Source organism: Lithobates pipiens, unplaced genomic scaffold, assembly GCF_037356315.1.
Source record: "Lithobates pipiens isolate NorthernLeopardFrog02 unplaced genomic scaffold, aLitPip1_a1.2 Scaffold_8, whole genome shotgun sequence".
Lineage (NCBI taxonomy): Eukaryota > Metazoa > Chordata > Amphibia > Anura > Ranidae > Lithobates > Lithobates pipiens.
In genome coordinates this window covers 640,520,746-640,585,353 of record NW_027507903.1, presented here as the reverse complement: position 1 = coordinate 640,585,353, position 64,608 = coordinate 640,520,746, and the positions used below count along the sequence as shown (strand labels likewise).

Below are 64,608 nucleotides of genomic sequence, written 5' to 3'. Positions count from 1 at the left end.
TCCTAGCAACAGATGTTTCTGAACCCACCTGCACCCTAGCAACAGATGTTTCAGAAGTCACCTGCATCCTAGCAACAGATATTTCAATAGCTGCCTGCATCCTAGAAACAATGTTTTAGAAGATCCCTACATCCTAGCAACAATGTTTCAAAAGATGCCTACATCCTAGCAACAATGTTTCAAAAGCTGCCTGCATCCTAGTAATGATGTTTTAGAAGCTGCCTGCATCCTAGTCAACAATGTTTGAAAAGCTACCAGCATCCTAGCAACAGATGTTTCTGAAGCCACCTGCATCCTAGCAACAGATGATTCAATAGCTGCCTGCATCCTAGGAATGATTTTTCAGAAGCTGCCTACATCCTAGCAACAATGTTTCAAAAGCTGTCTGCATCCTAGTAATGATGTTTTAGATGCTATGTGCATCCTAGCTAGGGATGAGCTTGATGTTCGAGTCGAACATACGTTCGACTCGAACATCTGCTGTTCGCACGTTCGGCGAATACCGAACATTATGGGCCGTTTGCTCCAAATTCGCATGGCGCTCACAGCCCACAATGCACTGCGCTGTTTAACAGGGGCGTTTAATTACAATTTTTGATGCAATGCTTTGCAGCAGGGCTCATTCCTGCACTACAACTAGAGTATATGGGAGAGGTTGCAGTGTCATAGCACCAGTGCCACCAGCCCAATTTTTCAGCCCCTGTTTAACAGGGGCATTTAATTACCATTTTTGATGCAATGCTTTGCAGCAGAGCTCATTCCTGCACAACAACTAGAGTATATGGGAGAGGTTGCAGTGTCGTGGCACCAGCACCAGTGCCTAAGGCCCAATTTTTTTGTTTAACAGGGGCATGTAATTACAATTCTTGATTTAATATTTCACAGCAGGGCCCGTTCCTGTGCCTACTGAGAGTAACTGTGAGGACTTATAGTGTTGTGGCACCAGCACCAGCACCACAACCACCAAAGGCCCAATTTTTCTACCACTGTTCAACCACTACCACTACCACTGTGTTAGACCACTGTTGAGTAGTTTTCAGGACTCCACATGCCGGGTTGCGCTGTTGGACATGTCTATACAGGTTAGAGTATTGCTGTTTTTGTACCCGATGACTAGAACCTCTAGTACCCTAGGTCTCCTGGTCTTATTTTACTTTATGCCTTTTTTCATATGTGCTTAAAGTGATTGCTCTGTGTGTACCCCCACAGATGGCGATCAATACCTAGGTTCATGTTTGTTTCCTGGCTAATGAATTACCATATTAATTATCATGATTACCTGGTGTGCTAACCTGCAATACACCTGTGGTGTCCATCTACAACAGCAACCTGTGCATACATGCTTACCAGTTCCTCTCTTTGGGGAGTGTATTATATATATATATATATATATATATATATATATATATATATATATATATATATAGTAGGTGATACCTGCCCTGCACACTATACATTTGTATTCCTTGGCTACTATGGTGTTGCCCTGTTCGATCTCCCTCTATGAACATGGGTGGTGTGCACTGGATAATATAGCACAAACGGTATGTTTGGCTCTTACTTTCACACTTGTTTCACTTATATCCTTTTTACCCTATTTTTTGTGGTGGTTTGCCCTTTTCCACAGACTCCTTATTTCTTTTTCCTTTTCTTCCCAATTTGGTCACATTTCTTTGGTAATTTTTTGCTTGCTTAGGACACCTTAGGATGCACAATTAAGCACTTCCTTTTTATAGGCTCTTTTTACAGCCCCTATGCACACAGTCTATTTTCCATCCCTTTTCACCTATATATCGCTCTTTAGGTGTGTATAGGTTAATGTCTCATCTCACTTTAACTCTCATATCATATTTATCTGTTTAAATTTGAAGAGCCCTTTACAATCCCCCGCATCTGCAGTGGGAGGAAACCGATGGGTCCTGTGATCTACTGCTTCCTCCTTTGTGGGTGAGCTGATCCCCTCGCTATTTAAATTACTGTAAATCTTCTGTTATGTCATTATATGATTCGCTGCTATTTGATTATTTACAAATATTTTTATTTACTCTGTAGACTATCCTCCTGAAGAAGCGGTTCGCCGCGAAACCGATAGAGGAAACGTTTCTGTACCCCTCTTCAATAGAAACCTTACGGGGTTACCCGTCGGTAGTTTATTAAATTGTGGTGTATATGATTTTAGCAATATGAAAGTTTTGATGGATTTCATTTTTTTGTCCTTATTAAATTACTTGTAATTTTTTATAACAAAGTCTTTTATGATTTATTTAGTACCGCAATAGTCCCCTCAACAAACATTTTTGGGTGTGGATATCAAGGGAGCAGCCTCAGCAACTGCCCCAATATCCTTAGAATTCCCAATTCCTGACAATTATCAATTGGGATGATGGTACGGTTATATGTATTACGTATATTTTGTATTTGAGGCTATACTCAGTCTATGGCTACCACTGTTCAACAATGGCATGTAATTATAATTCTTGATATAATCGTTCACAGCAGGGCGCTCCAGCGCCCACCAAGAGTCACTTTGAGGGCTTACAATGTTGTGGCAACAAATTCGCAATAGCGCTCACAGCCCACAATGCACTGCGCTGTTTAACAGGGGTGTTTAAGTACAATTTTTAATGCAATGCTTTGCAGCAGGGCTCATTCCTGCACTACAACTAGAGTATATGGGAGAGGTTGCAGTGTCATAGCACCAGTGCCACCAGCCCAATTTTTCAGCCCCTGTTTAACAGGGGCATTTAATTACCATTTTTGATGCAATGCTTTGCAGCAGGGCTCATTCCTGCACTACAACTAGAGTATATGGGAGAGGTTGCAGTGTCGTTGCACCAGTGCCACCAGCCCAATTTTTCAGCCTCTGTTTAACAGGGGCATTTAATTACAATTTTTGATGCAATGCTTTGCAGCAGGGCTTATTTCTGCACTACAACTAGAGTATATGAGAGAGGTTGCAGTGTCGTGGCACCAGCACCAGTGCCTAAGGCCCAATTTTTTTGTTTAACAGGGGCATGTAATTACAATTCTTGATATAATATTTCACAGCAGGGCCCGTTCCTGTGCCTACCGAGAGTAACTGTGAGGACTTATAGTGTTGTGACACCAGAACCAGCACCACAACCACCAAAGGCCCAATTTTTCTACCACTGTTCAACAATGGCATGTACTTACAATTCTTGATATAATCGTTCACAGCAGGGCGCTCCAGCGCCCGCCCAAGAGTCACTTTGAGGGCTTACAATGTTGTGGCAACACCAACACCTTGTTCCGCCATTTCTGCAGAGCATATAGGGCAGGCCCCTACTTTCAAACATCCAACCTACAAACATCTCCTACTTGCAAACGGAAGGAGACAACAGCAAGTGAGATGAAAAAAGATGTACAACAAAACAAATTATACAGGGGTGATAACCCTTCCCTATGTTTTCCAAAAAGCTTAAAAATAGTTTTTTTGACTAGAGCTACACTTTAAAAATGTACCAGTTGAAAATTACAAACAGATTCAACTTAACACAACAAACCTACAGAGTCCCTGTCTTGTTTGCACCGCCTGTATACTGCTGTTCTGAGTATATAGGGCCTGGGGGCCCCACGTCTTTCCTTTTTTTAATATGGGTACGGGGTTCCCCTTAATATCCGTACAAGACCCAAAGGGGCTGGTAATGGGCAGGGGGGGCTACCCATGCCATTTTTCTCAATTATTTTCATCCATATTACTGGAACCAGATAATACATTAAAACCCCATGCAGTTTTAAATGACTTTTTTTCCGTTAAATGTCATTTTGTGCAGGGACTGTTCTAAACACGGGAAACACGTGGCACTTTACAAGCATACTACAGACACCCCCCAGGCACAATATTTAAAGAAATATTTCACTTTTTTTTTTTCACTTTAATCGTCATTAAAATCAGTGCTCCCGCCAAAGACATTGTAGACAAGTGTCATTTCTTCAGTGTTGTCACATGAAAAGATAGAAGGAAATATTTACAAAAATGTGAGGGATGTACTCACTTTTGTGAGATACTGTATATATATATATATATATATAAAATGTTTTTTTTTTTTTTTCACTTGTTTTTGTGGCATCTTGAAGTCCATGTGAAAGAGGCATTAGTGTGTTTTCATTCTTCAAATTGTGCAAAATAGCGGAAAAAGAAAAACCCGCTGTCCTTTAGGTTATTGCGTGTATATAAGAAAGCCATAGGGAGAACTTTGTGTGGGTAGTAGAAAAATAGTTTATTCATCAGTACAGTTACATTCATAAAAAAACATTCATTTGTAGGAACGACCATCATTGTGAATAGCGCAGGATGTACCCAGAGGTATAGGCCCCCGATCCCCACACCTGGAGAAAGATATATGGACAAAGGATGCTTAATATGGTAAGTCACTTTAATACAGAGTACAGTCTGAGGGCCCCACGTTGTAAGAGATCCATTAGAGCTTTGAAGAGGATTTAAAGGTAAACTCCAGGCAAAAAAAATAAAAATTTTAAATATATTCTTCAATTTCCACAACGATATAAAACGACTTTTTTGACTTGAGGGTGATAGGATTCTTTAATACAGAGTATGTTTGATGTTTTAATACAGCTACGGCGGTGCAGTAGCACTGTAGCTTGTTCAAAAACAGTGACAAACTAAAGTTCGTAACTAACCCGCGGAAGGCTGTGACGTGATCGCAGGCCGCCAAACCAATCAGCAAGGAATTTTGTATAATTTACATTTGCCAACATCCCCTGCCTCTTCATTGGCTGTGGGGTAAGGGTGCTGGCTAATGTCAATAATCTAAATATGTATGTATGTATATATATATATATATATATATATATATATATATATATATATATATATATATATATATATATATATATATATATTGTGTGGTTGGTGGGGCAGGTGGCCTACTGTCTGTAACTGATGGGGCTGGTGGCCTGCTTTCTGTAACTGACTGGGCTGGTGGCCTGCTTTCTGTAACTGACTGAGCTGGTGGCCTGCTTTCTGTAACTGACTGGGCTGATTGCCTGCTTTCTGCAACCAATGGGGCTGGTGGTCTGCTTTCTGCAACTGACTGGGCTGGTAGCCTGCTTTCCGCAACTGGGCTAATGGCTTGCTTTTCGCAACTGGTGAGCTGGTGGTCTGCTTTCCGCAACTGATGGGCTAGTGCTCTGCTTTCCATAACTGGTGGACTGGTGGCCTGCTTTCTGCAACTGATGAGCTGGTGGTCTGCTTTCCGTAACTGATGGGCTGGTGGCCTGCTTTCTGCAATTAACTGGGCTGGTGGCCTGCTTTCTGCAACTGACTGGGCTGGTGGCATGCTATCCACAACTGATGAGCTGGTGGTCTACTTTCCACAAAGGATGAGCTAGTGGTCTGCTTTTCATAACTAATGGGCTGGTGGCCTGCTTTCTGCAACTGACTGGGTTGGTGGCCTGCCTTCCACAACTGACTGGGCCGGTGGCCTGCTTTCTGCAACTGACTGGGCTGGTAGCCTGCTTTCTGCAACCGATGAGTTGGTGGCCTGCTTTCTGCACCTGACTGGGCTGGTGGTCTGCCTTCTGCAACCGATGGGGCTGGTGGCCTGCTTTCTGAGGGCATGCTTAGTGGCTGTAAAAAAAAAAAAACAGCAGAACACCGAGAGAAGATCCACAATCTACCTTATTCTCCCATTGGCACATGTGCGCTGCAGCAGAACCTGATTGGCTCCTAGTCCTGAGTCTCAAATCAGGGGATTGCAGGAGGCTAATAGACAAATTTCACTTAGCGCCAGTTCAGTTTTAAGTGAGGAAAGCCCATTGACGGGTAAGACTGTCAATATATTGAACATTTTGTAAGATTGAAACCCAGCTCTACAACTTTTACCTCCTCCCTTCTGGCAATCGTAGCCCTTTTCTCTCTTCTGGGAGTGTATAACTACTGTCTGTGCAGGCCCAGCTCCTCTGTCCCTCCCTTTACCTCACCGCATAGATTGTATGTAGCTAATATGAGAGGAGTGATGGAGAATACTATAGAATGACACTTGTGTGAAGGGTCTGAGTCTGCTGGCATCACATCTTAAAAAAAAAAAGAAGGGGGTGGGGCATATTTTCACCGGGATTTCCATCCAAGGCTATTAACAACATGGTAAAAACCTAAAAGACATTCGGGAGTGTAAGCAAGGACATAATTGTCCTTTTATTAATAAGCCTAGTGTACCCTTATCCTTGTTCTGTTAACGTGTTCCCCCTAAAACTCGGCATCTATTATGCGCTAGTAAGCTAAAAGTATTGAGTTCTAGTGGGGCAGCGGAAAAACTGCGGCAGTGTCTGGCAGGCGGGACAGTTAACCTCTTCACTCCTGCATTGAATAGTTGATTAGGTACAGTGTTAATACATTAATCATAGTCAACCATTGCATCAAAGAGCACCTGTGTCATAGTAGCAAACATAATGCTGCGTGGGAAGAGTTATGCCGTGTACGCCCGGTCGGACTTTCTGGCAGAAAAAGTCTGGCGGAATCATTTCATCGGTTATTCCAATCGTGTGTGGGCTTCATTAGACGCTTTTTTCAAAAATTCAGATGGACCTTGAAATAGAACATTATTCCAACGGAATCAATTCCTATCGGGAAAACCGTTTGTCTGTATGCTGTTCCAACGGATCAGAAACGACGCAAGGGCAGCTGTTGGCTGCTGGCTATTGAACTTCCTTCAATAGTCCCGTCGTACGTCGCCGCGTTCTGAACGATCGGACTTTGGTGTGACAAGTCCGTTTCAGCGGAATTCCATCGGAAAAACAGTCAGAGTTTATTCTGATGGAAAAACCGGTCGTGTGTAGGCGGCATTAGACTCTAAAATGGCTTCTTCCAGAGATAAAGCTTTTTCTGTATCTTGGGAGTGAGATGTGTAACGGCACCCATACGCCTGTGTAACTCCATTTTGTTTAAACTACGTGGCCAAACATTGGTGGGAACCTGAGCATCACACCTACATGGATTTGTTGGACAGCCAATTCCAAAATGATGGACATTCATATGGAGTTGGCTATAACAGCCTCCACTCTTCTGCCAAGGTTATCCACTAGATTTCGAAGGTATGTCTGTGGGAATTTGTTCCCAATTCAGCCATACGGGTATTTCAGAGGTCAAGTAGTGATGTTAGATGAGAAGACCTGGCTCACAATCAGCATTCCAAAGGTGTTCAAGTAGGGTAGAGGTCGGGGGCATTCCCCAAATGTTGACATACAGTCATATGAGCATTTGCGAGGTCAAGTGGTGATGTTGGATTAGGCGACCTGGCTCACAATCGGCATTCCAAAGGTGTTCAAGTAGGGTTGAGGTCGGGGGTTTTCTCAGGCCACTCAAGTTCCTCCACACCAAACTTATCAAACCATGTCTTTACGGAGCTGGCTCTAGTCTTCTGGGAAGGCGTTCCCAGATGTTGCGATATCAAGCCGCGCTGTGAACTAAAGGAATGACAAATAAAATGCTCTGACCTTATATAAATAAAACGAATCAAATAGTGACTGGTTGATAGTCCATTCAGATTGTAAATCGATCTCCTCCGTGCAGATATCACACCCACAACACCCGAGAATAGTGACAAAAGGAAAAGGGGCTGCCTTCCACCTCCGCACAAACCGCCTCTTACCGTATCATATGGATCTCTTAATTATAGGAGATCGTATGCGCCTATGGCTTAATGCCCAGCCAGGGCCTTTCATTGTTCGCAGTCAGGATCCAAAGCACCTTTGCAGGAGTATGTGGCTCAGTCAGGAGATTTATAGCAGAGGTTACCTGGAAAAGAATAACAAAAGGGCTTCCATAGCGTAAAAACCAGAGACATTTATTTAAAAGGTAAAAAGTATTGCACTTACATTAGTGTAAAAAGAGCAGAGTACTTACATGTATCGCGGTGACGTCAGCACGTTGCTCCTCCCACTTAGGAGGAGCGGCGTTGGGAGGAGCTACGTGCTGAGGTCACCGCGATACACGGAAGCCCCGAAACTCGCAGAGAGCCGGCCGGCGTAAGTCTTTACTCTCTGCACATGATGTTTTTACACTAATGTGAGTGCCATGCATTTTACCTTTTAAATAAATGTCTATGGTTTTTACGCCATGGAAGCACTTTTATAAAAAAAATTCCGGGTAACATCTGCTACAAATCTCCTGACTGAGCCACATACTCCTGCAAAGGCGCTGGGATCCTGGCTGCGAACAATTAAAGGCCCTGGCTGGGCATTAAGCCATAGGCTCATACGATCTCCTGTAATTAATGCCCCGTACATGCGATCGGACTTTCCGACAACAAAACCGTGGAAAAAGAACAGAGGAACTCTGGATAGCCGCACTCCGGATCAGATAAAGTGAATTGTGCCTTTATTGTTTCCACTAAAAAACCTTCACATCATACAAGTCACAACAGCAAAGGGAAAAAGAATATAGAACAAAAAATGTTGACGCGTTTCACGCTAAAATTAGCGCTTACTCATAGCTTGAGTAAAACCGTGGATTTTTGTTTCGAAGGATGTTGGCTCCAACATGTCTTGCATACACACGGTCACACAAAAACGTTGGCCAACAATTACGAACGTAGTGACGTACAAGATGTACGTGATCTCTCCATTAGGAATGCTAGTTATATCTCCGGCTCGTACTTGATTCCGAGCATGCGAGGACTTCTGTCCGACGGACTTGTGTACACACGATCGGAAAGGTCGACAACAAACATTTGTTGGCGGAAAATTTGAGAACTTGCTAGCCAACATTTGTTGGCGGAAAGTCCGGCAACAAATCGATGGAGCGTAATACACCCGGTCGGACTTTCAGCCAACAAGCTCACATCCAACATTTGTTGTCGGAAAATCCGATCTGGTAAGCGACGGTTTGTGTTTAGGTGGAAGGCAGCCCCTTTTCCTTTTGTCACTACTCTCGGGTGTTGTGGGTGTGATATCTACACGGAGGAGATCGATTTAGAATCTGAATGGACTATCAATCATTCGCTATTTGATTAGTCATACTGTTTATTTCACGGTTTTATTTATATAAGGTCACAGCATTTTATTTGTCATTTCTTAAGTTCACAGGGCGGCTTGATATTGGAAAATTGTTTATTGATGTGTGAATCTTGCAGCAAATTCGCAGCTGTTTACATTTATTATTCTGGTTTTCAATCATTTATTTGGTGTCACCACATTTTGGGGATAGCGTAGTAATTATAAATAATACCTATAGTTCCCAGATGTCGGACTGTGACTGGGGGAATTTGTGCACAATCGGTCATGAGAGCATTTGTGAGGTCAAGTGGTGACGTTAGATGAGAAAACCCGGCTTACAATGGACATTCCAAGGGTGTTCAGTTGGGTTTAGTTCAGGGCTCGGTGCAAGCCACTCGAGGTCTTCCACACCAAGCTCATCAAACCATGTCTTTATGGAGCTGGCTTCACTGATCTGGGAAGGCATTCTACAAAATTTTAGACTGTGTCTGTGGGAATTTGTGCACATTCAGCCAAAAGGGTATTTGTGAGGTCAAGTGGTGAGGTTGGAGGAGAAGACCTGGCTCAGCATTCCAAAGACGTTCAATAGGGTTGAAGTCTGGACTTTGTGCAAGCCACTTGAGTTCCTCCAAACCAAACCCACCAAAACCATGTCATTATGCAACTGGCTTCACTCATCTGGGAAGGTTTTCCACAAAATTTTGGACTATGTCTGTTGAAAAATGTGTACATTCAGCCAAAAGGGTATTTGTGAGGTCAAGTGGTGAGGTTGGATGCAACTGGCTCCACTCATCTGGGAAGGTTTTCCACAAAATTTTGGACTATGTTGAAAATTGTGTACATTCAGCCAAAAGGGTATTTGAGAGGTCTTGTGGTGAGGTTGGATGAAAAGACCTGGCTCAGCATTCCAAAGATGTTCAGTAGGGTTGAAGTCTGGGCTTTGTGCAAGCCACTCGAGTTCCTCCAAACCAAACCCACCAAAACCATGTCATTATGCAACTGGCTCCACTCATCTGGGAAGGTTTTCCACAAAATTTTGGACTATGTCTGTTCAAAATTGTGTACATTCAGCCAAAAGAGTATTTGTGAGGTCACGTGGTGAGGTTGGATGAGAAGACCTGGCTCAGCATTCCAAAGATGTTCAGTAGGATTGAAGTCTGGACTTTGTGCAAGCCACTCGAGTTCCTCCAAACCAAACCCACCAAACCACGTCATTATGCAACTGGCTCCACTCATCTGGGAAGGTTTTCCACAAACTCTTGGACTATGTCTGTTGAAAATTGTGTACATTAAGCCAAAAGGGTATTTGTGAGGTCAGGTACTGAAGTTGGATGAGAAGACCTGGTTCACCAACAGCATTCCAATTTATCCCGAAGGTGTTAGGTAGTGCTGAGGTCAGGGCTTTATGCAAGCCACCCGAGTTCCTCCACACCAAACTCATCAAACCATGTTTATGGATCCTTCACCAAACTGTTACCACAAGGTTGGAAGTGTACAATTATCCAAATTGTCTTTGCATTCTGTAGCATTTAATGCCGCGTACACACCACCGGACTTTCCGGCAGACTAGGTCCGGCGGACCGGAATCCGTCGGACAATTCGATCGTGTGTGGGCTCCAGTGGACTTTTTCTCCCCAAAAGTCAGACAGACCTAGAAATAAAACATGTTTCAAATCTGTCCGATGGACTCTGCTTTCTAGCGTGCAATCCGTTCGTCTGTGTGCTAGTCCGACGGACCAAATACCATGCAAGGACAGCTATTGGCTACTGGCTATTGAACTTCCTTGTTTAGTCCCGTTTACGTCATCACGTTCAAAACGAACGGACTTTCCGGCAGACTTGGTCCGGTGGACCGGAATCCGTCGGACAATTCGATCATGTATGGGCTCCAGCTGACTTTTTTTCCCCCAAAAATAAATAAAACATGTTTCAAATCTATCCGACGGATTCAAGTCCGACGGACTAAAAATCGGGAAAACCGTTCGTCTGTGTGCTGGTCCGAAGAACCAAAAACTACGCAAGGGCAGCTATTGGCTACTGGCTATTGAACTTCCTTGTTTAGTCCCGTTTACGTCATCACGTTCAAAACGAACGGACTTATGAACCGACTTAGCCAGGTTGTGTGTGTCCAATTCTGTTCGTTCAGAAAGTTTGTCGGACCCCCGCCTGAAGTCCGGAAGACCGTTGGACCTAGTCCATCGAAAAGTCCAGTCGTGTGTACCCAGCATAACAGTACCCTTCACTGGAAACACCTGAACTCCAATCGTTTTGAAGGTGTCCATATATTTTGGCAATATTGTAGGTGTAATGGTCTGGTGTCCATGATTTAGTCTTCATATGGCTGCCATGTAAACAAATCAGTAGGCCTTGGACTGAACGTGTCATGAGAAAATAGTGACAAACTAACATTACTAGGTAATAGTAGCCTCCATAAGGTACATCTGCTTGGTAAAGATATTCCAGTAGACCCTGAAGAGTCTTCGTACCCATTGCTCAATATACACCAGAGCTCAGACATAATCTGGTGGCCCACAGTGCAATTTGGCATCTTTTATTTTGTCACTGAAATACCTACATTGTTCTTCAGTACTCAAGGACCTATGAGACCCAAGTGAGCTCTCACTTGTCACAAAGTGCCACATTTTCCCATGACAGGTTCATTGTAGAGCTCAACTCCATTCACAATTAACTTAGCTAAAGCGGTTCTGCATTCTGCTCCCATAAAAGCAACCCTTGTTCTACTGGCTTTATTCTACAGTCGGCAAATCCAAACTTTCCAAACCAAGGGCCAGTTTACCATCCTTCAGGCTGGGTTCACACTATTGCGAATTGGATGTGGATTACCCCGCATCCAATTTGCATAGCAGGAGAATTGTCACCGGCTCTCTATGGAGCCAGTTCACACATCTCTGCAGTGGCTCTGGTGCGAATGGCACGGGAGTCCTGTGCGTCTTTTGGTCCATTTCAGGTCCCAATTCAGGCCGAAATGAGACCTAAAACGGTGAATGGAGACACGTCGGACTCCTGCTGTGACTCCTGCTGCGTTCTCAAGTGTAAACCCAGCCTCAGACTTTAGGCAGCGACACTGTGGCTAGTGGGACTAAACATTGCCAAATCTTTAGTGGAAGGAACAATGCCCCATCATTGGTGTCAGTGGGAGGAATAGTGCCACAATGTTGGTGTCAGTGGCAGAAATTATGGCCCCTATTTCAGAGGAATAATGCGCCATCGTTGGTTTCTGTGGGAGGAATGGTGTCCCATTATTGGTGTCAGTGGGAGGAATAGTGCCCTATCATTGGTGTCAGTGGGATGAATAGTGCCCCATCATTGGTGTAAGTGGGAGGAATAGTGCCCCCTCATTGGTGTCAATGGGAGGAATAGTGCCCCATCATTGGTGTCAGTGGGAGGAATAGTGCCCCATCATTGTTACATAGTTACATAGTTAGTAAGGTTGAATAAAGACATCAGTCCATCCAGTTCAACCTGAGTGAGTGTCTATAATTGTCCCTATCCCTGTACATTGCACACTCACAGTTGTTAGTGGGAGGAAAAGTGCCCCGTCATTGGTGTAAGTGGGAGGAATAGTGTCCCACTGTTGGTGTCAGTAGGCACAATAGTGCCTCTTCATTGGTATCAGTGGGAGGAATAGTGTCCTATCATTGGTATCAGTGGGAGGAAAAGTGTCCCATCATTGGTATCAGTGGGAGGAATAGTGTCCTATCATTGGTATCAGTGGGAGGAATAGTGTACCATCATCGGTATCAGTAGGAGGAATAGTGCTCCATTGTTGGTGTCAGTGGCAAGAATTATGCCCCCATTCTTGGTCAGTAGGAGGAATAGTGCCCCAAGGGCCAGATAAATGCAAGCAAAGGGCCACATCTGACCCCTGGGCTGCAGTTTGGAGACCACTGATTTACATGATTGGTGTCAGTGGAAGGAATAGTGCCCTGTCATTGGTGTCAGTGGGAGGAATAGTGCATCATTATTGGTGTCATTGGGATGAATAGTGCCCCATCATTGGTGTCAGTGGGATGAATAGTGCTCTATCATTGGTGTAAGTGGGAGGAATAGTGCCAAATCATTGGCGTCAGTGGGAAGAATAGTGCCCCATCATTGGTGTCAGTGGGATGAATAGTGCCCTATCATTGGTGTAAGTGGGAGGAAAAGTGCCCCATCATTGGTGTCAGTGGGAGGAATAGTACCTCATCATTGGTGTAAGTGGGAGGAATAGTGCCCCATTATTGGTGTCAGTGGGAGGAATAGTGCCCCATCATTGGTATCAGTAGGAGAAATCGTTCTCCATTGTTGGCGTCAGTGGCAAGAATTATGCCCCCATTGTTTGTGGCAGTAAGAGGAATAGCGCCCCAAAGGTTAGATGAAGGCAAGCAAAGGGTCCCCAAGCCGCAGCTTGGATACCACTGATTTTCATGATTGGTGAAGCTCCTGCTGTGCTTCCGATTTGGATGTTAGCCCTGCAGGTCTCATAGACCCCCAGCACCATTAGCTGTTTCTGCACCCCATCTGCTTTTGGCCATTCCCAGATTGAAGCCCAGGGCTGTGTGTTTTGTAAATGGCCAGGAATATAGTGATGCGGAAACCCAACCCGTAGCAATGGGGTCTATGAGACCTGCAACACTTACATCAAAGTGGGCATGAGGTACAGCGGGAGCTCTACTAATCCCGGCATGTAAATAAGCAGATTTGTCAATTGTAGAATAAAGGCAGCAGAATGTGGGGTTGGGGGAGCTGGTTTTGTGGCAACGTAACGTAAACCTGCTTTATTGTACCTGGAGGTGGGCTTTATGTGTACAGGTGAAAGGACTTACTGGAATAAAGACTAAAAGTGTATCTAAAGCCAATTTTCTTTAGAAAAGAGAAGAGGTAAAACCAGTGTTGTTGTTTTTTTGGCCATCTGTGTCTCATTAGGGAGACTTCCCTTTAACGTCCCGTCTTGTAGATACCACAAGTGAGAGGAAATCTCTCCAAACTCGAGGAAGTCCGCTCAGAACAGGTAATATTAGGAAAAAGATGACCATTTTTGTCATTTTTAATCCTAGTGACAATGGTGGTCGCTATGATTTCTCACCAGTATCCAAAACTTAAAAAGAAGATTGGGCTTCATGGACACTTCAGCATCAACCTTCCAAAATACTTTTTCGGTCCTGGTGACATTGGTCACCAAAGACAAATGGTTAAAAATCTCCTAACCCTTCACCGGTATCCAAGACCTTTTGTTATTAGAGCAACGGGATCTGTAGTTGCCTCTGCTGTCCTCCCCCATTATCCAGAGCTACAGATGGGACTTCACAGTAGACCCACCAACCAGCAAAGACAAGGCATTTTCTGGGTTCTGCTGAAAATGATAAGAACGCAGCCTGTTGGTTTTTGCCGTACTGGCAGCTACGGTTTAGCAGGAGAAAAAAAGAAAAAAACGTCATCCAGACATAACAACAGAGGAGGTCATTCATTAGATCTGGATGATATCATCTGCTAGAGACAAGGGAACAGAACAGTCTGGAACATAAACCCGACATCTGACATGCTGGTTCATTAGAATACAAAGCAAGAGAAGGGCGCACAGACCTAGCGCACTAAAAGACAATAATGTATAAAAGCAGGACACGGGTCACAAAACGTGAACCTGAGGCAGTGCATCTAAGGCCCAATGGGGCCAAAGCTGCAACCCACCCACCGAGGCTGATAGTGGCCATCCATGGGAATCACGAGGTGCCCCTGGTCACTTAGGAGGCACCTTAGAAGGAGAACGCACTACTTTGGGGTGGGTTGGGACTCTCCTTTTCTTGCTTTTATTGATTACCCCCTTCCTGCCCCTTAACTGGGTGTTAATACCGGGAGATGGAGGTGGCGACCCAATCACTGGCTCTCACAGCAGGTACAAGATCAAGAGCGTGGCCGCTGGCTCTCAATCACCAACACCGAGACTGAGAGCCATCAGTCACTGTGTTAAGAGTGCGCAGTTAGCCCAATGGATGCATATGTGTGGCGTTGGTTGGAGAAGGTTAGTTAAATCGCCTTTTTAATGCAACCTTCTCTTGCAATCTTATCATGTCTACAGGGATGGGACACTCTTGACCACAAGGAGCAGCAGGACCAACTGCTACCATGTTCCCTCAAGTTTGAACAGACTGAGGATTTTTTAAATAGACTTCTGAGATAGACCGCTCTTTGTTTCTGGTTATACACAGCAAGGTGCTCCTGTGCCTAATTTATTCTTTCTTTCCTGTGCTTGTTACACCTACATCCCTTAGTTGAACCCTTCCATCACATAATGGAAAATGGTCCTTACTTTTCGAAGACACCTTGTTTAACAAAAAAAAAAAAAAAAAAGAAGGGGCCTTCCTGCTCCTAACATGACTTGGTGGACTGACGTTTGGCTGGTTCGGCTTCATAGAGAGCCATGTCAGGGTCGTCCCGCAATACAAAATTTCACCAGCAGATGGGCGATACAAATGACAGATGTCCAAAGAACACTTAAGAAACGATTATTATTAATTCAGAGAGCTATTTGTCCTGTGACACTACATGTACATTTGTTCTGTGCGAATGGGGGCAATTGGTTTTGGGATAAAACAGAATGGTTTGGGAAAGTATCACGTAATGCCACTAGATGGAGCTGGTGGCCTTATGTGGTACTTTCCCAAACCACGTTGATTTTTTTTATGAATGAATAACATTCAAACTAGTTAAAAAATAATCTAATAACATTCTATTTTTGTGCCCCTTCGAACAGAATGAATGTACTGTACATGCAATTTTCCAAGAAGAACAGCTCTGTTAATTTCTTATAAATAGACCCTTTAAGAACAAAAATGGACTGCTGGGACCCCCTCCTTTTAAAATAAATCCTCTGATTCAACTGAATTTGTTTGACACCGAGTAGGTCAATATAGTCGAGTGAATATTTTTTTTTTGGAGGTGGGGGTTTCTCGTCTCTACCATTAAGGCACCAACAGGCTGCAAATCCCTTTCCAATAGCCAACTCATTGATACAAGGTGATTAGTACACTGATACTGCCAGCATTTAAGTAAATAAAGTCTAGTCACTTATTGAAAAATTCATTACACCCAATGGCAACCCCCCCCCCCCCCCCTCCAAGAGACCCTAGAGACCCACACTGAAGGGGGGGGGGGGCACTTGGAGGGGTCTTTGCCCGGTATGCATTGCTCTCCTCCATAGTTATTTGCTGGAGTAGAAAATACTTTTCCGTCCTGCTATCTTCTACCTCTGACATGATCAGAAAATCAACGGGAGGCCACCAATCGCTTCCATTGTGTTCACACTCCTTTCCTAATAGCCGTCATCCGGGCGTTGAGTTCCGACAGCTGCTGCGGAGTAGCCAGCGTCCTCAAAAGTGTATTTTCATGTTCCAAATGACTGTTCCGTTCCGAAAGGTCCTTAATTTGTTCCTTTAAAGCCTCTACTTCCTCGCGTACTGCAAACAGAAGGTGAGTTTTCACCAGGTCCTGAGAGAAAGAACAGTCAATTAATTTGTAATGTAATGGTAGATAGATAAGGCGTGGGATGGAGGTGAGGTGACCGCGCTGTGTGAGGGGTCAGTACAGGAATATACGGGACAGGATGGAGGTGTGGTGACCACATTGTGTGAGGGGTCAGTACAGGATAGAGGTGAGGTGGCCACGCTGTGTGAGGGGTCAGTAGAGGAATATACAGGACAGGATGGAGATGAGGTGACCACGCTGTGTGAGGGGTCAGTACAGGAATATACAGGACAGGATGGAGGTGAGATGACCACATTGTGTGAGGGGTCAGTACAGGATGGAGGTGTGATGACCACGTTGTGTGAGGGGTCAGTACAGGAATATACAGGACAGGATAGAGGTGAGGTGACCACGCTGTGTGAGGGGTTAGGACAGGATGGAGTGGAGGTGACCGCGCTGTGTGAGGGGTCAGTACAGGAATATACAGGACAGGATGGAGGTGTGATGACCGCGCTGTGTGAGGGGTCAGTACAGGAATATACAGGACAGGATGGAGGTGAGGTGACCACGCTGTGTGAGGGGTCAGGACAGGAATATACAGGACAGGATGGAGGTGTGATGACCACGCTGTGTGAGGGGTCAGTAGAGGAATATACAGGACAGGATGGAGATGAGGTGACCACGCTGTGTGAGGGGTCAGGACAGGAATATACAGGACAGGATGGAGATGAGGTGACCACGCTGTGTGAGGGGTCAGGACAGGAATATACAGGACAGGATAGAGGTGAGATGACCATGCTGTGTGAGGGGTCAGTACAGTAATATACAGGACAGGATGGAGGTGAGATGACCACGCTGTGTGAGGGGTCAGTACAGGAATATACAGGACAGGATGGAGGTGAGATGACCACGCTGTGTGAGGGGTCAGTACAGGAATATACAGGACAGGATGGAGGTGAGATGACCACGCTGTGTGAGGGGTCAGTACAGTAATATACAGGACAGGATGGAGGTGAGATGACCACGCTGTGTGAGGGGTCAGTACAGGAATATACAGGACAGGATGGAGGTGAGGTGACCACGCTGTGTGAGGGGTCAGTACAGTAATATACAGGACAGGATGGAGGTGAGATGACCACGCTGTGTGAGGGGTCAGTACAGGAATATACAGGACAGGATGGAGGTGAGGTGACCACGCTGTGTGAGGGGTCAGTACAGGAATATACAGGACAGGATGGAGGTGAGGTGACCACGCTGTGTGAGGGGTCAGTACAGGAATATACAGGACAGGATGGAGGTGAGGTGACCACGCTGTGTGAGGGGTCAGTACAGGAATATACAGGACAGGATGGAGGTGAGGTGACCACGCTGTGTGAGGGGTCAGTACAGGAATATACAGGACAGGATGGAGGGGAGATGACCACATTGTGTGAGGGGTCAGGACAGGATGGAGGTGAGGTGACCACGCTGTGTGAGGGGTCAGTACAGGAATATACAGGACAGGATGGAGGTGAGGTGACCACGCTGTGTGAGGGGTCAGTACAGGAATATACAGGACAGGATGGAGGTGAGGTGACCACATTGTGTGAGGGGTCAGGACAGGATGGAGGTGAGGTGACCACGCTGTGTGAGGGGTCAGTAAAGGAATATACAGGACAGGATGGAGGTGAGATGACCACATTGTGTGAGGGGTCAGTACAGGATGGAGGTGTGATGACCACGTTGTGTGAGGGGTCAGTAGAGGAATATACAGGACAGGATGGAGATGAGGTGACCACGCTGTGCGAGCGGTCAGTACAGGAATATATAGGACAGGATGGAGATGAGGTGACCACGCTGTGCGAGGGGTCAGTACAGGAATATACAGGACAGGATGGAGATGAGGTGACCACGCTGTGCGAGCGGTCAGTACAGGAATATATAGGACAGGATGGAGATGAGGTGACCACGCTGTGTGAGGGGTTAGCACAGGAATATACGGGACAGGATGGAGTTCTGGTGACCACGCTGTGTGAGGGGTCAGTAAAGGAATATACAGGACAGGATGGAGGTGAGATGACCACATTGTGTGAGGGGTCAGTACAGGAATATACAGGACAGGATGGAGGTGAGATGACCACGCTGTGTGAGGGGTCAGTACAGGAATATACAGGACAGGATGGAGGTGAGATGACCACATTGTGTGAGGGGTCAGTAGAGGAATATACAGGACAGGATGGAGGTGAGGTGACCACGCTGTGTGAGGGGTCAGTACAGGAATATAAGGGACAGGATGGAGGTGAGGTGACCACGCTGTGTGAGGGGTTAGTACAGGAATATACAGGACAGGATAGAGGTGAGGTGACCACGCTGTGTGAGGGGTTAGTACAGGAATATACGGGACAGGATGGAGTTCTGGTGACCACATTGTGTGAGGGGTCAGTACAGGATGGAGATGAGGTGACCACGCTGTGTGAGGGGTCAGTACAGGAATATACAGGACAGGGCGGAGGAGAGGTGGCCACGCTGTGTGAGGGGTTAGTACAGGAATATACAGGACAGGATGGAGGTGAGGTGACCACATTGTGTGAGGGGTCAGGACAGGATGGAGGTGAGGTGACCACGCTATGTGAGGGGTTAGTACAGGAATATACGGGACAGGATGGAGTTCTGGTGACCACGCTGTTCGAGGGGTCAGTAAAGGAATATACAGGACAGGATGGAGGTGTGATGACCACGTTGTGTGAGGGGTCAGTAGAGGAATATACAGGACAGGATGGAGGTGTGATGACCACACTGTGTGAAGGGTCAGTACAGGAATATACAGGACAGAATGGAGATGAGGTGACCACATTGTGTGAGGGGTCAGGACAGGATGGAGGTGAGGTGACCACATTGTGTGAGGGGTCAGGACAGGATGGAGGTGTGGTGACCACATTGTGTGAGGGGTCAGGACAGGATGGAGGTGTGGTGACCACATTGTGTGAGGGGTCAGTACAGGATGGAGGTGAGGTGGCCACGCTGTGTGAGGGGTCAATACAGGAATATACAGGACAGGATGGAGGTGAGGTGACCACGCTGTGTGAGGGGTCAGGACAGGAATATACGGGACAGGATGGAGGTGAGGTGACCACGCTGTGTGAGGGGTCAGTACAGGAATATACAGGACAGGATGGAGGTGTGATGACCACGCTGTGTGAGGGGTCAGTACAGGAATATACAGGACAGGATGGAGGTGAGGTGACCACATTGTGTGAGGGGTCCGTAGAGGAATATACAGGACAGGATGGAGGTGAGGTGACCACGCTGTGTGAGGGGTCCGTACAGGAATATACAGGACAGGATGGAGGTGAGGTGACCACATTGTGTGAGGGGTCCGTAGAGGAATATACAGGACAGGATGGAGTTCTGGCGACCACGCTGTGAGAGGGGTCAGTACAGGAATATACAGGACAGGATGGAGGTGAGGTAACCACATTGTGTGAGGGGTCCGTAGAGGAATATACGGGACAGGATGGAGGTGAGGTGACCACATTGTGTGAGGGGTCAGTAGAGGAATATACGGGACAGGATGGAGGTGAGGTGACCACGCTGTGTGAGGGGTCAGTACAGGAATATACAGGACAGGATGGAGGTGAGGTGACCACATTGTGTGAGGGGTCAGGACAGGATGGAGGTGTGATGACCACGCTGTGTGAGGGGTCAGGACAGGAATATACAGGACAGAATGGAGGTGAGGTGACCACATTGTGTGAGGGGTCAGGACAGGATGGAGGTGAGGTGACCATGCTCTTTGCTTTGGTGGTGGTGCAGTTCCTTACCATAGCCTGTTCTATCTTGTTGTCAATGGCTCCGGTACTGTTGGGCGCACTGTGAAGAGGGAAAGAGACAGAGCAGTCAACACCCGAATGTCATCGTGATGACTCTGGTATAGTTGTGTTGTGTATATATGCCAACCTTAGATTCTTCTGCCTATGTGTGAAATTCACACCTCACATTCCTAAGAAACCTTCCTCTCTGGGCCTCACACCCACAGACATCAGCATCCTCAAGATTGGAGGCACCGTGATGGAAAAATACTAATATTGAGCTATGTTTGTGCACTAACAGGTCCTCTTTAAACATAGGTCATTTCAGTTATTTCTCTGGCCCATTATCTTCTCGTAGGTTTAATATTTTTTCATAGAGGAAAAAGTGACTCTACCACAAGTGCTGCAATGGAGGAGATCCTGAGCGGACATATGACTGCTGCCTTCCATAATTCCCCCTACCCCTCCAGTTTTTGGCTATCATGCTGCTTTCTACTTTTTTCGGGTAAATAGTGTCTCACCTGTCCTGATCAATCCCCTCTCCAATCCGGAACACGGTCTGGGCCAGCAGAAGCCTCTCGTTGAAGATGTCGGACTTCGGGCGGCTTGGGCTTTTGTCACTCTGTACGGTGATGAGGGGTGACACTGGCAGTGGAGAGAGCTACCGAAGAAAAAAAGAGAGACTGAAACTGTTTTCTGAATGTTTCTTAATGCACCTCAGTATTCTACTATCTGGCCGGAAATTGGTGATGCTTGACCATCACATCCAAACGTATGAGGACATCCCTACAAATGAGCAAGTCCCAGCAACTCCAGTGATGGGTAATGCTATTGCTGAATGAGTACCTGACCTTTATGAGTACCTGATCTACATGAGCACCTGACCTACACAAGTACCTGATCTACACGAGTACCTGACCTACACAAGTACGTGACCTTTATGAGTACCTGACTACATGAATACCTGGCCTTCATGAGTACCTGACATACATAAGTACCTGACATACATGAGTACCTGACTTTCATGAGTACCTGACCTACATGAGTACATGACCAACATGAATACCTGACCTTCATGAGTACCGGACCTTCATGAGTAACCAACCTACATGAAGACCTGAACAACATGAGTACCTGACTTTCATGAGTACCCAACCTTTATGAGTACTTGACCTACGTGAGTACCTGACCTATACGAGTAGCTCATCTTCATGAGTACCTGACCTTCAACAGTACCTGACCTACACAAGTACCCGACCTTCATAAGTACTTGACCTACATGAGTACCTGGCCTACATGAGTACCTGGCCTACATGAGTACCTGGCCTACATGAGTACATGACCTACATAAGTACCCAACCTTCATGAGAACTTTACCTACATGAGTACTTGACCTACATGAGTACCCGACCTACATGAGTACTTGACCTACATGAGTACCTAACCTTCATGAGCACCTGACCTACATAAGTACCCAACCTTCATGAGTACTTGACCTACATGAGTACCCGACCTACATGAGTACCCGACCTACATGAGTACTTGACCTACATGAGTACCTGACCTATACGAGTAGCTCACCTTCATGAGTACCTGACCTTCAACAGTACCTGACCTACATGAGTACCTGACCTTCATAAGTACTTGATCTACATGAGCACCTGACCTACACAAGTACGTGACCTTCATGAGTACCTGACCTAAATGAATACCTGACCTACATGAATATCTGACCTTCATGAGTATCTGACCTTCATGAGTACCTGAGCTTCATGAGTACCTGACCTACAAGAGTACCTGAACAACATGAGTATCGAACTTCATGAGTGCCCAACCTACATGAGTACCTGACCTTCATGAGTACCTGACCTACATAAGTACCCGACCTTCATGAGTACTTGACCTACATGATTACCTGACATATAAGTAGCTCAGTTTCATGAGCACCTGACCTTCAACAGTTCCTGACCTACATTAGTACTCAACCTTCATAAGTACTTGACCTACATGTGCACCCGACCTACATGAGTAGCTGACCTACATAAGTACCCAACCTTCATGAGAACTTGACCTACATGAGTACACGATCTTCATAAGCACCCGACCTACATAAGTACCCAACCTTCATGAGTACCTGACTTTCATGAGTACCCAACCTTTATGAGTACTTGACCTACATGAGTACCCAACCTTCATGAGTACCTGACCTACATGAGTACCCAACCTTCATGAGTACCTGACCTACATGAGTACCAAACCTTCATGAGTACCCGACCTACATGAGTACCCAACCTTCATGAGTACCTGACCTCACAAATGTTCTTTTGGCTGAATGTCTACTACATTGTAGACAACTGAGCTCTTCGAAACTTGCAGTAACAGTTTGGTGAAGGCCCTTTTCTGTTCCACCATGATTGTGCTCCACCCCCCCCAATGTACAAAGCAAGCCCCATAAAGACAAGGACTATTGAGTTTGGTGTGGAGAAACACAGAATATGTTATTTTATATAACCACTAGACTTTCGGAAGATTTACCCCCCCTCATGACCAGGCAATTTTTTGCGATACGGCACACTAAATTATTTTAACTGACAATTGCGCAGTCATGTAATCCTGTACCCAAATTACACTTATGCTATTTTTTTCCCCCAGAAATAGAGCTTTCTTTTGGTGGTATTTGATCACCTGTGTTTTATTTTTTTATTTTTTTATTTTTTTTTTGCTCTACAAACAAAAAAAAAGACTTAAAAGAAGAAAAAAAGACAATATTTTTTACATCCTGCTATAAAACACAATGCAATTAAAAAATGTATAAATACATTTTCTTCATAAATTTATACCATTATGTACTCTGCTACATATTTTTGATGAAAAAAAAAAAAAATCACAATAAATGCATATTGATTGGTTTGCGCAAAAGTTATAGCGTCTACAAACTATGGGATATATACTGGCATTTTTATTTTATTTTTTTATACTTGTAATGGCGGCTTTCATCGCTTATAGCGGGACTATGATATTGCAGCGGACAATCTAACACCTTTTTGGGAACCAGTGGCACTTATACAGTGATCAGTGCTAAAAATATGCACTGTCACTGTACAAAAGGTTAACTGTGTGCCTAGCCAGTGTTTATTCCGTAGACAGTGTGCTGCTTTCACTAAGGGATGTGATGGGTTTTCTTACCAGTACCAGTACATTGCTTTGCCTACAGCGGCCACCCGTCTGCAGTACAATGGATAAAGCCCAAAAATAAAGTTGGCTGTGCCCGCATTGCAATCAAGGGTAAGTGCTTGTTTTCTTCTAGGGCAGAAGAGAAATGAGATATACTTACCTGATCCTCCGATTCCTCTCTGCACAAGACCTGTTCTTGCAGCTTCAATCCTCCCAGCACCTACACCAGCCTCTGTGGTTCCTGCCAACCCACCATGGTCTAGTGGTCACCATGGTCTAATAGTCTCGTTTTCTTCTAGGGCAGAAGAGAAAGACGATATACTTACCTGATCCTCCGATTCCTCTCTGCACAAGACCAGTTCTTGCAGCTTCAATCCTCCCCGCACCCGCACCAGCCCCTGTGGTTCCTGCCAACCCACCATGGTCTAGTGGTCACCACGGTCTAGTAGTCTCGTTTTCTTCTAGGGCAGAAGAGAAAGACGATATACTTACCTTATCCTCCGATTCCTCTCTGCACAAGACCAGTTCTTGCAGCTTGAATCCTCCCCGCACCCGCACCAGCCCCTGTGGTTCCTGCCAACCCATCATGGTCTAGTGGTCACCATGGTCTATTAGTCTCGTTTTCTTCTAGGGCAGAAGAGAAAGACGATATACTTACCTTATCCTCCGATTCCTCTCTGCACAAGACCAGTTCTTGCAGCTTCAATCCTCCCCGCACCCGCACCAGCCCCTGTGGTTCCTGCCAACCCACCATGGTCTAGTGGTCACCATGGTCTAGTAGTCTCGTTTTCTTCTAGGGCAGAAGAGAAATGAGATATACTTACCTGATCCTCCGATTCCTCTCTGCACAAGACCTGTTCTTGCAGCTTCAATCCTCCCAGCACCTACACCAGCCTCTGTGGTTCCTGCCAACCCACCATGGTCTAGTGGTCACCATGGTCTAATAGTCTCGTTTTCTTCTAGGGCAGAAGAGAAAGACGATATACTTACCTGATCCTCCGATTCCTCTCTGCACAAGACCAGTTCTTGCAGCTTCAATCCTCCCCGCACCCGCACCAGCCCCTGTGGTTCCTGCCAACCCACCATGGTCTAGTGGTCACCACGGTCTAGTAGTCTCGTTTTCTTCTAGGGCAGAAGAGAAAGACGATATACTTACCTTATCCTCCGATTCCTCTCTGCACAAGACCAGTTCTTGCAGCTTGAATCCTCCCCGCACCCGCACCAGCCCCTGTGGTTCCTGCCAACCCATCATGGTCTAGTGGTCACCATGGTCTATTAGTCTCGTTTTCTTCTAGGGCAGAAGAGAAAGACGATATACTTACCTTATCCTCCGATTCCTCTCTGCACAAGACCAGTTCTTGCAGCTTCAATCCTCCCCGCACCCGCACCAGCCCCTGTGGTTCCTGCCAACCCACCATGGTCTAGTGGTCACCATGGTCTAGTAGTCTCGTTTTCTTCTAGGGCAGAAGAGAAAGGAGATATACTTACCTGATCCTCCGATTCCTCTCTTCACAAGACCAGTTCTTGCAGCTTCAATCCTTCCAGCACCTACACCAGCCTCTGTGGTTCCTGCCAACCCCACCACGGTCTAGTGGTCTTGAGAGGTGGATTGTTCCTGACTTAATCAAGCCCATAGGCCTGCTCTGGACATGAGGTCACCGTGGTCAGCTTCCAGCCTACGTCGCTCTGTTCCTGAAGTCACCGCGGCAGAGGCGATTGCCGGCTGAAGATCTCAGATCGTTTTCCCAGGAAAGTCCTTATGAGTCGAGTCTTGAGGGAAGCCTTTCACGACCCACTGGCCTTAAGGGATTGCCCAGGCCCAGTTTTGAGGGCAGGGTTAAGACTAATTCATTTGGATAGAGTCCCCCTTTAATTTAGGGATCTGGCCTGGTTGTGCTTCCACGGGAGGCTCTATGTTCGGGGCAATATGAAATACCGCAGTGAGATGGGTCGTAGCTGTCCTCGGGAGGAGTGTGCAGGTGAAGAGGAGACTATGGACCATTTTCTGCTTCGTTGTCCTCTTAACATAGGACAGTGATGGCGAACCTTGGCACCCCAGATGTTTTGGAACTACATTTCCCATGATTCTCATGCATGCTGCAGTGTAGTGGAGCATCATGGGAAATGTAGTTCCAAAACATTTGGGGTGCCAAGGTTCTCCATCACTGACATAGGAGGTGTACAAACAGGTGGGGCGGGCCCTCGGTGTTCCTTTCCTCTCCAGGCTGGGTTATGCTGAGTGGGCGTACGGAGCATCCAATACCGGTGGGGTTTTTTGTTTGGATACACATTTTTTTGTTAGCCCAGTAGTCCGTTATGTCACCTGGAGCGCACGGTGTCAGGTCACCACTCGGCATAAAGTCCTTCCTATAGAGGTGGTGGTGTGAGGTGGAGAAGATTCGGGAGGGACAAGCGGTGGTCAGGGGGGCTTGGTTGAAGGCATGGAAGGGTTTCAAGCCTCCCTGACGGCCAGGAGTCTCTTTCCCGGGTGCGGCTGTCTGTCTCTTATCACCCGAGATTTCATCATTTATGATTGGTTTATGGGTTGTGCCTCTCAGGCCCTCTCTGCTGCTTTATGGAAATAGTTTTCTAAACATGTTTTGCCCGTGGATTGTGTATATATTGTATAGATCAGTGATGGTGAACCTTGGCACCCCAGATGTTTTTGAACTACATTTCCCATGATGCTCAACTACACTGCAGAGTGCAGGAGCATCATGGGAAATGTAGTTCCAAAACATCTGGGGTGCCAAGGTTCTCCATCACTGCTATAGATTCTGAACATGGATGCAGGCCTGTACTGGCCATCGGGACTACCGGGAGTTTCCCGGTGGGCCGATTGGCTCAGTGGGCCAGTTGTCAGTGTGTCACTGACTCACTACACTTCTCTCTCCGTGTCTGCATTGTGTTATAATAACTCTGGCTGGCTCCGCTCCTGCACCCGGCGGCGGCGGCACACAAACACCATCATCGTGATGCTGCCACTCATTTGTAACTCCCCCTAACATTACGGCCTCCTTGTCCTGGCGCCGTGACGTCACTCACGGCCGGGGAGGGGGAGGCGGGCCGGAGATATAGGAGGAGCGTATCGAGCGGCTGCCCAAGCTCAGCTGCCTGCAAGACTGCAACCAAGGAGCCAGCGCCGCTGAGGAGGAGGAACCTGAAAATTCCTTGCAGCAAGTCCAGACAGCATCAGATGCTATACGGGATGCCGGCTGCATGATTAATAATAAGCTGAGTCTATTACTGTCATTGTCTGATTTCTGTAATATGCAGCATGGGGGGGGGGGGGGGGGGGTAAATGTACTGCCACTGGTCATGGTAACTGATAAATAATTTAGTGCCACTGGTCATGGTAACTGATTATTAGGCAGTTACTGTGACCAGTGGTATTAAATTATTCATCAGTTACCATGACCAGTGGCATTAAATTAATAATTGACCAGCGGCATTCAATTATTAATCAGTTAGCGTAACCAGTGGCATTAATATTAATTGAATGCCACTGGTCACGGTAACTGATGAATAATTGAATGCCACTGGCCACGGTAACTGATGAATGATTTAATGCCACTGGTCACGGTAACTGGTGAATAATTGAATGCCACTGGTCACGGTAACTGATGAATGATTTAATGCCACTGGCCACGGTAACTGATGAATGATTTAATGCCACTGGCCACGGTAACTGATGAATAATTTAATGCCACTGGCCACGGTAACTGATGAATGATTTAATGCCACTGGTCACGGTAACTGATGAATGATTTAATGCCACTGGCCACGGTAACTGATGAATGATTTAATGCCACTGGCCACGGTAACTGATGAATAATTTAATGCCACTGGCCACGGTAACTGGTGAATAATTGAATGCACTGGTCACGGTAACTGATGAATAATTGAATGCCACTGGTCACGGTAACTGATGAATGATTTAATGCCACTGGCCACGGTAACTTATGAATGATTTAATGCCACTGGCCACAGTAACTGATGAATAATTTAATGCCACTGGTCACGGTAACTGATGAATAATTTAATGCCACTGGTCACGGTAACTGATGAATAATTGAATGCCACTGGCCACGGTAACTGATTAATAATTTAATGCCACTGGCCACCATAATTGATTAATAATTTAATGCCACTGGTCACGGTAACTGATGAATAATTTAATGCCATTGGCCACGGTAACTGATCAATAATTTAATGCCACTGGTCACAGTCACTGATATATGAATTTGCTAGTGCCACTGTTGGTCATGGTCACTGATGAATGAATTTATGGCCACTGGTCATGGTCACTGATGAATGAATGTACTGCCATTGGTAGTCATGGTCACTGATGAATTAATGTACTGTCTCTGCTGGTCATGATCACTGATGATAAATGAATGTACTGCCACTGGTCACTGATGCATTAATGACTGACCACTGGTATAACTGTTTTCCTTATTTATGACACCTGCCATTGAACGGAGTGTAACTTACACATTTAATGCTAAAGGCGTCTGTTATGTTGGAATGCATATTTTTCTCTAAATAATAAAAAAAAAGCTGTTTATACTTACAGTGAAATGATTTAACTTTTTTTTTTTTTTTTCACCATTGCGTATAGTTTATATACTGTTTTTGTGTGTGTTTGCAAAATGAAAGTGGGCCGGTCTGGATGAAGTCCAGGGCCAAACTTTTGTCCCAGTCCAGCCCTGCATGGATGTGCACTGCTTTGTTTTCTCTAGAGGTTTTATACTATGGTTTTGTTTTTTACTTTTGTATAACATTTGTTTGCATCATTCTTTTCAATAAAAGATCAGCAGAGTCCTCCAGCAGAGCAGAGTATTTCGGGAGAGAAGAGTTATAGAGGAAGGAGAAGAGTCCTCCAGCAGTGCAGAGTATTTCAGGAGAGCAGAGTTATAGAGGAAAGAGCAGAGTCCTCCAGCAGTATTTGAGGAGAAGAGAGTTATAGGGGAAGGGGAAGGAGAGGAGTCCTCCAACAGTGCAGAGAATTTCAGGAGAGGAGAGCTATAGAGGAAGGAGCAGAGTCCTCCAGCAGTGCAGAGTATTTCAGGAGAGGAGAGTTGTAGAGGAAGGAGCAGAGTCACCCAGCAGAGCAGAGCATTTCAGGAGACAAGAGTTACAGAGGAAGGATCAGAGTCCTCTATCAGTATTTCAGGAGAGGAGAGTTATAGAGAAAGGAGCAGAGTCCTCCAGAAGTGCAGAATATTTCAGGAGAGGAGAGTTATAGAGGAAGGAGCCGAGTCCTCTATCAGTATTTCAGGAGAGGAGCGTTGTAGAGGAAGGAGAGGAGTCCTACAGCAGAGCAAAGTATTTCAGGAGAGGAGAGTTAGATAGAGGAAGGAGCAGAGTCATCCAGCAGTGCAGAGTATTTCAGGAGAGGAGAGTTATAGAAGAAAAGGCAGAATATTTCAGGAGAGGAGAGTTTTAGAGGAAGGAGAAGAGTCATCCAGCAGTGCAGAGTATTTCAGGAGAGGATAGTTTTAGAGGAAGGAGCAGAGTCCTCCAGCAGTGCAGAGTATTTCGGGAGATGAGAGTTATAGGGGAAGGAGAGGAGTCCTCCAGCAGTGCAGAGTATTTCAGGAGAGGAGAGTTATAGGGGAAGGAGAGGAGTCCTCCAGCAGTATTTGAGGAGAGGAGAGTTATAGAGGAAGGAGCAGAGTCCTCCAGCAGTATTTGAGGAGAGGAGAGTAATAGAGGAAGGAGAGGAGTCCTCCAGCAGTATTTAAGGAGAGGAGAGTTATAAAGGAAGGAGAGGAGTACTCCAGCAGTGCAGAGTATTTCAGGAGAGGAGAGTTATAGAGGAAGGAGCAGAGTCCTCCAGCAGTATTTCAGGAGAGGAGAGTTATAGAGGAAGGAGAGGAGTTCTCCAGCAGTATTTGAGGAGAGGAGAGTTCTAGGGGAAGGAGAGGAGTACTCCAGCAGTGCAGAGTATTTCAGGAGAGGAGAGTTATAGAGGAAGGAGCAGAGTCCTCCAGCAGTATTTCAGGAGAGGAGAGTTCTAGGGGAAGGAGAGGAGTTCTCCAGCAGTATTTGAGGAGAGAAGAGTTATAGGGGAAGGAGAGGAGTCCTCCAGCAGTATTTGAGGAGAGGAGAGTTATAGGGGAAGGAGAGGAGTCCTCCAGCAGTATTCAGGAGATAGTTTCATGGTTGAGGGTCTCTCGCTGAGTCTGACTCGGTGGGGTTTCATCTCCTAAATGAAGCCGCGATCTGGTTGGCTGCTGGAGGACACGAAGGCCTCTCGTTGGCTCCAGCTTTGTTTTCTGTCTTTTCAGGGCCGCGTGACGCTGAGCTTTTATATTCAGGTAATTAAACAAAGAACACAGCGAGGGCACGGTGACAAAAGGAGATGAATCCGCTTTCCAGAGCCAAGATTAACATACAGGAGATGAGCGCGGAGGAGGAGGGGAAGTCCCACACCTCGGGCTTTCTCAGGGAAGAGGGGCGCCTGCAGAGAAACGATTTTGGACGATCGGTCGCGCCTTTGCCATATTACCCCCCACCCCCCCCCCCCACCCATCACGCTTCTATGAATTCCTCAGAGACAGATCCTGAGTGCTGACACGTCTCAGAGACTCCTCTACATCATAAAAAAGGGGAACTGCTAAAAAACAAACCACCCCGGGCCTGCAAACTTTCATCTCCTTATCTTTATTGGGCAAAAAAATCATTCGATCGATGTATTTTATACTCCACGGTTTTTATTACTGATCACAATACGAATGTTCTTTAGGCTATTCTCCCTTCTGAAGGAATGTTCTTTTATTGTGGGCAGAAGTAAATACTGCATTATGGCCACCAGATGGAGCTGGGGAGTATAGGGAAAAAAACCATACACAATGTCCTTGTAACCAGAGATACAATGTTACAGTCCTAGAGAACACTAGAGGGAATTAGCATACTGAGATACAATGTAACAAGTCTAGAGAACGCTAGAGGGAATTATCAAATTTACGTAATTACTGGCCACAGAGATACAATGTTACAGTCCTAGAGAACACTAGAGGGAATTTGTAAATAAAAGAAACCGATAATTACTGACATACAATGTAACAAGTCTAGAGAACGCTAGAGGGAATTAGCAAATTTATGTAACTAGTGCTCACAGAGATACAATAGTTACAGTACTAGAGAACACTAGAGGGAATTTGCAAATAAATGCAACCGATAGTTACAGAGATACAAGTCTAGAGAACACTAGAGGGAATTAGCAAATTTATGTATCTACTGGTCACAGAGATACAATGTTACAGTCCTAGAGAACACTAGAGGGAATTAGCAAATAAATTTAACCAATAGTTACTGAGATATAAGTCTAGAGAACGCTAGAGGGAATTAGCAAATAAAAGTAACCAGTAGTTACTGAGATACAAGTCTAGAGAACACTAGAGGGAATTAGCAAATAAAAGTAACCAATAGTTACTGAGATACAAGTCTAGAGAACGCTTGAGGGAATTAGCAAATTTATGTATCTACTGGTCACAGAGATACAATGTTACAGTCCTAGAGAACACTAGAGGGAATTAGCAAATAAATTTAACCAATCGTTACTGAGATATAAGTCTAGAGAACACTAGAGGGAATTAGCAAATAAAAGTAACCAATAGTTACTGAGATACAAGTCTAGAGAACGCTAAAGGGAATTAGCAAATGTATGTATCTACTGGTCAGAGATACAATGTTACAGTCCTAGAGAACACTAGAGGGAATTAGCAAATAAATGTAACCAATAGTTACTGAGATACAAGTCTAAAGAACACTAGAGGGAATTAGCAAATACAATTAACCAATAGTTACTGAGATACAACATAACAAGTCTAGAGAACGCTAGAGGGAATTAGCAAATTTATGTAACTACTGGTTACAGAGATACAATGTTAAAGTCGTAGAGAACACTAGATGGAATTTGCAAATAAATGTAACCAATAGTTACTGAGATACAAGTCTAGAGAACACTAGAGGGAATTAGCAAATACAATTAACCAATAGTTACTGAGATACAACATAACAAGTCTAGAGAATGCTAGAGGGAATTAGCAAATGTATTTAACTACTGGTCACAGAGATACAATGTTACAGTCCTAGAGAACACTAGAGGGAATTTGTAAATCAAAGTAACTGATAATTACTGAGATACAATATAACAAGTCTAGAGAACACTAAAGGGAATTAGCAAATAAATGTAACTACTGGTCACAGAGATACAGTGTTACAGTCCTAAAGAACACTAGAGGGAATTCGAAAATAAATGTAACCAATGGGTACAAAGATACAATTTACCAATTCTAGAGAATACTAGATGGAAAATTCTAGGGGACGTTAAAGGGAATTAGCAAGTAGAGGAATGCGTTGGTTACAGAGATGCAATATAACAATTCTAGAGAATACTAGATGGACATTTCTAGAGAATGCTAGAGGGAATTTGCAAATAAATGTAACTACTGGCTACACATATACAATGTAACAGTTCTAGAGAATGCTAAAGGGAATTAGAAAATAAATGTAACTACTGGTTACAAAGATACAATGTTACAGTCGTAGAGAACACTAGAGGGAATTAGAAAATAAATGTAACCAATAGTTACTGAGATACAATATAACAAGTCTAGAGAACACTAGAGGGAATTAGCAAATGAATGTAACTACTGGTTACAGAGATACAATGTTACAGTCATAGAGAACACTAGAGGGAATTCGAAAAATAAATGTAACCAATGGGCACAAAGATACAATTTACCAATTCTAGAGAATACTAGATGGAAAATTCTAGGGGACGTTAAAGGGAATTAGCAAGTAGAGGAATGCGTTGGTTACAGAGATGCAATATAACAATTCTAGAGAATACTAGATGGACATTTCTAGAGAATGCTAGAGGGAATTTGCAAATAAATGTAACTACTGGCTACACATATACAATGTAACAGTTCTAGAGAATGCTAGAGGGAATTAGAAAATAAATGTAACTACTGGTTACAAAGATACAATGTTACAGTTGTAGAGAACACTAGAGGGAATTAGAAAATAAATGTAACCAATAGTTACTGAGATATAATATAACAAGTCTAGAGAACACTAGAGGGAATTAGCAAATGAATGTAACTACTGGTTACAGAGATACAATGTTACAGTCATAGAGAACACTAGAGGGAATTCGAAAAATAAATGTAACCAATGGGCACAAAGATACAATTTACCAATTCTAGAGAATACTAGATGGAAAATTCTAGGGGACGTTAGAGGGAATTAGCAAATAAATGAATGCATTGGTTACAGAGATGCAATATAACAATTCTAGAGAATACTAGATGGACATTTCTAGAGAATTCTAAAGGGAATTTACAAATAAATGTAACTACTGGTTACAAAGATACAATGTTACAGTCCTGGAGAACACTAGAGGGAATTATCAAATAAATGTAACCACTGGTTAAAAAAATACAATGTTACAGTCCTGGAGAACACTAGAGGGAATTAGCAAATAAATGTAACCACTGGTTACAGAGATACAATATAACAATGCTAGAGGATGCTAGAGGGAATTAGAAAGTATAGGTAACCTTCTACATTTATTTACTAGCATTTTTTAGAATTGTTATATTGTATCTCTTGTTACAAAGACATATATATATATATATTTCCTTTGCTCCTCAATCAAAAAATAAATTTGTTCAGAAGAAAAAAAATAACCTAAAGAACATTCTGTGGGTTTTTTGTTTATTTTTTGCCCAATTTGCACAGAACGAATGTACATGCAGGCTCCCTGGACGAATGGCTATATGCAGTTTTATTGTAAAAGGACTCCTTTGTCCAGCATAAAGATTTGTGACTTACCGTACGTGGCCAGTCTACCACATCAGAGTTATTCAAAACCTAACTTTTATTCACAATATAAATATTTTTTCTTAAATTTTTAAAATCTAATTTGTGTTTTTTTTATTATACTTTATTTACATTGTCATCATTACTTATGAAGAGAGACCATATTTAGAAACCTTTTTACAGTACTTCTTTCTTGGGTCTAATCTAACTTTACTGTCTATAAACAGTACTTGTTATCTCTCTTTAGCCATTTGAAGAGGACTGACATTTTGCACCCCCATCATGTGACAATTATTCTGCTGTCATACCATTCAGTGCCAAAACAAATTTCATCTGTAGATTGGCCAAGCCTGTGCCAGGGAGAAACCCGAGCAATCAAGCCCAAAGGGGAGCTGTAGATTGGCCAGGCCCGACAGAAACATGAGCAATCAAGCCCAGAGAAGCAGTAGATTGGCCAGCCCTGGAACCTGTGGGAAACCTGAGCAATCAAGCCCAGAGGAGCTGTAGATTGTCTGGGCCTGGGAGAAACCTGAGCAATCAAGCACAGAGGAGCTGTAGATTGTCTGGGCCTGGGAGAAACCTGAGCAATCAAGCACAGAGGAGCTATAGATTGGCAAGGCCCAAGTCCAGGAGAAACCTGAGCAACCACGCTAAAGGGGGCTTGAGGAGCTGTAGATTGGTCAGCCCCTGAGTCGGCAGATGCCTGAGCAATCAAGCCCAGTGGACCTCTAGATTGCCAAGGCCAGGCCCGACAGAAACCTGAGCAATCAAGCCCAGTGGAACTGTAGATTGGCCAGGCCCGGGAGAAACCTGAGCAATCAAGCCCAGATGAGCTGTAGATTGGCAAGGCCCGAGTCCAGGAGAAACCTGAGCAACCAAGCCAAAGAGGGGTTGAGGAGCTGTGGATTGGTCTGCCAAATGGGTCGGGAGATGCCTGAGCAATCAAGCCCAATAGATTGCCAAGGCCCAAGCCCGACAGAAACCTGAGCAATCAAACCCAGTAGATTGGCCAGGCCCGGGAGAAACCTTAGCAATCAGGCCCAGAGGAGCTGTAGATTGGCCGGGCATGGGAGAAACCTGAGCAATCAAGCACAGAGGAGCTGTAGATTGGCAAGGCCCAAGTCCAGGAGAAACCTGAGCAACCAAGTCAAAGGGGGGTTGAGGAGCTGTAGATTGCTCAGGCATCTACCAACCCAGGGGCTGACCAATCAAGCCCAGTAGATTGCCAAGGCCCAAGCCCGACAGAAACCTGAGCAATCAAGCCCAGTGGAACTGTAGATTGGCCAGGCCCGGGAGAAACCTTAGCAATCAGGCCCAGAGGAGCTGTAGATTGGCCGGGCCTGGGAGAAACCCGAGCAATCAAGCACAGAGGAGCGGTAGATTGGCAAGGCCCGAGTCCAGGAGAAACCTGAGCTACCAAGCCAAAGGGGGGTTGAGCAGCTGTAGATTGGTCAGCCCCTGGGTCGGGAGATGCCTGAGCAATCAAGCCCAGTAAATCGCCAAGGCCCAAGCTCCACAAAAACCTGAGCAATCAAGCCCAGTGAAACTGGAGATAGCCCAGTGGAAGCCTTAGCAATCAGGCCCAGAGGAGCAGTAGATTGGCCGGGCATGGGAGAAACCTGAGCAATCAAACACAGAGGAGCTGTAGATTGGCCAGGCCTGGGTGTGGGAGAAACCTGAGCAATCAAGCCCAGTGGAGCTTTGGATTGGCCAGGCCGGACAGAAGCCTGAACATTCAAGCCCAGTGGAACTGTAGGTTGGCCAGGCTCGGGAGGAACCTGAGCAATCAAGCCCAGAGGAGCTGTAGATACCTGAGCAACCAAGCCAAAGGGGGGTTGAGGAGCTGTAGATTGGTCAGCCCTGTGTCGGGAGATGCTTGAGCAATCAAGCCCAGTGGATCTCTAGATTGCCAAGGCCCAGGCCCGACAGAAACCTGAGCAATCAAGCCCAGTGGAACTGTAGATTGATTGCCCAGGCCCAGGAAAAACCTGAGAAATCAAGCCCAGATGAGCCGTAGATTGGCCAGGCCTAGAAGAAACCTGAGCAATCAAGCCCAGAGGAGCCATAGATTGGCCAGGCCTGGGAGAAACCTTAGAAATCAAGCCCAGAGGAGCCGTAGATTGGCCAGGCCTGGGAGAAACCTGAGCAATCAAGCCCAGAGGAGCCGTAGATTAGCCAGGCCTGGGAGAAACCTGAGCAATCAAGCCCAGAGGAGCCGTAGATTAGCCATGCCTGGGAGAAACCTGAGCAATCAAGCCCAGAGGAGCCGTAGATTGGCCAGGCCTGGGAGAAACCTGAGCAATCAAGCCCAGAGGAGCCGTAGATTGGCCTGGCCTGGGAGAAACCTGAGAAATCGAGCCAAGAGGCGCTGTATACAGATCTAATTGTGCCCATTGAGGGTCAACTTTTGCATTAAAGGACATTGGAGATTTATAAATAGACCTCTGAGCACACCATTGATGAAAGGGGAAACAAAACCAGGGGGATGTTACAAAGTCCCACATCCTTCCTTTTTTCCTTCTATTCATATACACAAAGATGTTCATGTCAGGAATATTTACTTTCATTGTTATTATATAAGGCAGGAAATAGGGACGTTATTACCCCACTTAATGACATTTAATGACAGGCCCCCTTTGTCCTAACAATCGAGGTCGAACATAAACAAACATAAGCAAGTCATCTTCTCGCAAATGAAAATAAGTAGCACAGAAGGGGGTCTCCGGATAGAAGAAACGGGTACGAGGTCTTAGTTCTACAGCTGAGCTCCAGGCTGACATAGCAGACACAAATCAGTGCAGCTCTGTATTCAATGATATGTCATAACATTTTTTTTTTTTTTAGGCAAGCCATGTTGGGTATCTAAATCTGAGTTCAGACTAGGCAAAGAAGGAGCAGCACAATGTTCTCAGACTCTTTTCTCTCCAGGTCAAATGTTATTCATACATACTGATTGGAGTGGTTTGGGAACATACTGCATTATGGTCACTAGATGGAGCTGAGTATTTATTTCCTATCAGCTTCATCTAGTGACCGTATTTTCCTGTTTCACTCTATTCTGTACTAAGAATAACATCCGACCTTTCGAGGAAATAGGCCGATGGGCCACACACCACAGTACTTATATAATTGTGCACCCGCAGCGCTCTTGGATATCAGCACCAAAAGATGCAGGTTTAATGGCTGGTCACTAAATTGTGAGATGAGTTGTACACTCCTATGTGTTTGGAGGCTGGCGCTCCCCCTCTTCTTCAGGACCAAAACACATTGCAAAGAGCAGCCTTTAGGGGTAAATTAAAACAGACCCCTAATCAAAATGAACAAAATCAAAAACAAAAGCCAATTCAAAGCTAAAATTACACCAGCTTTTGCGGCACTATACACCTTCAAAACAGATATTTTCCCTGCAGTACTTTTTCCTGCCACTAGATGCCCTCCCTCACATTCAACCCACTTCCTCTAAGTCCAGGCCATCCCGGACAAGCCCCCAACCTGTGACTGGGCAGAGAAAGGAGAAGCAGCGCAGTGATGAGCTCATCTCTCTGTCACTCTGTTCTTTACACCTATCAAACCATAAGCTGATTGGCTCCTCCTGCTACTTCTTCCTCTGATTGAACGAGGTAGAGAGGAGGAAGGTATGATGCTGACTGCCTGCCAAAAATAACAAGCTCAAAGTGAATGGCCAATTAACAGATAGAATTACACCAGCTTTTGCTGCACTATACACCTTCAAGCCAGAGATTTTCTCTGCAGTACTGTTTTCTTTCACTAGATGTCCTCCCTCATCATTCAACCCACTTTCTCTAAGCCCAGGCCACCCCGGACAAGCCCCCAACCTGTGACTGGGCAGAGAAAGGAGAAGCAGCACAGTGATGAGTTTATCTCTCCGTCACTCTGTTCTTTTTCGACCTATCAAACCATAAACTGATTGGCTCCTCCTGCTACTTCTTCCTCTGATTGAACGAGGTAGAGAGGAGGAAGGTATGATGCTGACTGCCTGCCAAAAATAACAAGCTCAAAATGAATGACCAATTAACAGATAGAATTACACCAGCTTTTGCTGCACTATACACCTTCAAGCCAGAGATTTTCCCTGCAGTACTGTTTACTTTCACTAGATGTCCTCCCTCATCATTCAAACCACTTCCTCTAAGCCCAGGCCATCTCGGACAAGCCCCCAACCTGTGACTGGGCAGTGAAAGGAGAAGCAGCGCAGTGATGAGTTTATCTCTCTGTCACTCTGTTCTTTCCACCCATCAACCCATAAACTGATTGGCTCCTTCTGCTGCTTCTTCCTCTGATTGGATGAAGTGGAGAGGAAGGATGTATGATGCAGATTGCCAGCCAAAAATAACAAGATCAAAATGAATAGCCAATTCAAAGATAAAATTACACCACACTATTAACTTCCGGCCAGCCTGGCACGGGTCATGGAGGGTTCCACAAGCCCGGGAGAGCCGCGGATGCTCGCGGTCAGTGACGGCCGGCCACCGCTCGGCCCCCGAGCTCCTGCTTGGGATTTTCCCCGCAGTACTATTTCCTGCCACTAGATGTCCTCCCTCATCATTCAACCCACTTACTCTAAGCCCAGGCCATCCCGGACAAGCCCCCAACCTACGATGTTGACTGCCTGCCAAAAATACACTTAGATCCCGGCAGCTTTTTGGTGTCCACTTTTTCAGGATTACATTTTTATGACCCGGGCAAGACGGGCCCTCGGGAAGCTGGTTGATTTTGATGGAGCTCGGAGGGGTGCTTTGGGTATTTTGGGTCTCAGTGATATAATGGTGTTGCCCTCCGGAGGATAAAGTCAAAGTTTATTTGTGGGGTATCAAACTTTGGATACGTACCTCACTCCCACTAAGTACTACACTTTGGGGTTGATTTTAATAGAATGGGAAAGTGCAAACTCTGACTGTGCATGGTAGCCAATCAGTCTCTACGTTCAGCTTGTTCAATTAGACCACTTGCCTACCGGGCATTTTCACCCCCTTCCTGCCCAGGCCAATTTCCAGCTTTCAGCTCTGTCACACTTTGAATGACTATGACGCAGCCATGAAACCCTGTACCCAAACAAAATTGTTATAATTTTTTTTAAGACAGATAGAGCTTTCTTTTGGGGGGTAATAAATCACCACTGGGTTTTTATTTTTTGCTAAATAAATGAAAAAAGACCAAAAATTTGGGGGAAATTTTTTTTTCTTAGAGGCTGCACTGATGGGCACTGATAGGCGGCACTGATGAGGCGGCACTGATGTGCACTTGATGAGGAGGCACTGATGAGGCTATACTGATATGTATCCATAGTGGACAGCACTGATAGGTGGCATAGATGGGCCCTGATAGCTGGCACTGATGGGTACTGATAGGCATCACTGATAGGCAGCACCGATTGGCACTGACAGACATCACTGGGCACTGACTGCCAATGATTGGCAGCACTGGTGGGCACAGATTGGCAGCACTGGTGGGCACTGTTGGGGCTGGACTAATGATTGTCAGTGCAGATGTCCCCTGTGTGGATTTGCCGGTTTTTCGGCTCCCCCCTCCTCGTGCGCTGTCACGATAACCGGCAAATCCTGTGATTGGACATAGCTGATCACGTGGTAAAGAGCCGCCGCGATTGGCTCTTTACACCAATCCCTGCCGATGGGTGCCGTGTGAGCACAGGAGGAGGTCATATGAAGGCCTCCCGGCAAAGCCGGCTATAGCATGGTCACGAAGGGGTTAAGCTTTGATAAACAAACCTGGAAGCGGATTGGCTTCTATGCACAGCTGCACCAGATTTTGCTCTCTCCAGTTTTAGTAAATCAACCCCTTTGTGTTTATCCTCAGGATTGCATCATCGTTATATCGTCTTACGTGTGTGGCTGGGATCCAAGGGGGTGGCCAGAATACTTGGAGTTGGAGATCACCTTCCTTCAACTTACCCTTTAACCACTTTCCGCCCCGTGCTATAGACGAAAGACGTCTACAGCGCGGGCCTCCGGTGCCGGGAGGGCGTTAATAGACGTCCTCCTGTGGTCGAGTCTGTCGGAATCGGCTGATCACAGAACAGGCAAAGGGCCAATCACAGCGGCCCTTTACCACGTGATCACAGCGGCCCTTTACCACGTGATCAACTCTCAGCCAATAACAGCTGATCATGAAAGTAAACAAAAGCCGGTTATCGTATTTTTTTCTTCTCACGATCATCGTGAGGTGAATAGAAGTAAGCCGGTAACCGGCTTCTGTTACAGGGACATAGGTCCCGACCTGTGACCACCAGTGCTGCTAATCGGTTCCAACCAGTGCCACCTATCAGCGTCCACCAGTGCCACTTATCAGTGCCAACCAGTGCCACCTATCAGTGCCCATTAGTGCTGCCAATCAACAAGGTCACCTATCAGTGCCCATCAGTGCCACCTGTCAGTGCCCATCAGTGCTGCCTATCAGTGCTGTCTATCAGAGCTGCCTTATCAGTGCCCATCAGTGCAGCTTAATCAGTGCCCATCAGTCCTTACCAGTGCCACCTATCAATGCCCACCAGTGCCGTCAATCAGTACCCACCAGTGCCACCTATCAGTGCCCACCTGTGCCACCAATCAGTGCCCACCAGTGCCACCTATCAGTGCTGCCAATCAACAGTGTCACCTATCAGTGCTGCCTATCAGTGCCGCCTATCAGTGCCGACCATCAGTGCCGCCTCATCAGTGCCGCCTATCAGTGCCCATCAGTGTTCACCGGTGCCACATATCAGTGCCCACCAGTGCTGCCAATCAGTACCCATCAGTGACTAATTATCAGTGTCATCAATCAGAGCCCATCAGTGCCACTTATCAGTGCCAATCAGTGCCACCTCTCAGTACCCTTCAGTGCCGCCTATCAGTGCCCATCAGTGCTACCTCATCAGTGTCACCTATCAGTGCCCATCAGTGCAGCCCAGGGCCGGGACAAGGGGTGGGTGGGAGAGGCGGCTGCCCTCGGGCACTGGTATCATCAGATTGGGGTGGGGAGATTTGTGTTGGTAAAAGGAAATTGGAGGGTGGCAGGGGATAAGAATTGATCTAGGAGGGGAAATTAGGGGTGTGTGCTAGGAATGGTGATGTGGGGGAATTTGTGTGGGAGGGGGAGATGGGAGCAGAGGATTTGTGCTAGGAGGGGGGATTTGAGGAGTTTGCGCTAGGAGGGGATTTTATTTGGGGGGGGAATTTGTGCTAGTAGGGATGATTTATGGGGTATTTATGCTAGGAGGGGAAATGGGGGGGGGGGGGGGAGTTGTGCTAGTAGAAGGGGAATTGGGTGGAGAATTTGTGCTGAGAGGGGGGGAGAAGATTTGTACTTGAAGGGGTGACTTATTTTTTTATTTTTTTTGGGGGGGGGGGGATTTGTGCTAGTAGGGATGATTTATGGGATATTTATGCTAGGAGATGAAATGGGGCGGGGGGATTTGTGCTAGTAGAAGGGGGGAGAATTTGTTATGAGAAGGGGGGATTCAGAGTGAGGGGAGAGGATTTGTGCTTGAAGGGTAAATTTCAAGTGTAGAGGATTTGCGCTAGGAGGGGTGATTTATTTTTATTGGGGGGGGGGGGGTTTGTGCTAGTAGGGTTGATTTATGGGGTGTTTATGCTAGGGGGAGAAATTGGGGGGGGGGGGTGCTAGTAGAAGGGGAATTGGGGGGAGAATTTGTGCTGAGAGTGGGGATTCGGAATGGAGGAGAGGATTTGTGCTTGAAGGGGAAATTTCAAGTGTAGAGGATTTGTGCTAGGAGGGGTGATTTATTTTTATTTGGGGGGGTGGATTTGTGCTAGTAGGGTTGATTTATGGGGTATTTATGCTAGGGGGGGTAATTGGGGGGGGGGTGCTAGTAGAAGGGGAATTGGGGGGAGAATTTGTGCTGAGAGTGGGGAGTCGGAATGGAGGAGAGGATTTGTGCTTGAAGGGGAAATTTCAAGTGTAGAGGATTTGTGCTAGGAGGGGTGATTTATTGCATTTTTTGGGGGGGATTTTTGCTAGTAGGGATGATTTATGGGGTATTTATGCTAGGAGGGGAAATTGGAGGGGGGTTGTGCTACCCTGTTTCCCCAAAAATAAGACCTAGTGTGATTGTCGTGTTGGCTGAAATATAAGCCCTACCCCCCAAATAAGCCATACCCTGTTTCCCTGAAAATAAGCCCTACCCTGAAAATAAGACCTACAATGAATTTTCTGTCTATAAATAAATAAAAGCCCCAGTGGTGATTAAATACCACCAAAAGAAATCTCTATTTGTGTGAAAAACAATATATAAAAATGTCATAGGGGTACAGTGCAGCATGACCGCGCAATCGTCATTCAAAATGCGACAGCGCTGAAAGCTGAATATTGGCCTGGGCAGGAAGGGGGTGAAAGTGCCGGTAAGCAAGCGGTTAATGATTTTAATTGTTTAACTCTAAGGGGTCTATTTATATGATATTCAACGCACAAATGTTAGAAGCACTTGGGCCCGTTGAATAAAATGTCATGTATGTTTTCCGCAGAGATTAATGCCCGTATCATCACGTAGTAGCCAAAATGTGTTATCGTTTTCTGGAATGCCACATTTCGGCCACTAGGTGGAGCTGACGATACAATCATCAATCTCTTAGAAAGAGTACGGGACATTTCACTCAACTTGCACAAGTGCTTCTGACATTTGTGCAACAAACGATTAATAATCAGCCCCCTTAGGGTTAACTCATGTTTTCATCATGGGGGGGGGGGGGGGTAGGTATATTCCCCTTCAGTAGTGACTTGAAGAAGACCCAGATCTGGTCGAAATGCGTTGTTGCTGCCAGGGGTTAACACACATTTATTCCATCTTTGGAGACGACCATGGCTCCAGCTAAGTACTATACTTGGTGTTTCTTCTCAGCATTGCAACACCATTATATCATCTTATGTCGATGGCTTGGATTCCAGGATTCGTTTGCTGCCAAGGCTTATTATGTTACCGATGAGTATTAACATTGACAAACTGCATGTGATACCCGTGTGGTATTCTGATTGACGTCCACCTGCCTACCAGCGCCATTCATAAACAGTAGATGATAGCAAGGACTTTACGCCTGGCTGCTGTAGCACCCAACCCCCCCCCCCCACCTCATTACCCAACTACCCCTGCCATGTCTCCTGGGCTCGGCTGTCACTTCTGTGTGCCCAGCCCTGGCATGGTGGGTGTTGACAGTAGAGCAGAGGGAGATCAGAAAACATTCATTCGCTGAGCCCCCCTCTCACCAGTTAATGAACATGGAGGTAACGTGTATAAAGTCACTTCTGGGTTCAATAGAAAGAACTTTACTTTTGGATGCCATGGCACCCCCCCTTCCCCCTTGCCTGACTGCCATGTATCCTGGGCATACATTAGGGGTCTAATAGATCCCTGATGTCTCCTTAAATCAGACTTGTGATGTCTATTATGCTATCACATAGGGGATGTATTATTATAATAAAGGTCTTCTTAGTGTGGACCTCTTTCCTCTGTAACTGGCAGTGCCATGGATGGTGTTGGCAGTAGAGTGGAGGAAGCTCAGAGAACATCCATTTGTTGATCTCTCCATAGGTTGAGGAACACAGAAGTGATGTGTATTAAGTCACTTCCGGGTTCAGAACTTTCATTCTCTGGCTGCTGTATACATTAGGGGTCTAATAGACCCATGATGTCTCCTTAAATTACACTTGTGATGTCTATTATGCTTTCATAGGGGATGTGTTATTGTAATAAAGGTCTTCTTAGTATGGACCTCTTTCCTCCATAACTGGCAGTGCCATGGATGGTGTTGGCGGTAGAGTGGAGGAAGATCAGAGAACATCCATTTGTTGATCTTGGGTTGAGGAACACAGAAGCGATGTGTATTAAGTCACTTCCGGGTTCAGAACTTTCATTCTCTGGCTACTGTATGACATTGGGGGTCTAATAGACCCCTGATGTCTCCTTAAATCAGACTTGTCATGTCTATTATGCTTTCAAATAGGGATGTATTATTGTAATAAAGGTCTTCTTAGTATGGATGTCTTTCCTCCATAACTGGCAGTGCCATAGATGGTGTTGGCGGTAGAGTGGAGGAAGATCAGAGAACACCCATTTGTTGATCTCTCCATGGGTTGATGAACATGGAAGCGATGTGTATTAAGTCACTTCCGGGTTCAGAACTTTCATTCTCTGGCTGCTGTATGACTCTAGGGGTTTAATAGACCCCTGATGTCTCCTTAAATCACACTTGTCATGTCTATTATGCTATCACATAGTGGATATATTATTGTAATAAAGGTCTTCTTAGTATGGACCTTTTTCCTCCATAACTGGCAGTGCCATGGATGGTGTTGGAGGTAGAGTGGAGGAAGCTCAGAGAACATCCATTTGTTGATCTCTCCATGGGTTGATGAACACAGAAGCGATGTGTATTAAGTCACTTCCGGGTTCAGAACTTTCATTCTCTGGCTGCTGTATGACATTAGGGGTCTAATAGACCCATGATGTCTCCTTAAATCACACTTGTCATGTCTATTATGCTATCACATAGGGGATATATTATTGTAATAAAGGTCTTCTTAGTATGGACCTCTTTCCTCCGTAACTGGCAGTGCCATGGATGGTGTTTTGGCAGTAGAGTGGAGGAAGATCAGAGAACATCCATTTGTTGATCTCTCCATGGGTTCATGAACACAGAAGCGATGTGTATTATCACTTCCGGGTTCAGAACTGTCATTTTCTAGATTCTGTGGCCAGGGATGCAGCTGATCAAGCATGATCTGAGCTTGGTCAGCTTCACTAGGGTCCATAACTGACATTAGGGGTCTAATAGACCCCTGTTGTCTCCTTAAATTGAACCTGTCATGTCCATTATGCTATCACATAGAGGGCTTATGGAGTTGTATTATTGCAATAAAGCTAGGTCTTCTGAATATGGACCTCTGTCCTCTATGACTAGTAGTGTCTCCCGGGTAGGTACCCAGAGAATAGACTGAACAATGCTAGTGGAGCCACCTAGAAGTGGAAGAAGGATGGACAGAAAGTTATGGGATTGTGAAAAAAAAAAACTACCTGTAAAACCCGTCCTTACCTGAGCTGTCTTCTCCATTTCTGTCACTCCTGTGATTATCGGTGCTCCTTGAGACCTGGGAGCCTGCTGACCTTTTGCCCCTGGTGAAAGCAGTAAGGGTGGTAGGGCTGGGGCAGCTCGAGGGAGTCCAGAATCTAGGGAGTGCCCGGCCCCTGCTCTGTGCTGGGCCTCCGCCTCCAGCTGGTAAAAGTCCACGCAAGTCCATCGTCCTTTCTGGTACTTCCGACCTCCATTGAGAGAGGCCTGGTCCAGGCGTACTAGGCGGAAGCGGGAAGTGGGAGGCGAGCGAGGACCATTAGGCAGTGTCGGGGATGGAGAGCGTGCAGAGAGGTTTGGCGAGATCGGTGATAATGGCGAGGATGGTTGGTAGTCACTGGTGACGCTGGTAATCTGAAAGCCACTTCGTTTCTTCCCGAAGCTCATTGTAGATGGCACCTGAGAAGGAGAGAGGATCACTACACATCCATTGAGAGCAGCCATTGGCCCTTGGCTACCAGCTACATGTACTAGAGGTGCAGTGTACTGGGGTTGTAAGTGTAGGCGTGCTGTCAAATCTTGGGCTAGTCAGTGCAGTATAGTTTATTAGTGTAGTAGAGACTTTCTCAACCTTTTCAACACAGGAAAACCATTGAAATAACTTTCCGGTTTTGGAGAACGCCTGCTAAATTGACTATATCTACAACTCATAATACATTAGTATGATGGGCAGTGGGAAGGATTCTCCTTACACTTGAGGTCATTGGGAAGAATTACCCCCTTACAATTAGCCACAAAAATCAAGGGTGTCAGTGGGAACTTATCTGAGAGGCAATAATTGCTCAAGGAACCCCTAACAACCTCTGGAGGAACCCAAGGGTTCCATGGAACCCTGGCTGAGAAACCCTGATGTAGTGTAGTATAGTATACATGGTAGTGGTCTTAGGTATGTTCTATATTGGTGAACTTGGTGTAGGTGTAGTATACTGGAGTAACCTGTGCTGGTGCTGTGTAGATTACACTAGTTGTAAGATGTAGGTCTAGGTGTAGTTAGGTGTATAACTACACCTAGATGTCTAGGTGTAGTTATCATTTCAGTACATTGTGGTAGACAGTGTAGGTGTAGTATAGTATATTGGAGATTTTGGTGTAGGCATAGCATAGTGTAATAGGGTAGTCGGTGTAGATGTAGTGTAGTATATTGCGGTAGTCAGTGTTAGGGTTGAGCTTACTGAATACGTTTGGACTGAACCTTGGTTGTTTGGGCATATTATGTACCCATTACCGATTCACATGGGGTGCTATCTGGGTGTCTCCTTATTGTTAAAGGGATCTCCAGATTGCCATAAACCCCCTCTCTGCAGACCCCCATAACAACTGGGCCAGGGTTGTGAGGAAGAGGCCCTTGTCCTCATTAACATGTTGAGGGCATGTGGCCCCATTTTGAGGGCATGTGGCCTGATATGGTTGCAGGAGAGAGGGACCGCACATCCCCCAACCCCTTCCCCTTTCCTCTCTGGCCTGCCAGGAGGCTGCATGCTCGGATAAGGGTCCGGTAACCCCCCTGCATGCAAACCCCCATAACCATTGAGCCATGGTTGTGGAAAAGAGGGCCGTGTCCACACTAACATGTTGAGGGCATGTGACCTGGTATGGTTCAGGAGAGAGGGACCGCACATGCCCCCCTTTCCTCTCTGGCCTGCCAGGTGGTTGCATGCTCGGATAAGGGACCGATAAGCCTCCTGCCTGAAAACCCCCATAACCACTGGGCCATGATTGTGGGAAAGAGGCCCATGTCCTCATCAACATGTTGAGGGCATGTAGCCCCATGTTGAGGGCATGTAGCCCCTCATGTTGGGGGCATGTGGCCTGGTATGGTTCAGGAGGGAGAAACCGCACTTTCTCTCCCCCCCTCCCTTTCTTTCCTGGCCTACCAGGAGGCTGCATGCTCAGATAACCATCCACAAAGCCCCCTGCCTACAGGACCCCATAAACACTGGACCAGGGTTGTGGGAAAGAGGTCCTTGTCCTCCTTAACATGTTGAGGGCATGTGGTCTTATGCTAAAGGCATGTGGCCTGGTATGGTTCGGGAGGGAGGGACCACATATCACTCCCCCCCCCCTTTCCTCCCTGGCCTGCCAGGAGGCTGAATGCTCAGATAAGGATCCGGTATGCCCCCTGCCTGCAGACCCCCATAACAACTGAACCAGGGTTGTGGGGAGGAGGCCCCTGTCCTCATCAACATAGAGATACATTGCTTTGCCAGAGGACTCCCATAACCATTGGGCCAGAGTTTTGGGGACGAGTTCCTTGCCCTCATCAACATGTCGAGGGCATGTGGCTCCATGTTGAAGGCATGTGGCTAGATATGTTTCAAGAGGGAGGGACCGCATATTCCTCCTCCTTCCTCCCCGGTCTACCAGGAGGCTGCATGTTCAGATAAGGGTCTGATTTTGATTTTTGGGGGGGCATGTGGCCTGGTATGATTCAGGCGAGATGGACCGCATATTCCACCTCCCTGGCCTGCCAGGAGGCTGCATGCTCAGATAAGGATCCGTTAAGCCCCTTGCCTGCAGACCCCCCATAAACACTGAAGCAGGGTTGTAGGGAGGAGGCCCTTGTCCTCATCAACACGTAGACAAGTTGCTTTACCAGGAGACCCCCATAACCATTGGGCCAGGGTTTTGGGGAAGAGCTCCTTGCCCTCATCAACATGTTGAGGACATGTGGCCTAATGTTGAAGGCTTGTGACCTGATATGGTTCAGGAGAACCGCATATTCCTCCTCCTTCCTCCCTTGCCTACCAGGAGGCTGCATCTTCAGATAAGGGTCAGCTTTTGTTTTTTAGGGGGACCATAGTCCTTTCTTTTTTCTTGATGTTTGCTTGGAGCTACTCCTTAAAATCCATTCCAGACTCTTATCTAGGACAATGGTCTGGTATAGATGAATGGAAACCCAGGCTGTTTGTTTGCAAACAGAATGAATCAGCTGGGAAATGTAATTTTGTTTGCAATGTAAACACGCTGTTTTCTTTGTAAATATCAGTGTTGCTGTAGTAGGTTGTCTACATTACACAGATGGGCCACTTCACAGCAGGGCCAGGGCCAGGGCAGGTTATTTAATGTGTAATTCTGGCTATACACCTAACTAGACTTAAGATTGCCCCCTCCCCCCCTCCGAAAACCTATACTAACTAACCTGTGCAAAAAAGTGGGGCGGTCAGTATAGGGGTAATGTAGTATATAGGGTTAGGAGGTGTAGGGGTAATGTAGTATATAGGGGGTGGTGGTGTAGGGGTAATGTAGTATATTAGTGTAGGTGTAGTCTAGTAAATTGGGGCGGTCAGTAGTATATTGGGGTAGGTGGTGTAGGGGTAATGTAGCATATTAAAATAGGTGGTGTAGGCGTACTGTAGTATATTGGGGTAGGTGGTGTAGGGGTACTGTAGTATATTGGGGTAGTTGGTGTAGGGGTACTGTAGTATATTGGGGTAGTTGCTAAAGGGGTACTGTAGTATACAGGTGTAGTCTAGTAAATTGGGGAGGTCAGTATAGGGGTAATGTAGTATATTGGGGTTGGTGGTGTAGGGGCACTGTAGTATATGGGGTAGGTGGTGTAGGGGAACTATATTATATTGGGCTAGTTGCTGTAGGGCTACTGTAGCATATGGGGGCATTTGGTGTAGGGGTACTGTATTATATTGGGGTAGTTGGTGTAGGGCTACTGAAGTATATTGGTGTAGGTGTAGTCTAGTAAATTGGGGCGGTCATTATAGGGGTAATGTAGTATATTGGGGTAGGTGGTGTAGGGGAAATGTAGTATATTGGGGTAGGTGGTGTAGGGTTCATGTAGTAAATTGGGGCGGTCAATATAGGGGTAATGTAGTATATTGGGGTAGTCGATGTAGTATATTGGTAAAGTTGATGTAAATTGGTGTAGTTGATGTAGTATATTGGTGTAGTTGATGTAGTATATTGGGGTAGTTGATGAAGTATATTGGTGTAGTTGATGTAGTAGATTGGAGTAGTTGATGTAGTCGATGTAATATATTGGTGTAGGGGTAATGTAGTATATTGGTGTAGTTGATGTAGTATATTGGGGTAGGTGGTGTAGTTGATGTAGTGTATTGGGGTAGTTGATGTAGCTGATGTAGTATATTGATGTAGTTGATGTAGTATATTGGGGTAGTCTGTGTAGTTGATGTAGTATATTGGGGTAGTTGATGTAGCTGATGTAGTATATTGGGGTAGATGATGTAGTATATTGGGGTAGTCGGTGTAGTTGATGTAGTATATTGGGGTAATTGGTGTAGTTGATGTAGTATATGGGGGGAGTTGGTGTAGGGGTAATGTAGTATATTGGGGTAGTTAATGTAGTATAATGGGGTAGTTGATGTAGTTGATGTAGTATATTGGGGTAGTTAATGTAGTTGATGTAGTATATTGGGGTAGTTGATGTAGTATATTGGGGTAGTCGGTGTAGTTGATGTAGTATATTGGGGTAGTTGGTGTAGTTGATGTAGTATATTGGGGGAGTTGGTGTAGGGGTAATGTAGTATATTGGGGTAGTTGATGTAGTATATTGGAGTAGTTGATGTATTATATTGGGGTAGTTGATGTAGTATATTGGTGTAGTTGAGGTAGTATATTGGGGTAGTTTATGTAGTATATTGGTGTAGGGGTAATGTAGTATATTGGTGTAGTTGATGTAGTATATTGGGGTAGGTGGTGTAGTTGATGTAGTATATTGGGGTAGGGGTAATGTAGTATATTGGTGTAGTTGATGTAGTTGATGTAGTATATTGGGGTAGGTGGTGTAGTTAATGTAGTATATTGGGGTAGTTGATGCAGCTGATATAGTATATTGGGGTAGTTGATGTAGTATATTGGGGTAGTTGATGCAGTATATTGGGGTAGTCGGTGTAGTTGATGTAGTATATTGGGGTAGTTGATGTAGCTGATGTAGTATATTAGGGTAGTTGATGTAGTATATTGGGGTCGTTGATGTAGTATATTGGGGTAGTCGGTGTAGTTGATGTAGTATATTGGGGTAGTTGATGTAGTATATTGGGGTAGTCGGTGTAGTTGATGTAGTATATTGGGGTAGTTGATGTAGTATATTGGGGTAGTCGGTGTAGTTGATGTAGTATATTGGGGTAGTTGATGTAGTATATTGGGGTAGTTGGTGTAGTTGATGTAGTATATTGGGGTAGTTGATGTAGTATATTGGGGGAGTCGGTGTAGTTGATGTAGTATATTGGGGGAGTCGGTGTAGTTGATGTAGTATATTGGTGTAGTTGATGTAGTATATTGGGGGAGTCGGTGTAGTTGATGTAGTATATTGGGGGAGTCGGTGTAGTTGATGTAGTATATTGGGGGAGTTGGTGTAGTTGATGTAGTATATTGGGGGAGTTGGTGTAGGGGTAATGTAGTATATTGGGGTAGTTAATGTAGTATATTGGGGTAGTTGGTGTAGTTGATGTAGTATATTGGGGTAGTTGATGTAGGGGTAATGTAGTATATTGGGGTAGTTGATGTAGTATATTGGGGTAGTTGGTGTAGTTGATGTAGTATATTGGGGTAGTTGATGTAGGGGTAATGTAGTATATTGGGGTAGTTGGTGTAGTTGATGTAGTATATTGGGGTAGTTGGTGTAGGGGTAATGTAGTATATTGGGGTAGTCGGTGTAGTTGATGTAGTATATTGGGGGAGTCGGTGTAGTTGATGTAGTATATTGGGGGAGTCGGTGTAGTTGATGTAGTATATTGGGGGAGTCGGTGTAGTTGATGTACAGTGGTGTGAAAAAGTGTTTGCCCCCTTCCTCATTTCCTGTTCTTTTGCATGTTTGTCACACTTAAGTGTTTCGGAACATCAAACCAATTTAAACAATAGTCAAGGACAACACAAGTAAACACAAAATGCAATTTGTAAATGAAGGTGTTTATTATTAAAGGTGAAAAAAATCCAAACCATCATGGCCCTGTGTGAAAAAGTGATTGCCCCCTAAACCTAATAACTGGTTGGGCCACCCTTAGCAGCAACAACTGCAACCAAGCGTTTGCGATAACGTGCAATGAGGCTTTTACAGCGTCCTGGAGGAATTTTGGCCCACTCATCTTTGCAGAATTGTCCTAATTCAGTTACATTAGAGGGTTTTCGAGCATGAACGGCCTATTTAAGGTCATACCACAACATCTCAATAGGATTCAGGTCAGGACTTTGGCTAGGCCACTCCAAAGTCTTCATTTTGTTTTTCTTCAGCCATTCGGTGGTGGACTTGCTGGTGTGTTTAGGATCATTGTCCTGCTGCAGAACCCAAGTTCGTTTCAGCTTGAGTACACGAACAGATGGTCGGACATTCTCCTTCAGGATCTCTTGGTAGACAGCAGAATTCATAGTTCCTTTTATCACGGCAAGTCTTCCAGGTCCTGAAGCAGCAAAACAGCCCCAGACCATCACACTACCACCACCATATTTTACTGTTGGTATAATGTTCTTTTTATGAAATGCAGTGTTCCTTCTACGCCAGATATACTTGGACACACACCTTCCAAAGAGTTCCACTTTTGTCTCATCGGTCCACAGAATGTTGTCCCAAAAGTCTTGGGGATCATCAAGATGTGTTGTGGAGAAATTGAGACGAGCTTTGATGTTCTTTTTGCTCAGCAGTGGTTTTCTCCTTGGAACTCTGCCATGCAGGCCATTTTTGCCCAGTCTTTTCCTGATGGTGGAGGCATGAACGCTGACCTTAACTGAGGCAAGTGAGGCCTGCAGTTCCTTGGACGTTGTTGTGGGGTCTTTTGTGACCTCTTGGATGAGTCGTCGCTGCGCTCTTGGGGTAATTTTGGGTGGCCGGCCACTCCTGGGAAGGTTCACCACTGTTCCATGTCTTCGCCATTTGTGGATAATGGCTCTCACTGTGGTTCGCTGGATTCCCAAAGCTTTGGAAATGGCTTTATAACCCTTTCCAGACTGATAGATCTCAATTACTTTCTTTCTCAATTGTTCCTGAATTTCTTTGGCTCTCGGCATGATGTGTAGCTTTTAAGGATCTTCTGGTGGACCTTACTGTGTCAAGCAGCTCCTATTTAAGTGATGCCTTGATTGTGAACAGGTGTGGCAATAATCAGGCCTGGGTGTGGCTAGAGAAATTGAACTCAGGTGTGGACAACCACAGTTATAGTATGTATTAACAAGGGGGGCAATCACTTTTTCACACAGGGCCATGATGGTTTGGATTTTTTTTCACCTTTAATAATAAACACCTTCATTTACAAATTGCATTTTGTGTTTACTTGTGTTGTCCTTGACTATTGTTTAAATTGGTTTGATGTTCCGAAACACTTAAGTGTGACAAACATGCAAAGGAACAGGAAATGAGGAAGGGGGCAAACACTTTTTCACACCACTGTAGTATATTGGTGTAGTTGATGTAGTATATTGGGGGAGTCGGTGTAGTTGATGTAGTATATTGGGGAAGTTGGTGTAGTTGATGTAGTATATTGGGGGAGTTGGTGTAGTTGATGTAGTATATTGGGGGAGTTGGTGTAGGGGTAATGTAGTATATTGGGGTAGTTGGTGTAGTTGATGTAGTATATTGGGGTAGTTGATGTAGTATATTGGGGTAGTTGGTGTAGTTGATGTAGTATATTGGGGTAGTTGGTGTAGGGGTAATGTAGTATATTGGGGTAGTTAATGTAGTATATTGGGGTAGTTGGTGTAGTTGATGTAGTATATTGGGGTAGTTGATGTAGGGGTAATGTAGTATATTGGGGTAGTTGGTGTAGTTGATGTAGTATATTGGGGTAGTTGATGTAGTATATTGGGGTAGTTGGTGTAGTTGATGTAGTATATTGGGGTAGTTGATGTAGTATATTGGGGGAGTCGGTGTAGTTGATGTAGTATATTGGGGGAGTTGGTGTAGTTGATGTAGTATATTGGGGTAGTCGGTGTAGTTGATGTAGTATATTGGGGTAGTTGATGTAGTATATTGGGGGAGTCGGTGTAGTTGATGTAGTATATTGGGGGAGTCGGTGTAGTTGATGTAGTATATTGGTGTAGTTGATGTAGTATATTGGGGGAGTCGGTGTAGTTGATGTAGTATATTGGGGAAGTTGGTGTAGTTGATGTAGTATATTGGGGGAGTTGGTGTAGTTGATGTAGTATATTGGGGGAGTTGGTGTAGTTGATGTAGTATATTGGGGGAGTTGGTGTAGGGGTAATGTAGTATATTGGGGTAGTTAATGTAGTATATTGGGGTAGTTGGTGTAGTTGATGTAGTATATTGGGGTAGTTGATGTAGGGGTAATGTAGTATATTGGGGTAGTTGGTGTAGTTGATGTAGTATATTGGGGTAGTTGATGTAGTATATTGGGGTAGTTGGTGTAGTTGATGTAGTATATTGGGGTAGTTGGTGTAGGGGTAATGTAGTATATTGGGGTAGTTAATGTAGTATATTGGGGTAGTTGGTGTAGTTGATGTAGTATATTGGGGTAGTTGATGTAGGGGTAATGTAGTATATTGGGGTAGTTGGTGTAGTTGATGTAGTATATTGGGGTAGTTGATGTAGTATATTGGGGTAGTTGGTGTAGTTGATGTAGTATATTGGGGTAGTTGGTGTAGGGGTAATGTAGTATATTGGGGTAGTTAATGTAGTATATTGGGGTAGTTGGTGTAGTTGATGTAGTATATTGGGGTAGTTGATGTAGGGGTAATGTAGTATATTGGGGTAGTTGGTGTAGTTGATGTAGTATATTGGGGTAGTTGATGTAGTATATTGGGGTAGTTGGTGTAGTTGATGTAGTATATTGGGGTAGTTGGTGTAGGGGTAATGTAGTATATTGGGGTAGTTAATGTAGTATATTGGGGTAGTTGGTGTAGTTGATGTAGTATATTGGGGTAGTTGATGTAGGGGTAATGTAGTTATATTGGGGTAGTTGGTGTAGTTGATGTAGTATATTGGGGTAGTTGATGTAGTATATTGGGGTAGTTGGTGTAGTTGATGTAGTATATTGGGGTAGTTGATGTAGTATATTGGGGGAGTCGGTGTAGTTGATGTAGTATATTGGGGGAGTTGGTGTAGTTGATGTAGTATATTGGGGGAGTTGGTGTAGTTGATGTAGTATATTGGTGTAGTTGATGTAGTATATTGGGGGAGTCGGTGTAGTTGATGTAGTATATTGGGGGAGTCGGTGTAGTTGATGTAGTATATTGGTGTAGTTGATGTAGTATATTGGGGGAGTCGGTGTAGTTGATGTAGTATATTGGGGAAGTTGGTGTAGTTGATGTAGTATATTGGGGGAGTTGGTGTAGTTGATGTAGTATATTGGGGGAGTTGGTGTAGGGGTAATGTAGTATATTGGGGTAGTTAATGTAGTATATTGGGGTAGTTGGTGTAGTTGATGTAGTATATTGGGGTAGTTGATGTAGGGGTAATGTAGTATATTGGGGTAGTTGGTGTAGTTGATGTAGTATATTGGGGTAGTTGATGTAGTATATTGGGGTAGTTGGTGTAGTTGATGTAGTATATTGGGGTAGTTGGTGTAGGGGTAATGTAGTATATTGGGGTAGTTAATGTAGTATATTGGGGTAGTTGGTGTAGTTGATGTAGTATATTGGGGTAGTTGATGTAGGGGTAATGTAGTATATTGGGGTAGTTGGTGTAGTTGATGTAGTATATTGGGGTAGTTGATGTAGTATATTGGGGTAGTTGGTGTAGTTGATGTAGTATATTGGGGTAGTTGGTGTAGGGGTAATGTAGTATATTGGGGTAGTTAATGTAGTATATTGGGGTAGTTGGTGTAGTTGATGTAGTATATTGGGGTAGTTGATGTAGGGGTAATGTAGTATATTGGGGTAGTTGGTGTAGTTGATGTAGTATATTGGGGTAGTTGATGTAGTATATTGGGGGAGTTGGTGTAGTTGATGTAGTATATTGGGGGAGTTGGTGTAGGGGTAATGTAGTATATTGGGGTAGTTAATGTAGTATATTGGGGTAGTTGGTGTAGTTGATGTAGTATATTGGGGTAGTTGATGTAGGGGTAATGTAGTATATTGGGGTAGTTGGTGTAGTTGATGTAGTATATTGGGGTAGTTGATGTAGTATATTGGGGTAGTTGGTGTAGTTGATGTAGTATATTGGGGTAGTTGGTGTAGGGGTAATGTAGTATATTGGGGTAGTTAATGTAGTATATTGGGGTAGTTGGTGTAGTTGATGTAGTATATTGGGGTAGTTGATGTAGGGGTAATGTAGTATATTGGGGTAGTTGGTGTAGTTGATGTAGTATATTGGGGTAGTTGATGTAGTATATTGGGGTAGTTGGTGTAGTTGATGTAGTATATTGTGGTAGTTGGTGTAGGGGTAATGTAGTATATTGGGGTAGTTAATGTAGTATATTGGGGTAGTTGGTGTAGTTGATGTAGTATATTGGGGTAGTTGATGTAGGGGTAATGTAGTATATTGGGGTAGTTGGTGTAGTTGATGTAGTATATTGGGGTAGTTGATGTAGTATATTGGGGTAGTTGGTGTAGTTGATGTAGTATATTGGGGTAGTTGATGTAGTATATTGGGGGAGTCGGTGTAGTTGATGTAGTATATTGGGGGAGTTGGTGTAGTTGATGTAGTATATTGGGGGAGTTGGTGTAGGGGTAATGTAGTATATTGGGGTAGTTAATGTAGTATATTGGGGTAGTTGGTGTAGTTGATGTAGTATATTGGGGTAGTTAATGTAGTATATTGGGGGAGTTGGTGTAGTTGATGTAGTATATTGGGGGAGTTGGTGTAGTTGATGTAGTATATTGGGGTAGTTGGTGTAGTTGATGTAGTATATTGGGGTAGTTGATGTAGGGGTAATGTAGTATATTGGGGAAGTTGGTGTAGTTGATGTAGTATATTGGGGTAGTTGATGTAGTATATTGGGGGAGTCGGTGTAGTTGATGTAGTATATTGGGGGAGTTGGTGTAGTTGATGTAGTATATTGGGGGAGTTGGTGTAGGGGTAATGTAGTATATTGGGGTAGTTAATGTAGTATATTGGGGTAGTTGGTGTAGTTGATGTAGTATATTGGGGTAGTTAATGTAGTATATTGGGGGAGTTGGTGTAGTTGATGTAGTATATTGGGGGAGTTGGTGTAGTTGATGTAGTATATTGGGGGAGTTGGTGTAGTTGATGTAGTATATTGGGGTAGTTGGTGTAGGGGTAATGTAGTATATTGGGGTAGTTAATGTAGTGTATTGGGGTAGTTGGTGTAGTTGATGTAGTATATTGGGGTAGTTGGTGTAGGGGTAATGTAGTATATTGGGGTAGTTGATGTAGTATATTGGGGTAGTTGGTGTAGGGGTAATGTAGTATATTGGGGTAGTTGATGTAGTATATTGGGGTAGTTGGTGTAGTTGATGTAGTATATTGGGGTAGTTGATGTAGGGGTAATGTAGTATATTGGGGTAGTTGATGTAGGGGTAATGTAGTATATTGGGGTAGTTGATGTAGGGGTAATGTAGTATATTGGGGTAGTTGATGTAGTATATTGGGGTAGTTGGTGTAGTTGATGTAGTATATTGGGGTAGTTGGTGTAGGGGTAATGTAGTATATTGGGGTAGTTGGTGTAGTTGATGTAGTATATTGGGGTAGTTGATGTAGTATATTGGGGTAGTTGGTGTAGTTGATGTAGTATATTGGGGTAGTTGGTGTAGGGGTAATGTAGTATATTGGGGTAGTTAATGTAGTATATTGGGGTAGTTGGTGTAGTTGATGTAGTATATTGGGGTAGTTGATGTAGGGGTAATGTAGTATATTGGGGTAGTTGGTGTAGTTGATGTAGTATATTGGGGTAGTTGATGTAGTATATTGGGGTAGTTGGTGTAGTTGATGTAGTATATTGGGGTAGTTGGTGTAGGGGTAATGTAGTATATTGGGGTAGTTAATGTAGTATATTGGGGTAGTTGGTGTAGTTGATGTAGTATATTGGGGTAGTTGATGTAGGGGTAATGTAGTATATTGGGGTAGTTGGTGTAGTTGATGTAGTATATTGGGGTAGTTGATGTAGTATATTGGGGGAGTTGGTGTAGTTGATGTAGTATATTGGGGGAGTTGGTGTAGGGGTAATGTAGTATATTGGGGTAGTTAATGTAGTATATTGGGGTAGTTGGTGTAGTTGATGTAGTATATTGGGGTAGTTGATGTAGGGGTAATGTAGTATATTGGGGTAGTTGGTGTAGTTGATGTAGTATATTGGGGTAGTTGATGTAGTATATTGGGGTAGTTGGTGTAGTTGATGTAGTATATTGGGGTAGTTGGTGTAGGGGTAATGTAGTATATTGGGGTAGTTAATGTAGTATATTGGGGTAGTTGGTGTAGTTGATGTAGTATATTGGGGTAGTTGATGTAGGGGTAATGTAGTATATTGGGGTAGTTGGTGTAGTTGATGTAGTATATTGGGGTAGTTGATGTAGTATATTGGGGTAGTTGGTGTAGTTGATGTAGTATATTGGGGTAGTTGGTGTAGGGGTAATGTAGTATATTGGGGTAGTTAATGTAGTATATTGGGGTAGTTGGTGTAGTTGATGTAGTATATTGGGGTAGTTGATGTAGGGGTAATGTAGTATATTGGGGTAGTTGGTGTAGTTGATGTAGTATATTGGGGTAGTTGATGTAGTATATTGGGGTAGTTGGTGTAGTTGATGTAGTATATTGGGGTAGTTGATGTAGTATATTGGGGGAGTCGGTGTAGTTGATGTAGTATATTGGGGGAGTTGGTGTAGTTGATGTAGTATATTGGGGGAGTTGGTGTAGGGGTAATGTAGTATATTGGGGTAGTTAATGTAGTATATTGGGGTAGTTGGTGTAGTTGATGTAGTATATTGGGGTAGTTAATGTAGTATATTGGGGGAGTTGGTGTAGTTGATGTAGTATATTGGGGGAGTTGGTGTAGTTGATGTAGTATATTGGGGGAGTTGGTGTAGTTGATGTAGTATATTGGGGTAGTTGGTGTAGGGGTAATGTAGTATATTGGGGTAGTTAATGTAGTGTATTGGGTAGTTGGTGTAGTTGATGTAGTATATTGGGGTAGTTGGTGTAGGGGTAATGTAGTATATTGGGGTAGTTAATGTAGTGTATTGGGGTAGTTGGTGTAGTTGATGTAGTATATTGGGGTAGTTGGTGTAGTTGATGTAGTATATTGGGGTAGTTGATGTAGGGGTAATGTAGTATATTGGGGTAGTTGATGTAGGGGTAATGTAGTATATTGGGGTAGTTGATGTAGGGGTAATGTAGTATATTGGGGTAGTTGATGTAGTATATTGGGGTAGTTGGTGTAGTTGATGTAGTATATTGGGGTAGTTGGTGTAGGGGTAATGTAGTATATTGGGGTAGTTAATGTAGTATATTGGGGTAGTTGGTGTAGTTGATGTAGTATATTGGTGTATTAGGTACAGAGTAGTAGACTGGAGTAATAGGTTGCTGCTCTATAATAATATATTAATGTACGGTACTAAGGGCAGTGTAGTTTATTAATCTCATACAAGCACACCCCTCCCGCCACTCCCTACTCCTGCCTTGGCGGGGCGCTGTTTTATTGCTGCGGGGGTAAGAGAATTGACAGAAGAGTTGGGCAGCCCCCAGACATGTCATCATGTGAAGCGCAGAGCGTGTTGGCTCTCATGTAGCAGCATGCGCACACATGTCATCTGTCAGGAGGAATGATATATCACCCTGTGTCTCCTGACACTGCCTCCATAACCCTTCTGCCTCCATATATAGACTGGACCACAGAGCTGACACTTCATGCACCCAGGGTGTGCTCCTCACAGTGCTGCAGAGCACAAGCGAAGGACTTACCTGCTGAAGATGTGGTGGTGGGAGAAGTGTTGGGTGAATTCCTCTTCTCTTCCAGCCTGTCCCTCCTAATTCTTGCCGTCAGTCGCCCCTCTCAGTAAACTTGTGTGTCCCGTGAGCTGACACTTCATACGTGTTGCGTCCTTCATCTTCGCTGCCCTGCGCTCTCCTGCACTCTGCCTGTTGACATCTCTGGCCTGTCAGGAAGTCCTGCCTCTGCTGTCTGTCTGTCCCCTTCCTTCTGCCCCCCTCTCTCTCTCTCCTCCCATTTCTTCCCTCTATCTCACCCCTCCTTTCTGGGTGTCACATTCTTCTCACCCTCCTTCCCCTTTCTGGCTCATCTGACAACTCTTCTCCTGACTCACAGCCACGCTCTTCTCCACTCCCTCCCTCCCTCCTTCCTTTTCTTTCCTTCCCTCACTTTCTCAAATTTATCAAAGTTTTCAGTTAGCAGATCTGATGCATTGGGGGGTCATTTACTAAAGGCTACAAGTGCAAAGTGCACATGAAATCGCACTGCAAGTCGCTGTAGATCAGAGGGGAAGATATGAAATGAGGGGAAGCTCTGCTGATTTTATCATCAATCATGTGTAAGCTAAAATGCTTTTTTTTTTTTTTTCTTCGTACATGTCCCCCTCGGATCTACAGCGACTGCACTTCCAAGTGTAATTTCAGTGCAATTTCATGTGCACTTGTAGTGCAAAGTGGATTTGCCTTTAGTAAATAACCCCCAATGTGCCATTATCAGTCCACAGGAAGTGCTCCTCTCCTCTCTCATCTTTGATTGGCAGGATCAAACACATTTTAGCATTCTGTCCAACCAGGCTGTCATGTTTTCTCTCTTCCTTTCTGTCTTTTCTATTTTTTTTCTCTTCTCCTCTCCTTATCCTTCCCTCCCATCTCTCTCCTCTCTCTCTCCTTCCCTCCCTATCCCGTCTCTCTCTGTTTCTCCTCTCCGTTTCTTCCTCTCCTTATCCCATCTCTCTCCTCTCTCTGCTTTCTCTCTCCTCTTTCCCTCCCTATTCCATCTCTCTCCTCTCCTCTCTCTCCTTCTCTCCCTCTCCCATCTCTCTCTTTCTCCCTTCCTCTCTCCTTTCATTCATCTCCCATGTCACTCTCCTCTCCTTCCCTCCCTATCCCATTTCTCTAGCTTTCTCCTCCCTATCCTCTCTTCTTTCCTGCCCTTCCAGTCTCTCTCTTTTTAGTGTTCTCTCCTCTCCATTCCCTCCCTATCCCGTTTCTCTCTCTTTCTCTTCCCTCTCTCCCCTTTCCTTCTTCTCTCCCATCTCTCTTTCTTTCGTCTCCCTATCTTTTCACCCTTCCTTCAATCTTTCATGTTTCGCCTTTCCTCTCTCTTCCTTTCCTCTCTCTTCCATCTCTCTCTGTTCCTTTCTTCTCTCGTCCATGTCTCTCTCTCTTCCTTTCCTCTCTCTTCCATCTCTCTCTCTTCCTTTCCTCTCTCTTCCATCTCTCTCTGTTCCTTTCTTCTCTCGTCCATGTCTCTCTCTCTTCCTTTCCTCTCTCTTCCATGTCTCTCTCTCTTCCTTTCCTCTCTCTTCCATGTCTCTCTCTCTTCCTTTCCTCTCTCTTCCATGTCTCTCTCTCTTCCTTTCCTCTCTCTTCCATGTCTCTCTCTCTTCCTTTCCTCTCTCTTCCATCTCTCTCTCTTCCTTTCCTCTCTCTCTTCCTTTCCTCTCTCTTCCATGTCTCTCTCTCTTCCGTGTCTCTCTCTCTTCCATGTCTCTCTCTCTCTCTCCTTCCTTTCCTCTCTCTTCCATGTCTCTCTCTCTTCCATGTCTCTCTCTCTCTCTTCCTTTCCTCTCTCTCTTCCATGTCTCTCTCTCTCTTCCTTTCCTCTCTCTCTTCCTTTCCTCTCTCTTCCATGTCTCTCTCTCTTCCGTGTCTCTCTCTCTCTCTTCCTTTCCTCTCTCTCTTCCATGTCTCTCTCTCTTCCTTTCCTCTCTCTCTTCCATGTCTCTCTCTCTTCCTTTCCTCTCTCTCTTCCATGTCTCTCTCTCTCTTCCTTTCCTCTCTCTTCCATGTCTCTCTCTCTCTTCCTTTCCTCTCTCTTCCATGTCTCTCTCTCTTCCTTTCCTCTCTCTTCCATGTCTCTCTCTCTTCCTTTCCTCTCTCTTCCATGTCTCTCTCTCTTCCTTTCCTCTCTCTTCCCATCTCTCTCTTCCTTTTCCTCTCTCTCTTCCTTTCCTCTCTCTCTTCCTTTCCTCTCTCTTCCATGTCTCTCTCTCTTCCATGTCTCTCTCTCTCTTCCTTTCCTCTCTCTCTTCCAGGTCTCTCTCTCTTCCTTTCCTCTCTCTTCCTTTCCTCTCTCTTCCATCTCTCTCTTTTCCTTTCCTCTCTCTTCCATCCCTCTCTCTTCCTTTCCTCTCTCTTCCATCTCTCTCTTTTCCTTTCCTCTCTCTTCCATGTCTTCATCTCTTCCTTTTCTCTCTCTTCCATGTCTCTCTCTCTTCCTTTCCTCTCTCTTCCATGTATCTCTCTCTTCCTTTCCTCTCTCTTCCATGTCTCAATCTCTTCCTTTCCTCTCTCTTCCATGTCTTCATCTCTTCATTTCCTCTCTCTTCCTTTCCTCTCTCTTCCTTTCCTCTCTCTTCCTTTCCTCTCTCTTCCATGTATCTCTCTCTTCCTTTCCTCTCTCTTCCTTTCCTCTCTCTTCCATCTCTCTCTCTCTTCCTTTCCTCTCTCTTCCATCTCTCTCTTTTCCTTTCCCCTCTCTTCCATCTCTCTATCTTACTTCCCTCTCTCTTCCTTTCTCTCTCTTCCATGTCTCTCTCTCTTCCTTTCCTCTCTCTTCCATGTCTCTCTCTCTTCCTTTCCTCTCTCTTCCATGTCTCTCTCTCTTCCTTTCCTCTCTCTTCCATGTCTCTCTCTCTTCCTTTCCTCTCTCTTCCATCTCTCTCTCTTCCTTTCCTCTCTCTCTTCCTTTCCTCTCTCTTCCATGTCTCTCTCTCTTCCGTGTCTCTCTCTCTTCCATGTCTCTCTCTCTCTCTTCCTTTCCTCTCTCTTCCATGTCTCTCTCTCTTCCATGTCTCTCTCTCTCTCTTCCTTTCCTCTCTCTCTTCCATGTCTCTCTCTCTCTTCCTTTCCTCTCTCTCTTCCTTTCCTCTCTCTTCCATGTCTCTCTCTCTTCCGTGTCTCTCTCTCTCTCTTCCTTTCCTCTCTCTCTTCCATGTCTCTCTCTCTTCCTTTCCTCTCTCTCTTCCATGTCTCTCTCTCTTCCTTTCCTCTCTCTCTTCCATGTCTCTCTCTCTCTTCCTTTCCTCTCTCTTCCATGTCTCTCTCTCTCTTCCTTTCCTCTCTCTTCCATGTCTCTCTCTCTTCCTTTCCTCTCTCTTCCATGTCTCTCTCTCTTCCTTTCCTCTCTCTTCCATGTCTCTCTCTCTTCCTTTCCTCTCTCTTCCATCTCTCTCTTCCTTTCCTCTCTCTCTTCCTTTCCTCTCTCTCTTCCTTTCCTCTCTCTTCCATGTCTCTCTCTCTTCCATGTCCTCTCTCTCTCTTCCTTTCCTCTCTCTCTTCCAGGTCTCTCTCTCTTCCTTTCCTCTCTCTTCCTTTCCTCTCTCTTCCATCTCTCTCTTTTCCTTTCCTCTCTCTTCCATCCCTCTCTCTTCCTTTCCTCTCTCTTCCATCTCTCTCTTTTCCTTTCCTCTCTCTTCCTTTCCTCTCTCTTCCATGTCTCTCTCTCTTCCTTTTCATCTCTCTTCCATGTCTTCATCTCTTCCTTTTTCTCTCTCTTCCATGTCTCTCTCTCTTCCTTTCCTCTCTCTTCCATATCTCAATCTCTTCCTTTCCTCTCTCTTCCATGTATCTCTCTCTTCCTTTCCTCTCTCTTCCATGTCTCAATCTCTTCCTTTCCTCTCTCTTCCATGTCTTCATCTCTTCATTTCCTCTCTCTTCCTTTCCTCTCTCTTCCTTTCCTCTCTCTTCCTTTCCTCTCTCTTCCATGTATCTCTCTCTTCCTTTCCTCTCTCTTCCTTTCCCTCTCCTTCCATCTCTCTCTCTCTTCCTTTCCTCTCTCTTCCATCTCTCTCTTTTCCTTTCCCTCTCTTCCATCTCTCTATCTTACTTCCCTCTCTCTTCCTTTCCTCTCTCTTCCATGTATCTCTCTCTTCCTTTCCTCTCTCTCTTCCTTTCCTCTCTCTTCCATCTCTCTCTCTCTTCCTTTCCTCTTTCCTCCATCTCTCTCTTTTCCTTTCCTCTCTCTTCCATGTCTCTCTCTCTTCCATGTCTCTCTCTCTTCCTTTCCTCTCTCTTTCCATGTCTTGGTCTCTTTCCTTTCCTCTCTCTTCCATGTCTCTCTCTCTTCCTTTCTCTCTCTTCCATCTCTCTCTCTCTTCCGTTCCTCTCTTCCATCTCTCTCTCTTCCGTTCCTCTCTTCCACCTCTCTCTCTCTCTTCCTTTCCTCTCTTTTCCTTTCCTCTCTCTTCCTTTCCTCTCTCTTCCATCTCTCTCTCTTCCGTTCCTCTCTTTTCCGTCCCTCTCTCTTCCATCTCTCTCTCTCTTCCTTTCCTCTCTCTTCCTTTCCTCTCTCTTCCATCTCTCTCTCTCTTCTTTCCTCTCTCTTCCTTTCCTCTCTCTTCCTTTCCTCTCTCTTCCATCTCTCTCTCTTCCTTTCCTCTCTCTTCCATCTCTCTCTCTTCCATCTCTCTCTCTCTCTTCCTTTCCTCTCTCTTCCATCTCTCTCTCTTCCTTTCCTCTCTCTTCCATCCCTCTCTCTCTCTTCCCTTTCCTCTCTATTCCATCTCTCTCTCTTCCTTTTCTCTCTCTTCCATCTCTCTCTCTTCCTTTCCTCTCTATTCCATCTCTCTCTCTTCCTTTCCTCTCTCTTCCATCTCTCTCTTTTCCTTTCCTCTCTCTTCCATGTCTCTCTCTATTCCTTTCCTCTCTCTTCCATCTTCTCTCTTTTCCTTTCCTCTCTCTTCCTTTCCACTCTCTTCCACTCTCTCTCATCCTTTCCTCTCTCTTCCATGTCTCTCTCTCTCTCCATTTCTCTCTCTCTTTTCCTCCCTCTCCCTTCTCTCTCTCTCTTTCACTCTCTCCTCTCCTCCCATCCCTCTCCCATCTCTCTCTTTCTCCTCTCTATTCTCTCCTTTCCGTCCTCTCCAATCTCTCTCTCTCTCCTCTCCATCCCTCCATCTCCATCTCTCTTCTCCTCTCTCCTCTCCTTCCCTCCTTCTCCCATCTCTCTTTCTCCTCTCTCTCTCCTCTCCTTCCCTCCATCTCCCATCTCTCTTTCTCCTCTCTCTCCTCTCCTTCCCTCCTTCTCCCATCTCTCTCTTTATCTTCCCCATCCTCTCTCCTTTCTTCTTCCATGTCTCTATTTTTCTCCTCTCTCTCCCTCCTCTCCTTCCTCCCTATCCCAGCCCTCTCTCTCTCTCTCTTTCTCCTCTCCTTTATGCCCTCTCAAATCTCTCTCTCTCACCCTCCTTTACTTTCCGCCTTCTCCTGTCAATCTTTTTCCTCTTATTTCCTTTCTCTCTCTCTCTCTCTCTCTCTCTCTCTCTCTCTCTCTCTCCCTCCTCTCCCACCTCCCATCTCTCTTTCTCCTCTCTCTCTCTCCTCTCCTTCCCTCCTTCTCTCATCTTTCTCTTTCTCCTCCCTATCCTCCCTCTTCCATGTCTCTATTTTTCTCCTCTCTTTCCCCTTTCCTTCCCTCCCCACCCCATCTCTCTCTCTCCTTTCTCTCCAATCTCTCTCTCTTTATCCTCCCTCCTCTTCATCCCTACCTCTCAAATCTCTTTCTCTCTCTCTTTCTTCTGCTTTCCTCCCTCTCCCATCTCTCTGTCTTTCTCCTCTCCTCTCTCTCCTTTCTGTCCTCTCTAATCTCTCTCTCATCCTCCTTTACTTTCCGCCTTCTCCTGTCAATTCTTTTTCTCTCTCCTCTCCCTCTCCAATCTCTCTCTCTCCCTCTCTCCTCTCTGTCCCTCCCTCTCCTCTCCCTCTCTCCTCTTCATCTCCTCTCTCCCCACCCCCCCTCTTTCTCTCTCATCTTTCTCCTCTCCTTCTTTCTCTCTCCTCTTCATTCTCTTTCTCTCTCCTCTCCTCCCACTCTCTCCTCTTCATCTCCTCTCTCCCCCCCCCCCTTTCTCTCTCATTTTTCTCCTCTCCTTCTCTCTCTCTCCTCTTCATTCCCTTTCTCTCGCTTCTCCTCCCCCTCTCTCCTCTTCATTTGCCTTCTCTCTCTCTATCTCCCTCTCTCTTTCTCCTCTCTCTCCCCCTCTCTCTCTCTCTTCATTTCTTTTCTCTCTCTACCCTCTCCTCTCTCTCACTCCTCTTCGTTTGCTTTCTCTCTCCTCTCCTTCTCCCTCTCTCTCTCCTCTTCACTTCTTTTCTCTCTGTCTCTTCCCCTCTCTCATCTCACTCCTCTTCATTCCCTTTCTATCTCTCTCTCTCTCTCTCATCTCTCTCTTCTCCTCTCTCTTTCCTCTTCATTCCCTTTCTCTCTCCTCCCCCTCTCTCCTCTTCATTTTCATTCTCTCTCTCTCCTCTT

At 45.2% G+C, this 64,608-nt stretch overlaps 1 protein-coding gene across 1 annotated transcript; it reads right to left on the bottom strand.

Annotated features, from left to right (window-relative positions):
- Positions 1-13,869: 13,869 nt before the first annotated feature.
- Positions 13,870-58,386, bottom strand: TSC22D4 (TSC22 domain family member 4). The gene is made up of 5 exons (XM_077470907.1): positions 58,107-58,386; positions 44,297-44,731; positions 20,747-20,886; positions 20,238-20,286; positions 13,870-16,461 (listed from the first exon to the last, which is right to left on the bottom strand). Exons 2-5 carry the CDS (start codon positions 44,717-44,719, stop codon positions 16,273-16,275), a joined length of 801 nt encoding a protein of 266 aa, XP_077327033.1. The 5' UTR covers positions 44,720-44,731; positions 58,107-58,386; the 3' UTR covers positions 13,870-16,272.
- Between the last annotated feature and the right edge of the window lie 6,222 nt (positions 58,387-64,608).

Excerpts from the sequence above, each read along its gene's own strand:
- TSC22D4 (XM_077470907.1), bottom strand. The coding sequence starts at position 44,719 with ATGAGCTTCGGGAAGAAACGAAGTGGCTTTCAGATTACCAGCGTCACC. Across the intron at positions 20,887-44,296 it reads AAATGGAGAAGACAGCTCAG|CTCTCTCCACTGCCAGTGTC; the intron begins GTAAGGACGGGT and ends TTTCTTCGGTAG. Across the intron at positions 16,462-20,237 it reads ACAAGATAGAACAGGCTATG|GACCTGGTGAAAACTCACCT; the intron begins GTAAGGAACTGC and ends TCTTTCTCTCAG.